The 71119-nt window shown below is 29.2% G+C and overlaps 7 protein-coding genes across 13 annotated transcripts in view; 2 read left to right on the top strand and 5 right to left on the bottom strand.

Annotated features, from left to right (window-relative positions):
- The window catches only part of LOC145192983 (uncharacterized), a 20060-nt gene extending 17724 nt beyond the window's left edge, over nucleotides 1-2336 (bottom strand). The window contains exon 1 of the mRNA XM_090099564.1: nucleotides 2166-2336. Coding sequence (XP_089955690.1) covers nucleotides 2166-2168 — 3 coding nt within the window. The 5' untranslated portion in view covers nucleotides 2169-2336. The remainder of the gene's footprint in view (nucleotides 1-2165) is intronic.
- Nucleotides 2337-13498: 11162 nt separating this feature from the next.
- On the top strand, nucleotides 13499-25243 carry LOC145192978 (uncharacterized). 2 transcript variants are annotated; one of them, XM_090100177.1, is made up of 24 exons: nucleotides 13499-13520; nucleotides 13871-14198; nucleotides 16091-16322; nucleotides 16462-16775; nucleotides 16873-16919; nucleotides 17177-17282; nucleotides 17420-17548; nucleotides 17706-17882; nucleotides 18205-18563; nucleotides 18761-18839; nucleotides 19303-19481; nucleotides 19573-19642; nucleotides 19748-19989; nucleotides 20120-20348; nucleotides 20498-20554; nucleotides 22035-22130; nucleotides 22264-22334; nucleotides 22445-22604; nucleotides 22726-22896; nucleotides 23036-23211; nucleotides 23370-23707; nucleotides 23910-24133; nucleotides 24360-24669; nucleotides 24910-25243. In XM_090100177.1, exons 2-24 carry the CDS (start codon nucleotides 13902-13904, stop codon nucleotides 24981-24983), a joined length of 4137 nt encoding a protein of 1378 aa, XP_089956303.1. In that variant the 5' UTR covers nucleotides 13499-13520; nucleotides 13871-13901; the 3' UTR covers nucleotides 24984-25243. The 2 variants fall into 2 exon arrangements, with proteins under 2 accessions (XP_089956303.1, XP_089956304.1); XM_090100178.1 differs by lacking the exons at nucleotides 13499-13520; nucleotides 13871-14198 and adding an exon at nucleotides 15435-15667.
- Nucleotides 25244-27941: 2698 nt separating this feature from the next.
- Nucleotides 27942-29405, top strand: LOC145199277 (uncharacterized). Its single transcript, XM_090100877.1, has 2 exons — nucleotides 27942-28301; nucleotides 28410-29405. The coding sequence occupies exons 1-2, from the start codon at nucleotides 28009-28011 to the stop codon at nucleotides 29263-29265; spliced, it is 1149 nt and encodes a 382-aa protein (XP_089957003.1). The 5' UTR covers nucleotides 27942-28008; the 3' UTR covers nucleotides 29266-29405.
- A 4663-nt stretch (nucleotides 29406-34068) lies between these two features.
- LOC149882515 (uncharacterized) lies at nucleotides 34069-34881 on the bottom strand. Its single transcript, XM_090100874.1, has one exon. The coding sequence runs from the start codon at nucleotides 34806-34808 to the stop codon at nucleotides 34278-34280; it is 531 nt and encodes a 176-aa protein (XP_089957000.1). The 5' UTR covers nucleotides 34809-34881; the 3' UTR covers nucleotides 34069-34277.
- Nucleotides 34882-39811: 4930 nt separating this feature from the next.
- LOC149882514 (uncharacterized) lies at nucleotides 39812-45414 on the bottom strand. Of its 3 annotated transcripts, none has more exons than XM_090100083.1 (6): nucleotides 43497-45414; nucleotides 43044-43267; nucleotides 40887-41107; nucleotides 40633-40771; nucleotides 40169-40527; nucleotides 39812-40004 (listed from the first exon to the last, which is right to left on the bottom strand). In XM_090100083.1, exons 2-6 carry the CDS (start codon nucleotides 43260-43262, stop codon nucleotides 39935-39937), a joined length of 1008 nt encoding a protein of 335 aa, XP_089956209.1. In that variant the 5' UTR covers nucleotides 43263-43267; nucleotides 43497-45414; the 3' UTR covers nucleotides 39812-39934. The 3 variants fall into 3 exon arrangements, with proteins under 3 accessions (XP_089956209.1, XP_089956210.1, XP_089956211.1); XM_090100084.1 differs by having other exon boundaries at nucleotides 43473-43567; XM_090100085.1 differs by having other exon boundaries at nucleotides 40887-41423; nucleotides 41915-43267; nucleotides 43497-43547.
- Nucleotides 45415-45714: 300 nt separating this feature from the next.
- Nucleotides 45715-53410, bottom strand: LOC149882513 (WW domain-containing oxidoreductase-like). 2 transcript variants are annotated; one of them, XM_090100082.1, is made up of 9 exons: nucleotides 53092-53410; nucleotides 52722-52786; nucleotides 52582-52639; nucleotides 52337-52506; nucleotides 51315-51421; nucleotides 51141-51232; nucleotides 50788-50973; nucleotides 50017-50275; nucleotides 45715-46052 (listed from the first exon to the last, which is right to left on the bottom strand). In XM_090100082.1, exons 1-9 carry the CDS (start codon nucleotides 53193-53195, stop codon nucleotides 45852-45854), a joined length of 1242 nt encoding a protein of 413 aa, XP_089956208.1. In that variant the 5' UTR covers nucleotides 53196-53410; the 3' UTR covers nucleotides 45715-45851. The 2 variants fall into 2 exon arrangements, 1 of the variants encoding a protein (XP_089956208.1); XR_016456323.1 differs by lacking the exon at nucleotides 45715-46052 and having other exon boundaries at nucleotides 51350-51421; nucleotides 53092-53358.
- A 1602-nt stretch (nucleotides 53411-55012) lies between these two features.
- On the bottom strand, nucleotides 55013-70415 carry LOC145192982 (Golgi apparatus protein 1-like). Of its 3 annotated transcripts, none has more exons than XM_090065434.1 (25): nucleotides 70237-70415; nucleotides 69261-69409; nucleotides 68368-68403; nucleotides 68189-68278; nucleotides 67734-67961; nucleotides 67323-67568; nucleotides 66930-66980; nucleotides 66569-66695; nucleotides 66221-66441; nucleotides 66012-66127; nucleotides 65824-65925; nucleotides 65525-65681; nucleotides 59469-59606; nucleotides 59205-59291; nucleotides 58844-58906; nucleotides 58392-58502; nucleotides 58095-58183; nucleotides 57894-57993; nucleotides 57622-57714; nucleotides 56721-57131; nucleotides 56523-56624; nucleotides 56308-56400; nucleotides 56102-56222; nucleotides 55880-55986; nucleotides 55013-55779 (listed from the first exon to the last, which is right to left on the bottom strand). In XM_090065434.1, exons 1-25 carry the CDS (start codon nucleotides 70355-70357, stop codon nucleotides 55609-55611), a joined length of 3330 nt encoding a protein of 1109 aa, XP_089921560.1. In that variant the 5' UTR covers nucleotides 70358-70415; the 3' UTR covers nucleotides 55013-55608. The 3 variants fall into 3 exon arrangements, 2 of the variants coding, with proteins under 2 accessions (XP_089921560.1, XP_089921559.1); XM_090065433.1 differs by lacking the exon at nucleotides 59469-59606 and adding an exon at nucleotides 59648-59785 and having other exon boundaries at nucleotides 70237-70414; XR_016444546.1 differs by lacking the exons at nucleotides 55013-55779; nucleotides 55880-55986; nucleotides 56102-56222; nucleotides 59469-59606 and adding an exon at nucleotides 59648-59785 and having other exon boundaries at nucleotides 56347-56400; nucleotides 56523-56626; nucleotides 56722-57131.
- Between the last annotated feature and the right edge of the window lie 704 nt (nucleotides 70416-71119).

Genomic DNA, 71119 nt, shown 5'->3' with positions numbered 1-71119 from the left:
GGGAAATAAATTATTATAGAAAGTAAAAGTAACAATTTACTCAATTATTTTATTATTACCTTTCTTTTTCCCAGATTGAAAAATTTTTAAGAAAAGAAAAAAATTAATGTTACGAATTATTTCCCAGATCTAAATACAATATTAGGTAAGGTGAGTTGTAATTGGTTTGCAGTAGGAATAGTTATTATGGGTAAGTTTTAAATAATCTGTAGCAGGAATTTTGTATTGTAAACACAGTCTTCTGCCACAGTGTGTATATCTCTATATATGATTCTACTGAGATACACATCAATTTGAGAAGATCTGTTATCTCTATATATGATATTTATAAAATTGATGGAAAAATTCTGCTTTTGCTGATTTTCATTTGACTGTAAAGAAATAACCTGAACAACTGTAACTGATCCTCTGTAAACATTGAGGACAGCCATTTTTTGTGCTTGTTATTTCAACGTAACCTATTTTTAAGCACCTCAATTTTTTCTGGCAATGGTGATTTCTTGCTTGTATATTGCCAGAAGTAATAGGTAAACACCCATGTAGGATGAAAGGGACTCAAACACCAAAATTTGTAAAATTAGACAACTGTGGTTTTTCCCTTGTAGTACTCAAATATGGTTAATGAAATGTTATAGCTAATTGTAAAGATAAAAATGAAATATTATAGTTATTTGTTAATTTTTAATATATAAATATTTAGACAACAGCAGCAATCCCTACTTATAAAAAAATAACATCGCCAAACTTTACTTGTGTTATTTTTTTTTACATAAGAACCATACAAAAAATTTATAATCAAGTTTTTTGCAGATTAAATTGATGTAACCATTAATTCTTTTTTTTTTTATTATGTTAAATGTTATTTTTCTTCTTTGTTACAATGTAAAGGATGTAAAAATTAATAGAACTAATTTTAACGTCATTTATTTTATTGGAATAATTTTAAACCTGTAATTAAACTAAAAGTTGTCAAACTGCAGAACGAGAAGATCAAAAGGAATACAGTGGATGAAATAGGAACTCATTATTACAGAAAGTTTATGAGGTTTATCCATATATTGTAGCATGATTTGGAATTTTTATGACAGGATTTTGGAATGTCATTAAATTCTACAAAAAGCAAGGTGGTTTCACATGATCAGGATCATCAAAATGTGATGATCCTGATTTCTCTTTTGTAAAATTGATTGTATCCATTGATTGTCCATTATAAAGTCTAGTTGTTAATCCAATTTTAATAATGTAATATTTTTGTAATCTAATAAGTGAAATAAAAAAAGTTTAATAAATCAGGAAAATTTTTTTTTCAAAATGTTCAACTTAGAAAGACTTTTTCCTTCTTCAAAAAAAACTTTTTTTTATTGATTCAGATTGCGTGTTGAAATCAACTTTTTTCCTTTTTTTGTGTATTTTTTTTCTAAGTTCAGGACATACATTCTTCTTTTCTTCTATATATTGGAATCCAGTAAATTAAGGGAAACTACAGAATTGAGGTGCCATGTATAACTTACAATGATTTTCAAACATTTCTTTTCAATTTCTATAGTTTTTTTTATTTTGAGATGATTTTCAGCCCAGCATTGGTGACCATTTTAGATAAAGGAATTCTGACATTACATCAATTCCATTTGTTAAGCTTGAATTACTTGCTAAATCAATTAAGGTACTAAGTATGTTATATTTTAGAAAGTCGTTGGATTATGATGTAAATCTTGCATGAGAAACAATTTTCATTATCAATAAAAGATTTAAGATTGCTCTTCTAAACTATGTTATCTGCTGCTTTTAAATTCTATGCAAAATAAGCAAAATATACACATCAAAGACACTGAAAATACCAATAAAAATGCAGTCATAATGTATGATGAAGTGGATTAAACTAAACAGATGAGCAAAATTAGGCTTAAACAAATTTTATTTAAATATTAAACAAAACTAAGTTAATTTATATATATATATATATATATATATATATATATATATATATATATATATATATATATATATATATATATATATATATATACACACTAGCAGTTTCTTTTGAAAAAAATACTGACCAATAATTTAATGTTGTAACAATATGTTATATATAAAATGATTCATACTTTATGCGTATTTTAGTACACCTAATCATAAAATTAGTAAAAAGACTTTTAACTCACCATTATATGAGTGCATTAAACTATAACACCAATGAAAGAGATATTGAATTCAAACAAATTCATTAATTGAATCAGTATTTTCAATCAAGCTTCTTATCATTGTAAATGAATTTTTAGTTTAACCATATGTTATCATTTGTTGTTGTTTTTTTTTGTACTTCACCAGCTAAAAAAAAAAAGGAATTGTTTTTTTTTAAATCATTGTTTGAGAAAAACTATTAATAAATAATATTTGGTTGACAAATCAGCTAAATATATAATAAATCAACTAATTAATAAGCTAGTTATTAGAACTTTCATAATTCATATACTAATCATTATTCTAAACATTAATAAATAAAATTTCCAAACTAAAATTTAAGCTCTGAAAAAAAAGTACTTTTTTGATTTAGTGATTTTATTGAACTTATGTTAAATGGTATATAAACTATTGTTTACTGAGATTTAATATCTTAATACTTTAATAAAATAGAAATAGTTGTATTATGGCAAAGTAATTAGAGCAATACGAACAATACGCATATCTGTATAAAATTAAACGCTTTACACAAATCCTGTCTTTTATGATTTACATGGATATTTTGTTGTCAAGGAACCTTGGGTTTATCCGTAACAGTGAAGAACATAAATCTTCTCCGCAGAGCTTTTGTTCTAAATTTTAAGCATTCGACTTTCGTCAAAACAATCATCCTATTCTTATTACCCACAAAAGTGAAATAAAAATAATTGAACCTGTTCGCAAAGTAACATTGTAAACACCTTAACAAAAATGAATTTATCTATTTAGCTCTAACTAACTAGATAAGTTTGCTAAATTTGGCGGGAACATTTTTAATACTTTCGAGTTTTCGCAAAAAAATATCATTTACCAAGAAATATTATTTATCAAGAAACGCAGTTAAAATGCTGAACCTATCTTCAGCAAGGCCTAAATTATACGCATTAACAGGTCTACTCTGACAAACCTCGATGCTATTGATTTCGGATGGCTATGCTGCATGTAATATATTTGAGAAGATGTCTTTCTGATTACAAGTTACTATAAATGTCAATTATGGTGAAAATCGCTATGTGACAAAAATTTGTTATCCTTGTTTTAAACTGTAAAAGTTCTTACGTTTCGTGAAATTTTTGAAGTCTCTTTTAGAAATTGGATTTGGTTGACAGTATCTTGTTGAAGAAGGCCAAGGATTTTCAAAAACTAGTTTAAACTAGTTTTTTATTATTAGTAATCGAGGCTTAGAATTAAAGAAAAATTGTTAAAGATCGTTCACATATCCAGTGCAGAAAAAGAAGGGTTTAAAGAGTTTTTGATGAAAATTATGAGGAAAAGAGAAATATGATGAGAATTTTAAGAGAAAGAGACCAATTTTAGTTGGATTTAAAATACTGTTGAGAGACTTTGTTGGGAATGGTTCAAAGATAAGTAGACATTTTTTGGGTGAGAGTTCCATAGGTGTTAGGAATTTATTTTTGAAAAGAACATGATGGTGCATCATTGCTATTTGTAAAGAATATATGAGTATATGATTTGGAATAACTATGAAGTGTTTCAAACGAAGAAAATGTGAATGTTGAAAGAGTAGAATAATAGTTGTCTAACTATTCCTACTGCAAACCAATTACAACTCACCTTACCTAATATTGTATTTAGATCTGAGAAATAATTCATAACATTAATTTTTTTCTTTCTTTAAAAATGTTTCAATCTGGGATAGAAAAAGAATTTCTTCAACAATTTATATAAAAATAGTATGCTAACTCCTGACTCGAATAATCCAAGTGTTTAACTCTAATATACTCTTTTAATATTTTACAAATGCAAGTAAGTAAGGCTCAATCAAGTTCTATTCAAAATTGCGAAGTTAGGTTTATCTGCCAGTCACACCTGTCAAGATAAGGAGGGGGAGGGAAGAGCTCTAGTGGTTATTTCGACGGGCCTGTAGCAACTTTTAGTCTTTTGATTAGTTAACAAGAACGTTTTCGTAACCCTAAAGAATAATTTCACTAAAAAAAATTTGTTTGATATTCGATACATTCTTGTAAAAATACAAAAAGCGATCAAACATGGCTCATACTGCACAAAAATAAAAATAAGACCTGGCCGTCTGATGTCATTTAAAATAAAGCTTCCACAGGTTGCATGTCATGAAAAATAACTTACCTATAATGTATTATGAGCAAATTAGAATTTTATTTCTTATTTTTGTTTAGTGCAAGTATAAATAGCATAACATATATTCGATTTGATTAACGCAGCATCAGCTACATGAGACTGCTGATACTTTATGTTCAAAATGCAACAAAAATACTTTATTACCGATACTCAAGAAAAAATAGTTGATCATCTGCTTATTTGAAAGACGTGGCGTAAAGGTGTGGCGTAAGTAGAACTTTTTACACCGTTATAAAAAAATCCTTCTGCGCCTATATTTTCAATTACATTTAATATTAAATTATCTTTCACATATTTCTTTTAACTTTCCATACAAAAGATTATTTTCGATGAAATCGAAACAAATCGTTTTTCACTTACTTCAAGCAAAATAACCAATTACAGTACTAGGGGACGCACGGGCAAAAAGGATAGGTCGGGCATAAAGAAAACTTGGTCTAGTTCACCACAGAATCGGTTGAAAATTAAAAGTGCAGTTTTACTGGGTGCACCACACTCAAAGGGTGGCTGGACTGTGCATAAACGACAGTGCCGATTAATATTCAAGTGTACACGTGCTCGCAAGTGATTTTGCTTCGAAATTAGTCATAAAACCACCGTAAGTACCATGTGTTAGTTTTATTGTGTTAATTCCTATTCGTTTTTCAATATTTTTAGTAAAACTTGATGTTATCAGACGCGCAACAAATAAATTTTGTGTTTTATAAACGGTGCTTATTTGATTTTGAGGTTATTTTAAAACGTGCTGACGGGTATAACGGAACTGGGTAAAAAGGATAGTGTCCATTTTGCTATCTTTGTTTAATGTTTACTTATTTACAGGGTATGTTATCATACATTTTATAGTTAAAAATGATCTGTTGCAGATTATGTATAACTATAAGCGTAAGAGCACTCGAGCTCGTTGGTTTGAGGAAAACTCAGTTAAAGCAATGGAAGAAGCTAAAAAAACTTCAACGTTAAAAGCAAGTAAAATGTATGGCATTCCTTATACAACTTTGCACAGACACATTAAGAGTGGATCTTCTATAAAGAAACTAGGTCTCTTTGAATCTGTTTTTACGCTCGAGGAAGAAGAAAAGCTCTTGTTTTAGAGCACAGTGGTTGGATTAGCTCAAACAAGTTTTTAGACTGGCTGCAAATGTTTTGTGCAAAAAAGTGCGTCCCAATAAAGAACATAAAGCACTTTTAATGCTACACAATCATGAATCACACAAAAGTTACGAAGCACTTGATTTTGCAACGATAAACAATATCATATTGTTGTCAATACCGCCCCACACGTCACACAAATTGCAACCTTTAGATGTTGCAGTTTTATGGGCCAAGAAAAAAATACTCTGAGATCGAAGTTAATACTTTCCAAAAACAACATCCAAGCAGAATCATCAATCAGTATGGAATTGCAAAACTTTTTACGGAAGCGTATCTAAAAGAAGCTACACCAGCAAACTCAATCAGCCGATTCCGTGCAAGAGGCATATACCCATTCAATAGTCACATTATTGTGGATGAACATTTTGCACCGTCTGAGTTTTATCAAGGAAGTGCTGCAAACATCTTACTAGAAACTAACGTCAGTAGCACAAGAAAAGAAAAGCAAAATCAAACAGTGGCTGAGCCATATATATCGATATCAGCCAATCGCTGTTTGCCACCGGACACAGTTTCTTCTCAAAGCCTACCATCGAGCTCTGTCGCCGATTCTTGTCATACAAATATCGCCAATAAAGAAAATCAAGGTGACTGCAAACCGGATTCAAGAATTTTAGAAAAAATCCGGCCGATACCGGTTTAGGTAAAGCAAAAAAAAAATTCGGTCTTCAAACAGAAAAAGCAAAAAGTAGAAATTTTAACCAGTACACCCAAGAAAGATGGCGCACAAAGAAAGGATTCACACTGCAACACGAAAAAAAGAAAGTGTTGTTTTATACTCCGGGTCCATCAAATATTAGAATTAGAAAAACATGTGCCACTAGAGGCCCATCTACAAACAAAGAACAAGAAAAATAATATTTCATTTGCACTTTCTGCAACGAAAAGTATAAAGACCCTTCAATCGAGGATTGGATTCAGTGTGATATTTGCAAGAAAGTGAATCCATGAAACTTGTTCTTCATATTCCGGCCGAGAATCATATTTTTGCAACAATTGCTTTGATTAAGTATCATTATTCGTTTTGCCCGATTCACGCATTCATTTTACCCGCCTGATGTGAGCAAAATGATTATTAATCAAATCTTGAAAAATTTGTTTTATTTGAGGAAGATTTCTTTTTTTTTTAAATTTTAATTTGAATATGACTATTTTTTGTCCAAACATTGTAATAAAAAAAGTAAATTAAATGTATGACTACAATATCTATTTTTTATTTATTTTTAAAATTAACAAATCCTTCTTGCCCGTCCGTTCCCTATAAATAAAAACTTTGAAAAATCAATAATCTTTTCTGTTAGTTCATAATTCCGTGTTTGTTAGCTCACAGTTCCGCGTCTGGAAAATGTTTTGATGATAAATTTTTTAACTTGTTTCATTTTTTACAACGTTTATGAGCTTTAATTCTAATCTCCAAAATCTTCAAAGTTTGATTTGATTCTCTTGCACCTTTTTTTCCCTTCTGGAAGTTGTTTGCTGTGACAATAGTTCCTTAATAATTCTGCACACTCTCTGCTCTCCACACTCTCTGCTCTCCACACTCTCTACTGCGACAGGAGGAAGAATTTGATAAGAGAATACCTTTACAAACATTTTTTATAGCATTTACACTCCGTTGATAAAGATTTAGGCATATAAGTTGAAAGCTGTTTTTTTCTTTCTTTAAACAAATTTGTTACATCACAACGAAACATTTAGTTTTTATCAAAATTAAAAATATGAAAGTTAAACATTTTGAAGAAGAAATTTTTTTTTTTTTGAGATTTGTAAATCTTAAAAAAATTTCTTAATAAACTTTAAGTTTATTGAATTGATGCTTGGCAGGTTGTCGCGCATATGTTATGTACTTAAAACGAAGTACTTTTTTTTGAAACTTAACAAAATAAGACGTTTTTTATTCGACTATCAACAAGATTACCTTAACGGCTTGCACAAAAAAGTTAAAAGGTGACAGGTCTGATAAGCTCGGCGTTAATGTATAAATATAGTTGCTATCAAATGAGGATACCAATTAACAAAAGATTGCAAGCTTTATGCTGATCAAATAACATCAATCCTTTTATCTGTTTTGATTATCACAAACAGTTTAATTTATTTTAAAACCAACGGTACATCATTGATTGATATGAAAGACTTTAATTCTCAGGTGTCTATATGGATTCAGAAAGAGTTAGGTGCGCCATTATGTTTATGAATAGAAGAGTAAGCTTTAATTAAATGGTGTTAGAAATTTTTTTTTTGTTTTTTCTTAATTGATTTGTATTAGGGAGTTTTGTCACGTGACATTTATCGTCATTTTGTTTTAGAATTGATAAAGTTATTCAACTTTAAATGTTTCAGTTTTGTTTATATACTTGTAAATTAAGCTAATTCTTTCGTCCCCACATAAAAATAGATTCTGCAACTATTTATTTATTATGTCAATCAGTTTTTTTTTTTTTTTTTTGGTAGTTTAATAGGGTGGGTTTTTTGTTTTCTAAGTGGAGATTTTAAAAATTTCCCCCGTCTTTAGATATTTTATTGTTAGCGCAACTTTTTACGCAAGAAAAAAAAAAGATAAAAAAGTTTTTTTTTTCGGCGCCTAAAGTTTAACGAGATACTTTAAGGAAATATTTCATAAAATGTATATGAATTGAAATTATTAAAACACGAATATCTTTGGAACTAAATAAGTTACAGAAGTGGTTGAAACCATTTTGAAAATAAAATATATTAAGGAATCCAATGGATTTTAAATAAGAAAGATTTACATTGGCTATAAAAATTGTCTAAACTCCCTATTTGTATGCACGAGTCATATTGCTAAATCTTGTCTTACCTTCTTTTTGAAAATGAATTAGTTTTCGCTAGACCGCGATAGTTCATATATTAACGTTACAAAAATCATTTTAAACATATTTCGCTATAAATTGTTTTATTAATCGTAAGCCCAGTGTTCATTTGCTTATAAACCAAGGCACGGTTTACACGGAAAAAATGATAATTTAGATGGACAAAATTGAATCTTCGAATACCCACCAAAATTTACCAAAATCATGTGAAAATGTCAATAATAGTAATAGAATAACCCCCGGAAGGCAATAGTTACAAATAAACTATCAATAGTCCGTTGTGCAATCGAAAATTACCGAATCAAAGACGAAATCACAACTGCCAAATTGACGCCCTGCGGAAATGATGCAAACAGAAAGCTGTTGTGTTATCGTTATCGATTAAAAATTTTTTTTTTTTTTAAATGGAGTGTATTTCTATAAGTAAGTTCTTCCATTAATTAGTGACGTTTGTAATAATTTATATAAATTTTGAATGTTTTTAAAAAAATGTTGAAAAACAGTGTTAAGCAGAGTTTTTCCTTATACCCCATTCACACCAAAAGTCAAACTTGTTTTAATCGTGGTTATTTAAACATGTGACGCATTTTTCCGTTCACACTGCTTTTTAAACCTTATTTCAAAAAAATGAGTTTAAAAAATGGTAGCTAAAGACAGTATCGCGAGGTTATTTTATTAAAAAACTTTTGTTTTGAAGCCAAGAGGTTTTATAAATTTCCATGAAAAAAAAGATGTAATGAAAAATTGATAATCATAATAATAAAAATAATGATAATAACAATAATAATAATAACAATAGTAATAGTAATAATAATAAAATAACAATAATAACAATAATATTAATAACAATAATAATAACAATAATAATAACAATAATAATAACAAAAATAATAATAACAATAACAATAATAGTAATGATAATTATAATAACAATAATAATAATAATAATAATAATAATAATAATAATAATAATAATAATAATAATAATAATAATAATAATAATAATAATAATAATAACAATAATAATGATAATAACAATAATAATAATAACAATAATAATAATAATAATAATAATAATAATAATAATAATAATAATAATAATAACAATAACAATAGTAATAATAATATTAATAACAATAACAATAATAATAATGATAATAATAATAATAATAATAATAATAATAATAATAATAATAATAATAATAATAATAATAATAATAACAATAATAATAATAACAGTAATAGTAATAATAATAGTAGTAATAATAATAACAATAATAGTAATAATAATAACAATAATAATAATAATAATAGTAATAACAATAATAATAGTAATACTAATAGCAATAACAATATTAACAATAAAAGTAATAATAATAACAATAATAATAACAATATATATATATATATATATATATATATATATATATATATATATATATATATATATATATATATATAAATCGAAAGAAGTTATTTTTATACGTATTATATTAATATTCTCTCTTTTTATCTCCCTTACGTCATGTATGATACATTTAAGCATACATTTGTGTGTATTAAAAGTATGATTTGTGTTTAAATAACATTTTCTTCGATATCTTCAAAAATCGATCTCTTCATTTCGTAATTTTTCCATTTTGTTTTTATTTTTCAAAAATACTTCAAAGTAGACTTGACCGAAGTATTATGTAGAAGAATTTTTAATTGAGTTAGCAAATTTAAGTTTTATCAGGTTTCATAAAAATAAACCTGATTTATTCTGGTGTGACAAGGATAATAAGTTTAAAAATGTTTAAACTAAACACCGTTTTAAAAGCAAGTGTCATTAAAACTCGGTTTAGTTAATAAGTGTGAATAAGGCCTAGTATTAGGCGACTTTCACAAACCGTTACAAAAAAATAATTGGAAGTGCTGCTTTAATGTTTTCCTTAGATTGTTAAGAAATCTCTTATTAAATGTTTTCGCAAAAATATTAATCACTGATAATCAATTAGGAAAAAAACATGTTGATGCAAGCAACAAAGTGGCGAGCATAAAGAAAAACATGTTGATGCAAGCACGAGGAAAATATACTAAAGATAATGTAAAGATATGAAAAAATGCAATTACAACAAAGTTTTACCAAGAAATGGATGTTGTCGTTTATTAACAAAAAGCAATGCGGGGGGAGGGGGTAACAGCAATAATCGCAATAACATTCGCAATAACATTCGCAAATTTTTTGACAATACTGATGAGGTGTTGGAAATAACAGGGCTTGATATTAGAATATTGTAAATATTCTCGAATACTTTATGCACTCTGTCAAGTTGCCATTATGTGAAAATAGATCATTTTAGAAGCTGGCACAGAATGAGTGCAACTGTACATAGATACTCGTACACGGGTCTGATATTATCAAGGCTCTGCTATTGCCTGCTAGATAATTAACGGAAGATGTTTTAGAAACAAGTCACAAAGTCTTTAGAAACATGATTTTTTCATTCCAGAAAAACCCATAGAGTCAATATGAACACAGACATTTTGAATATGCTCCTTGTAATGTCTGATCCACTCGTTTGTGCAGAGATAAACACCAAGAAAAAATAGGAAACTTTTTCCACGTGAATTTATAGCAATTCTTGATATCCCAAACTTTCATAAAACGACGTCAATGTACTGTGCTGATCATATTAATGATGGTGCTCAAGATAAAAGTGAGGACAATATAACCATAGGCATTGAAATTTTGTTTGATTCGTGAGAAAATTTTCACTTGATTGTATCCTTACTGAACATATGGAATTATCTACTTATTAATTGCTTTGTTTTTACTTCTCTAGTTGTTAATTTGTTTCTTCCAATATATGGGACGTCATGTAATAAGAAAATATCAAACAAGATCATTTATTAGTGGTAAAACATTTTTACCCCATCATTCTTTATTATCATTTTAAAAAGAGAGAATATATAAAATTTATAATTTTAAAATATTGTAAGTTCTATCGCCGCCTAACAACTAGTGATTTACTAAGATGCTCCTCTACTGCGTTGCTTTGACTGGCGTTGCTTTTTTACTGCCGGTACCGCTTAAATATTACTGTAGGGTATATGGGAACTTGCGTCTTTGTTAAAGGTCCTATAGGTATTTTGGTTAGCTATTTGATATGTTCTCGTCGCCAGACCTCTTACTCGGTTTCGTCAAGAAGATTAAAACTTCGTCTTCTTTACTCAACCGTAACGTCGGTATTTCTACAATTAAAGCTCTTAGAACTTAAGAAAATTTTATCAACTTTACTTAGGCATGTCTAGTTTTATGTCTAGCTTTATGTCTAGTTTTTGCATTATTTTTTTTAGTCTAATTTCAAGATTAACTTTTTACAAAATAAGTTAACGACATTTTCTTTTTGACAAATGATTACCATGGAAACATTACTAATCGTCTTTTCATAATTTCTCTAACATTACTTATAAGCGTCTGCGTCTTGTTATTTTTTTTTATTCGAGACGAGACGAGACAATTATATCCGGGAAACAATTTTTAAATTCCGAATAAAAATTTATTGCCCCGGTTTTTAACTTTATTCCGGGCCAGTTTATTCGTCAATTTTTTCCGGGACATTTCTCGTCTCGTTACGCTTGTTCCGGTTCATTTCGAGAAAAAGATTCCGAGACGCAGACCCTTACTTATTACAAAAAAAAGACAATGCATAAAATTTTCCCATCGAATCATGCAAAAGTGATTATGAAATTTGTTTATGGATGAGCTAAAGGTTTATGGGGGTTTGTTGATGGGTTCAACTCCTTCTAAGATCTCATTTGAAGACGTAAATAAAACCTAAAGTGCGTTTTGAGTATCACCTTCAAAACAGGTTTTAGATATTTCAAAAATTCAAGAAAGTTTGAGATAATAAAACACTAAAATTCGTTCTATAATTATTTTTAAATCAAAATTAAAATTGAATACTCTTTAGAATTTAATTAAAATGCATTCAAATAATATTTTCATTTAAAAAAAAAGATATTTTCATTTCAAAAAAAAAAAAAAGAAAACAAAAAAACTTTGATTAGACGTACAAAATAATACTAAATATGAATTATTTTGTCTTTTGTAAACAACGGACAAAAATAAAATATCTAATGAAATTATGTAATTATGCAATTATGTAATTATATGGTTAAATATTCACAAAAATGTTGTTTTGAATCAAAAGTCATAAAGGTCACTAGACAGTCTACAGAAAGAATTCGCTTTAGACCGAAAGAGAAAAAAATGTCTTGAAATGGACTTGGCATCATGACCTTTGATTGAAAAAAACTTCACAAAAATTTAAAACACTTTGAGCTGTTTGTAAACAAACCTAAATGATGACGGAGTAGGGAAGGGACTTGTAAAATTAAATGTCTACGCAAATAACCAGGTTTCTCGAAAAGGTGGATAGGGGGTCATCAATACCGGTAGTCTGGTACTGAAAAATGTCTGGTGAATCCGATTTTGGATGCAATAATTTGGACTGATTATTCTATTCATAAATATGGTGTACTCTACTGTTTTTTAATTACTTAAATAGTGCATCCAAAAGATAACTAGATACTGGTAACTAGATACTGTAACTAAGATACTGGTTTCGCCAGAAATTTCTCAATAAAGAAATATTAGCATTTGATGCCAAAGTAGACTAGTTTAGCATCATCTTTTTAATTGACAATTTATTTTTGGCTTAATTCTTCATCATTTAAATTGATTTAAATTAGTAAATAATTCTTTTAAAAAATACTCTTCTTCCCCTTTTTTTTGTAATCTTCATAGTGACACATATGCCATTCATTTTACTCTATCAGTGTTTTAAACACCACTACCAGTGGTGTTCAAAGTACTGATAGAGTAAAGAGAATTGTTTTATTTTACTCAATAACACAAATGGTTGCCGACGGTGTATCAAAAGAAGCAATCTTTCTAAATATAAAAAAAGTAGACCAGCCACATAAAAGTAAATTGCTCAGAGAATAAAAAGACTTGCAAAACCTATTAGTTAAGTCATGAATGCTATTCAATTTTAAGCCCTTGAGTGATAAAGATTTCTCACAAATGCTAAAGGGAGTTAATAGATCAAGGTTCTATGACGTAGCCATCACATGACAGTTGCTATATAAAGCCAGGTACAGTATTTTTTTTAGCAACCGCGAAGTTAATCAACGAGGAAAAAAAAGGTATTTGAGCTTCAATTATTGACTGTTATAAAAATAATAATTGTCATAAAAAAAAAACCATTAATTAAATGCACAATTAGCTTGCTTTTTTTACTTATTTGTTCATTATATTTATATCTTTAAGTCCATTTATATCTATTAATCCGTTTACTTAAATAAATATTATTTACATAAATTAATATTAAAATAAATATATTCACCAGCTCATGTTTAAACATTAAAAAAATTAAAAATGGCTCGAGATATTCATGAAAAATAACCTTCATGAAAAATTTAAAAAAGTTGAATGAGAACGAACGATAGAGCTCTTTAAAAATTATTTAAAAATTTAATGTTATGCTTTTTTTTAGGTAGAAACGCATAGTAAAGCAGATCAAATCCATGGAGGGAACGAGTCGGTGCTTTATTTGCGCCATTTTCTTAATTTTATTCTGTATGAGCTCTAGTAAAAGCATACAAACAAAAACTGATAGATTTTCGCGTACTTACACACAAACTTTCCAAAAGTTTATCGATAGTCTTGGTAACGAGTGGGAGAGAAAGACAGAGGTAAACAAATTAGAAGTTTTGCTAAATGATCAGCTGGAGGTGGAAAGTCATAAAACGTGTCAACTACCAAACGCTCAAAGTAAGTCGAATGAAAGCAAATCAAATAAAACATACGAAGAAGTAGCTCAGGTAAAATTTCTATTTTCTTTTTTTTTTTTGTGAACTTAGTTTACAGTTTTTTAACGCTTCTAATTCGAAAAATCGAAAGAAAGACAGACAGAAAGAGAGAAAGAAAGAAAGAATTGTAGATAATATGACCATTAAAAAAAAAAGAAAATAGGAAAATATTTTCGGTAAAAAATTAGTTTTTAGTTTAATGATGATGATATAATGATGATAGTTTAATGATGATGATATAATGATGATAGTTTAATGATGATGATATAATGATGATAGTTTAATGATGATGATAAAATGACGATGGTTTAAAAAGCAAGCAATAACCTCAGTTAAGTTTATTTTTTTTTTTAAATCATCTTTTTATTAAAATCGATCTAAAAAAATTAGTTAAAGAAAGTAGCATCTTTATTCTCGCCTTAGAAGTTGCAACTATCACATAAAGAAAACAATTTTCATTAAATTCCTAACATAACAATTAAAAACTACAATGTTAAATTTATGAACTTGTATAAAAACAGTGGAATAACAAGTAGTGTCGAATATAGTTTCTTCCATCTAATTGAAGACTACGTGGGAAAAATTACAAATGACCGATTTTTTTAATCATGTACTGCTGCTTACCCATTTCTTCTGAAAATATACAAGCGAAAAACCCCCGTTATCAGGCACTATCGAGGTGTTTTGAAGACTTCAGTAATCTTTGATATTAATATCAAAGATTACTGAAGCCTTCAAACAAATAAATTCAATTTTTCTCAAAAGTAGAAAAAGTAGACAGCTGCAGACCTTCCCCCTGAAGTCTTCATTTGTTATACAGTCTGTAAATAAGCAGCAAATAACTTTTCATTTTTGATCAACATGATTGACCGATATGTTATAATCAATTTCGAAGATAGATTTAAAATTCGAGTTGAAAAGCATATAATAGTTACCTTACATCGTGCAAGAAACAACCTCTTTCTACTTCTCCATATAATAAAGAGAGCATGGGTGTGACAATGATATATTATATATACTAGATGTCTAACTTCGATCCGAAAAGTTAAGCCGTGCAAGCCATTTCTTTCCCGTAGCAAAAACGGATGAGTGGAAACTCACCTTAATATATCATTGGGGTGTGAAGACCGGATAAACGGTGGTGACGTACGTACAACTTCGCATTATTCGGCAAATTAATTGTACTATTATTCTCTTTCCAAAAAATCGACTAAAGTAAACTAAATAAGTGTAGGAGAGTATAATAATGATAATATTCACGGCAACAAACTCTGAAGCCAAATCACACTCCATTATAAAATGTATTCAGTTTATAAATTTAACTTTTAGGATAAAAATTCTTTTAACAAAATAAGCCGATCAAAGCTGCAGGAGCATTCTTTAAAAAATTATAACATGAAAGGAGTATGCAGTTCAGTTGTTGGAGATTATGATAGAGTGTATGATGATAGGTAAAAGAAATGATGTAGATATGTTACCAGGTATACTGATGTATTTTTAGTATTACATATGGTATGTATACTCCCAAGGCATAATAGTTATAACAATTTAGCATAAAAATAATGCGTACATAATGCTTCATCTAAATAATGTTATCTCATTTACAATGAATCTTAATAATATGAATGTAATCTGTTAAGAATTATAGTAATACTATAAATGAATAACAATAACAAGGAAAGAGCTTTTTTGATGATATTTCACATGCATATCAACACACCAAATAAGATATAATGTGATCATTCCTAATGATAACATAGAAAAAATGATCATTTTGTATCTTGTTTTTTTAAAATTTGTTTATAAATAAATGATAAATTGACTGCTTAGGAACTTATGTTGCTTAAAAATTTAAACAAGCGATTGAAAAAAAATTTAAATGAGCAAATTGTTTTGAAATTTAGGAGGTAGGATTTAAGCAAGTTCATCGTAAAGGTCCTCCACTGCGTCCAGATTGCAGATTTGATTATGTGGCACTTTCAAAAGAGTTAAATGTTACAAGTCGATTAAATGGAGATTTATGTCTAATGGAGATGTTAACAGGTGGTGCAGCTGTAGGTGACTTTGATAATGATGGTTTCCAAGATGTGTTTTTTACAAGAGCTTTAGATCGAAGTATGTTGTATCGAAATAATGGTATGGAGTATTAATTGATTCATTAAATATTTGTCATTAAAATTTGTTTTTGTGTTTTTTTGTGTGTTCTTATGTTTCCTAATGCTAGGTAAAGTAAATTCTTAAGACATTGATATTTTACGCATTCTTATTTATACAGGTGACAGCACTTTTACAGATGTTACAGATTCTGCAAATGTTGGGCCTGATTTATATGGTAATGGTGCTGGTTGGATTGATGTGGATGCTGATGGTGATCTGGACCTTTATGTTACAACTGTAGGTGATAGTCGTCATTACTTATACATAAACCAAGGAGGCAGATTTACAGAGGAAGCCCTTATTAGAGGTGCTTCCTTACAGTTTCCAAACAGACGTCATTTAGCTGGAATGACCCCTTCATTTGGTGATTTTGATTTGGATGGATATCTTGATATATATGTTTCTGAATGGATTTACCATTTTTATGGAGAGGTAAAAAAAAAACTGTTATACATAAGTAAATCTTTAAACATCTATAATACTAATTTCCTTAAATATTGTTCTTAACATGATAAATCATTATTTTTAGGTAACTGCTAATAGACTATTGCGTAATCTAGGAAAGGAAAATCCTGGGTTTGTGTTTATGTTCAATAAACTATTTTTAGAAACAAATTTTAAGCCTTTTATGATGAGGTTATAGTAAGGGTGTAAAACAAGCTATATATATTATTTATACACCCATGTAGAGTGATTAAACAGGAAAAATATTTAATTTATAGAAATGGACAAAATAAATATGCAAAAATGAAAATTATATTTAGTTTAGTATCATGTAATAAATCATATTTATTCTTCACACTTATAGAACTTTTATTTTCTTTATTATTCAGTTTCTTTGAAGATGTAACTGATAAAGCTGGTCTAAATATGGATAGCTATTGGAAGTATTATAATAGGCACAGCTCTGGTACCTTTGTTTTTGGTGCATCTTTCACTGTGAGTTTTTAAGTTTTACTGTTACACTTTACAATTTACCTGTTAATTATGTTATTTCTTTTTTTTTTTATGAACTGTTTTTGTATTTAAACTAAATCAGTGTTTGTATTGTTTACAATTTATGTATATTCTTTAAGGATTTTAATAATGATGGATGGCCTGAGATACTTATCACTGGCGATTTCCATGGTAGCAAAATGTTTTGGAACAATAAGGACGGAACTTTTACTGAGTGTACAGAGTCTTGTGGTATTGATGTTAACATAGTATGTTTAACTTTTCTTCTTTTTTTTTGTTTTTTTTTTGCTGTTAAATCTAAAAAACAGAAATAGTTTCCTATTTATTTATATTAATTTCTGAAATGTATTTTTTTGTCTTGTGAATTATTGATTATAATTATGACAAAGTTTTTTGGAACTTTAGAATGCTATGGGTCATACAACTGCTGATCTTAATAAAGATGGTTATATTGATGTAATGCTAACAGGAACGTATTTTTCTTCAACTGCTTGTTCATTTGGAAACTGTCTTTCTGGTCCTTCTGGTAATGGTTTGTTTCAAAACAATGCAAATGGAACTTTTATTAATATTGCAAAAGATGTAGGTTTAATTAGATATTTTTAACTCAATCATCAATATCTGTAGCTACTATTTGGTCTTTTAGATCATGAATAAAAATCTTATACAAATAATTAAGTTAACACTTGCACTAGCTTATGCCAAAGATGTTTTCTTAAAATGATAAATTTGTGAAATTTGTTTATAATCCAACCTTTTCCTTTTTTTTCTTCATTTTCTGCTTCAGCTTTTTTTTTAAGCTATTAACAATAAAAAGAAAGAACTTGGTTTATTGTTTATTGGTATTAATTCTTCAGACTGATATTTGATGTCTGTGTTCTTTTATTTTATTTTAACATTTCAGGTTGGTGTCAAAAATGGCTATTGGGCCTGGGGAGCTTCCTTTATTGACTTTGATAATGATTGTAATTTGGATATTGTATCAACTAATGGCATTGATACATTTGGAACTGTACTAGATGATGAGTATGCAAAAGATAAGATGCAGCTGTTTCACAATAAAGGATATCACAATAATTCAATGCTAGATGTTGCTTTAAATGAGGGAATTGAGTTTGATGGACAAGGACGGGGATTGTTGGTATTTGATTTTGAAGAGGATGGTGATGAAGATGTGTTAGTTGTACCTAATTTTGGACCAATCCAGTTTTTTAAAAATAAAGGAAATGATGCTTTTTGGCTGCGAGTTAGAGTTTTGCACACGTAAATTTTTATTTAATTTACAAGAATTGGTGTTTTCTGTTTTTTGTTGTTGTTTTTGTTATTTAGTTGTGCTATTTTATTCTAAAGTCATTTTTTTACTTATAGTTAAAAGAGAAGACTAGATAATATATTATGTTGCATAATAATATGTTTTATAGAATATATTACAGTATCGTATTGAAAAGATTTTTTTTTAGATGTTTGAATAATACAAAAAAACTTTGTGATAGTTATGGAGCTCGAGTTTATATAACAGATGAAACAGGAATGCAACAGGTTTAAAAAAAAAAATTTATTTAAAAAACAGTTAACAACAATTATTTGCTTTTTTTTGCGTTCTCAAACAACTTTTAAAACTTTTTGCGTTCTCAAACAACTTTTAAAACTTTATATTTTTTTTAGTTTTTCATGAAGACAAAAAAGTTTACAGTTTTTTCACTATTCTTTAATTACTTTTGCATCATTTTTTTGATTAAATTATACACAATATAACATTAAATAATCAATACTATTGTTATAATATCCATCCTATTCTTTAAACTCATATAATTATTGTAAATAAAAGCAAAAATTTTAAATTTTCCACCAATTAATTTATCAACTCACATCTATTTAATTCATAATTCAGTATGACAATTTCATTTACAGTAATTGTTTTAATGAGAATCAAGTTAATTTGTTAATTTTAATCCCACAATTATTTAGTACGCAATTAATTAGTAGTTTTTTTGTTTTTCAGACATCTTCTATTGGCTCAAAAACAAACTTCTTGGGCCAAAGTGAACTAATAGCACATTTTGGTTTGGGTAAGATGGAAGGCCTCACACAAGTGAAAGTATTTTGGCCAAGAACTAAGCAGCAAGTTATAATTAATGGTGTACCTGTTAATACAAAAATAAATGTTGTGCAGCCAGAAGAGTGAGTTTTTTAATACTCTCTTTAGATCTTAAATTTGTTATCTTGATGTACAGTTCAATACTTAAGAATAATATTGATTTGATTTCACTAGGAATAGCATCACATTAATGTGGAGTCAGGTTGAGGAGTGCCCATTCTTATTTATCAAATATGTATCACAGGTGATACTTTATTTAAATAAGGGTATTAAGATGCTGATTTTTTTCTTTAATGACTTATTACTTGAATTAGTTGCTGATCATGACTTGATATATTTATTAATATAGCCTAAAATTGGAAAGATCACTATTAATCAAGACATGAAAACTTTAAGATATGATCCATCTCCTTTATCTTTATTTGATGTTGGGGAGCAAACATTTAAATACACTGTTGCAGCAAAACCAGATAGTTTAAATCTACAAAGTGTGGGGATAACAGAACTTGACATGAGAGTAGTTTTAGGGTATACAATTTGTAATAATGGTCTTCCAGCAAATACTTTAGTTGTTTCACCCACTGTGGAAAGGTAATTTGTATTTTTATATATCTTTTATATCTTATAGTTACATTTTTTTTAAATTGTATTTGATTTTTAAATTTTTGATTTGCCGATCTTTTTTTTTTAATGTTTTCTATATAAAAAAAAAATTTATTAGACGACTAGATGGAAAATCTAATAACATGGGTAAAGTAGATTGGGGCTCAGTATCCCAACCACTAATTCATCTTGCTCCTCGATCATATGCGGATAAAGTATCTGATCCTGCTGGTGCATGCTCTTTAGATCAAAGGATAAACAACACATGCCCATATCCGAATGAACTAAGTGGATTGGGTTCAAATAGACCATCACCCAGACTGATTAGTAATGTTCTTATGAAACAGGTTTTTATGTTTATAGTGTGCTTATGTTAAATTATCAATATTGTAGTTAACATATTTAATTTTATCTTTGCAATAATCCTTTTTTTAAAAAAATATTTTTTACTTTGCAAATCTGTTAAAATTACGTTATTATTTTTCTTTAATTGAAGATTGAAGATCGTTTTAGCAATCGAAGCATGAGTGATTTCACAATGCATTATGGTCAGGTAATGCTGTAAAAGTTCTTTAGATCAAGTTATCATTTGAAAAAAATGTATTTACTATGAAAAAATATGCATTAGAAAAGAAAATCTTTTTGACTTACAATAACAGCTTGCTCAAATCATTTTTTGTTTCTAAATTACGTTTCAATGAAACGTATCCCAAGGATTGTAATACTAATATTACAATTTCTATTAAAATATAAACCCTAGGAATAAGTTTGTATCCCCAATATTTTAGACCATTTAAATCTTAAAACATTGAAAAACAATCTAAGAGCATTGGATAATGAACCAATCAATCAAAGTTTTTTTTGCTCTTTTTGCATCTTGACAAAAATTCTGTTAATTGTGCAATCATCAGTTTAAGCAAGCATTTTTGGTTTTTTTTTAAGACTTTGATGTATGAGCTTTATTGCACTAACTGTCATCTTAGTTAAAACTAACACACTTTTGTTACAATCCACTGAATCATTGGTAGGATTTTGTGAAAGTCCAAAACTTAATTTAACTTAATTACTGTCAAAAGATTGGATTGTTAGCATCACAATATCTCCCTCAGCTCAACAAGAGCTTACATTCAATAAATCTTGGAAATCTGATTAGATACCATTCTTCTTTCAAAACGCCTTGTCAGGTTCTAAGAAAAGCGGTATTTTAATTTAAGAAAAAAAGTAAAAAATTTTAATTTAATATTCAATTTTAAACTTGAAAAAGAATTTACTTTCTTCAACTTGTTTATAAGTTACTTAAGGTACGTCAGTTAAAAGTTATTCAAATTTTTATATTTTACTGATTCACAAGAACTAGGGTTTGTTAAATAAAATGTTTCTTGCATCCATGTGAAAAAAAAATCCATATTCTAAATAAGATTTTAGAATGTTCTTGTTTTTTAAACAGTTTAAAAACCATTGATATATATTATTGTCTGCATTGATAATATGTACTACCTTGACTTATATAGTGGTATATGTATATAAGTCAAGGCGTTTTATGAGTTGACTTCCTATTTTTAACTGGAAAGTTTTACAAAAAAAATCTGTATGCCAATTTTTAAAACCTGGGGTAGATTTTTTTTTTTTTCTCTTGCCCTGAACTTAATCAGAGAGTATCATAGAATCTTTCAACCAGCCAGGGCCAAAGATTTTACTGAGAAGAATGTTGATGAGTATTTTTTTTCCCTCTTAAAAATATGATAGTCAAGCCCCCACACACACTATCTAAAACGATAAGACAATGACCAATTGAACTGAAATATGTAAGAATTAGAAACGAGTTTGCTAATTTTTATTTTCCACAGATGAATATTTTCTTCTTTTTACATTCTTAATAAATGTTATTGATTCTAAACAGCATTAGTTCTTGACTTGTAAACTTGTATTTATATGGTATATTAAAATGCATACTGTAGTTAGCCAGCCACTCTAAAATTCTAAATCTTTTCAAAAAAAAATGAAAAGTTTTTTTTATAAATATATTTCTTTAGTTTATAATTCATGACACAGACCACACCACTCTGTTACCCAGATTTGAATTCCAGTATTATGAAAATCATGTGTGGATGCCAATAACTATTCCAAAGGTAAAATTTTGTAGAAGTAGGTATGACTTTTTAGTAAAAAAAAAATTTAAAAAATGAATTGTAAAAATAAAATATGGCTTTAACTTTGTTGTCAAAATAAACTTGTAAATTTGTTTCAACTGTCCATGTTTAGGGTGATGTTCACTTTGACCCATACAACACTGGTCAGGAGTATATGCCATTTATTAGGTCACAATACAACAAGTAAGGCATTATTTAGGATATTTTCTTTCTTTTAACAACATAATCTAAAACATTTTTATTTTTCTACCGACTGTTTCAACATACTTTGATACAGTTTTATGTTTGTACAGATGTTCTGGTATGTATCCTGGGAAGGATGAGAGAAAGCAGTTAAACACCTTATCTGCATATATTGATGGAAGCATGATATATGGTGTCACTGTAGGCCGTTGTGCAAATCTTCGTGAGTTTAAAGGGGGAAGAATGAAATTAGAGAATAGTTTTCCTCCAGTAAGTAAATCTTATTCCCACTGCACGTTGTTTGTTAAAATTTATTCTTTAAAATCTAAAAAAAAATTAGGTTTATTAAAAATGTTGTTGTATGTGCATAAATTATGATTCTACTCAATAGAAAAACATAGATGCCTTTCCAAATGAAAATCCTACAGGGTGTCCTTATGACCAACTTTATGTTGCAGGGGATATTCGTTCTAATGTGCAACCTGGATTGATGGCTTTGCATACTTTGTTTTTGAGGGAGCATAATCGCTTAGCTCAAGATTATCAGTACAAACATCCCATGGTAAGAAATAAAATTTTAATTTGAATAAGTTAGGAGAGAAGAAACCAGGTTTTTGTATCTTAAAGTTTAAGACTTCATTGGCATAATCTAATTCTCAGTGAATTTCAAATATTGTAATGGCCTAATGTAAATTTTTTAGGCAACAGATGAAGAAATATTTCAAAAGGCTCGTCGTTTGGTAATAGCTGAACTTCAATCGGTCACATATAATGAATACCTACCTGCTATATTGGGCGGTAACTTACCTAAGTATAATGGTTACAATGAGAGTGTTAGTGTTGATGTTTCTAATGAGTTCACTACAGCTGCTTTTAGGTAATTACTATGCTGTACGAATTGTAACAATATTTTGGGTGTGTAAGAGATCTAATTGCTAATTTTAACATAACTTATTAACATTATATTTTACTTATTAGTAATATATTCTTTATTGCTCTGTTGCTTCTGTACTTTATTTATATGATGATATTTAGGTTCGGTCACAGTCAAGTAAATTCATTCATTTACCGACTGAAGCCTGATGGAACACCAATTGATGAAGGGCATGCGATTTTGCGTGAAATGTACTTTAAACCCCATCGTTTGGAACGTGAAGGTGGTATTGATCCTGTATTGCGTGGAGCAGTACGATTTAGAGCTCAGGAAGTAGACATGTGGATGGTGGATGAAATGAGAAACACATTGTTTCCAACTTCAGTGGCATCTACTGGCACTCAAAGTGGTTTTGATCTTGCTTCTTTGAATATTCAGAGAGGTAGAGATCATGGGTTAGCTGACTTTAACACTGTTCGTAAATATCTCGGTCTGAAAGGTAAAAATCTTCTGAATTTCTGTTAAATTGATTATTGAAAAAAAAAAAAGAAAGAATTTTTTTCTTTCAAAAAAATAAGATCAGTTTAATCGATATCCAATTATTTTTTGTTTTATGTTGTTTTTTTTTATAAGTTTTCTTTTAAGCAGTTTTTAATTCTAACGTTTATTATTTTTTAGTTTTAACGTTTATTATTTTTCAGTTTACAAATCTTTCGATGAAATAACCTCTGACAAGGACCTTGCAAAAAACCTAGAAGCTCTTTACCAAAGTGTTGATAACATCGACTTATGGGTTGGAGGTTTGGCTGAGGATCATGTGAACAACTCTGAAGTCGGAGAAACTTTTCATAAAATCATCACGGAGCAGTTCGTGAGGTTTAGAGACGGAGATCGGTTTTGGTACGAGCGCAACCTAACTAAAGAAGTAAGCAATTAATAATAACAATTATAAAACAAATTGCATAAATTTAAATATTAATTTTATGGTGATTAGATCCTAAAGTAACATAAAACACCTTGAGTTTAAAGTTCTTTTAGCGCATTGTAATAAACAACAATTTTTTCAAAACATGGGTATCGATGGGGCATTAAAACTTAATGTTTAAGGTTTATAAATTACTACGGTATATAAATCTTTTGTAAAAAATTAGGAAATAGCTGATGTGGAATCACGGTCACTCGGAAAAATCATAAGACTTAATACTGGATTTACTGACTGTCCTGATAATGTATTTTTCTCAAGCGAGTTCTGTGTCAGTGTTAAGAATCATCAGTGTGTACTAAGAGTATTCGCTAATGAAGGTCTCGACTTTGAATCCGAAGAGTTAAGGCTGAAAAATGAAAACAAGAAGCAAAGTGATAAAATAGACTTGTTAATCATATTAGCTTCTGTCTTTGGTGCATTATGCGGCTTGCTTCTTGTCGTGGCGTTGGTGTGTTCACAGTTTAAAAGAACTTCAGGTATCTTTTTCGATTTTTCTTGAACTGTGTTTGAGTTTAATTTATAAGGACATCCTAACAAATTTAGTAACTGAACTTTGATGTCATTTCGTTTCAATAGTTTGGATTATAAAAAATTGGAAACACTTTTTTAAATTTAAAGTATTATTTTCAATTCTAATTTAACGCAATTTTTTTTTTCACGCGCCGTTTATTTTAGTCGGAAAAATGTCATTCTATTTATTGTTTTTAACATTTTAGTAACAAAAGAAATTTCGGCCAATCAAAAGTACAGAGTAAACATTGGTACAAACAACAAAGCTCTCGATACGTAAAATGTTTGGATTTTTATAAATTTGCTGCGTTTAAAGAAAATTGACGACGAAAAAACTTAAATTTTGACCGCCATTCAAGTTTTGAATTTTGATTTTGACCGCTATTCAAATTTTGAATTTTAACGAGAACTTTTTGATACTGTTTTTGTACTAATATTTTATATTTTGATTACGTAATGAAGATATCTGGTGAAAATTTTGTATATATTGCTTACTAGAAGTGCGTTCTTTGAAACTTATCTAAATACATAATTTAAAAATTTTTGAGTTTTTTCTTACAACACGGAACAATGAAAGGTAAAAAAAATCTTATTTTTTTCTTTCTAAAAATAAGATTTTTTGACTTTTTGACTTTTTTTGTTTTTTGCAATTTTTCATTGCCAAGGACAAAACCTCTTCTTTTGAATGTACAATACGCTCTGTAAAAAAACCAAATACATTGAGATTTTAAAATTTTATAGCTGCCCTCTTGGTCATTTGGTGATGTTTTTGCTGGACTTAATATTTAAAAATTTCAACAATTCTAACAAAAAGCTAAATTGTATGAAACCTAGTTTTATATCCAAAGAGTCTATTCGCTCCCAAACTTTTTGATACTGTTTTTTTGCTTATATTTTATATTTTGATTACGTAATAAAGATATCTGGTGAAAATTCTGTATATATTGCTTACTAGAAGCGCGTTCTTTGAAACTTATCTAAATACATAAATTAAAAATATCTAACTAAAACATTTTTGAGTTTTTTTCTCACAACACGGAGATAACAAAAAGCTAAATTGTATGAAACCTAGTTTTATATCCAAAGAGTCTATTCGCTCCCAAAGTTAATAAATTAATAAACATTCAAGTTTTTTTGTTAATCACTCAGTGACAATTTTATCACAATAACCATAGTGATAACCAAGCGTGACCCGAGAGCGTTACCTACATGGAGTGATAGCAAACACATCCGAGGATCCCTTGATACAAATATTGAATCTTTTAGTTTTGTTCGCGGAAAAAAAAATTGCTTTTAAAGTTTTCAGTACAGTACAGTTTTAACAGCTTCGTGTGTCACCCAAAAAATGACTCTAAAATTTGTACCAATGTAAGAAGATCAATAAAGCTTGGTGGCAATACACCTGATGGGTGCAACAACATGCTGGTAAATTAACCTGATCGCATCTATATTTAAGAATTTATAGCAGTTGCAATATTGACTTTTTCTGTTTTTTGCAATTTTTGTGCATGAAGTCTACAATTTATTTGCTAAATGAGTGCAAATATCATGATGCTTAGACAATTGTTTTCATAGGGGTATATCAACAACATTATTTATGTCTTTAGCTCAGAAAACTCCACTAAAATTGTTTAAAATGTGGTAATCTGCCTTCTTATAGGAATAAAAGATATCATACTTGTTTTTGCTCTTTTTACATAAAGTTTACCTTTAAGCTGCACACAATCGTACGCTGGGGGACTATCCCTGCGACAAAAAAGTTTTTTATATGAAGTCAAGTTTTCTTTCCCAAAAATTATAAAGTTCCACGCTATATAGTTTAAGATGTGTATTTTTCAAAGCGATGTTCTTTTTTTCAAATTATTAATTTAGATATTCTCTTTGAGCATAAAAATGATAAAAATATTTTTTAAATTTTAATTTCAGTTTGTAAGCAATAATATGTATGTCGTGTCTCAAAATAACAAAAAGACAGCTAAAAGCTTTTCAAGCAGAACGAAATTATCACTTGTGTCATAAAAATCTTGATGAGTGTGATTCGCACATTCTTTAGGGGATTTGCGAGTCCTGCAGAACTGCAATGCGCAGAAAAGAGTATACAAAAGATATGATACTTTTATGATATTTTTAAAGTTTTATTTAATTTTTTGGTTATAGGTGCTGATTTAGCAAATATTTGTAATCGAGGCTGCCTCGCATGCAACCCGATTAAATTAAAAATACGTAGACTCTGTGGATTTTGAGTATGCTATTGAACGTGTGATTGCAGGTAATACTTGAATGATGTAAGTTAAAAAACATCATTCAAATTAAGATACGCAAACCACTTAAAATTTTTTAGTATATAAAAGTATAAAAACGACCCTGAATCATTAAAAAAGGTATGGAAACTATCTAAAGAGGTATGGAAACTATCTAAAGAGGTATGGAAAGTAAAAGTAGAAAAATTTTACACTTGTTTTTAAATGGAGAATTATAAAGCGCTACAAATGCTACAACCCGGCTACAAAAAATTGCACGTTTTGCCTGCATAAAAAGTACATGACCATAATTTGTTAACACAGAAATTTATTGAATAAAAAGAACGAAATGATTTCCAAATGCAGACACAAAAACAAATTTCCTTTTTCACATTTTGACACCTAGTGACGAGGCCTAAACTACAGTTAAACCTGGTAACTCGAAAATCGGTCAAATCGAAATTTTGTCGAACAAATTTCCTTGAAAACTCAGTAGTGAAAAAAACGTCGCTTTTATCAAACGTTCGTTCAGAATGTTCTCGAACTCTTAATAAAATAAGTTTTTTTTATCGAAAAATAACTTCGTACTAAAAGTTTCTTAAGATTTTAGGGCTTCAAGTTTTTTTTATAAGCACGTTTCTTATAGAAAATAGAAAAAAGAAAAAGTGTAACGGTTTTGCAACGGTTTTATTACTGTTATATTGTATTTCATAGCTGATGATTGTCGCAAGGCATCAAACTTTAAGTACCATACATAGCTGTAATTTCTTCGTTATATATATATATATATATATATATATAACGAAGTTTTTAGGGGTCGAAAAAACTATAACTTTGCCACTTTATTTTCCCATTCTGCGTTGATATACAAGACTTTTTCTAAAAAAATTTTTGAAAAACTTTAAATTTCCTGACCTCCCTTGGGGTTTGAATATTTTATATTTAGTACATTTTTTGGTGAATTTTTTTTAATTTGCTCTGCCGGACCTACGCGGAGTTATAACCACAGCGAGCAATAATTTATTTAATGAAACTGCGCTGCGTTTGTAACTTTTTAAATTTAAAATGGCAATATCAACACGTTCAAATACTGAAATATATTTATTAGGACAAACCCACGAAATTGATTGCAGAAGTTTGCCTACAAAAGGCGACGTTTTAAGATATTTTTATCACTGCTGCAGATTACTAAATTTCAATAAAAATAAAAAACACACCGAAATTATATCCTGCCCTCTTGATATAAATCACGAGCTGCTTTGTAATGATAAAACATGTCAGCCCAAATGCGTTGTTTCTGCTCTTAGAAAACCGTGGCTTATGGGTGGTATACCACACATTAGTTGTAGAAGTATTAGGTAGCTATCGATTTAAATAATATTCATAGTTTATTACATAATTATTGATAATTATTGATATAAAAATTTAAGCTAAATGACAAATAAAAATTTGTTAATTTATTTTAGGGAAAATGTTTCCAAGTTAATATATCATCACAAGAAAATGGTATCTTATCGTTCAAAAAAAACGGCATTAGAAAAAGAATTGTTTGACATAGGGCACCCAAAACTTTATGAAATAATTGAAAAAGATAGAATTCGATCAAAAGATGCAAAAGAATGCGATATTTTGTTTTATGAAGACCAAAAAACTGCAAGAACAATGGTAATTGACAAAATAGACAAAAAATATCAAAAAGTTTATTCCAACAGAGAGTTTCGCAAAAGGAAAGCCAAGGAGTTTGAGCAAATGGAGGAATCTACCACAAAAAATTCAAAGTTAAAACAATTTTCACCAAATAGCAATTGTATTAATGGAAATCAAGAGTTATTTTTGTTAGAAAATTTTGATAATGATAAACAATCAATGATAACTGAAAAACAATCAACTAACATAAAACGAAATAAAATGACAGTAACAGTAGATATTGATGAACTTATCAAAAAAACTTCAATATTTTGTGGGCGTTTTGGAATTTCTGTTGGAGTACAGACAGGATTATTAGCATTATTTTTAAGATGTGGAAATATCAATCTAAATGAAGTAAAACTTTCAAAGACAAAAGTAGAAAAAATAAGAAAAGATTTATATTTAAGTGAATCAAAATTAGTTAAAGAAAAAAGAAAAGAAAAATGTAAAAATTGTAATTTAATTTTGCACATTGATACAAAAAAAGTTACGGCTTTAAATGAAGACTATATTTCTGAAGTAAATGAACGTCTAGCTATTGTTGTTACAAGTCCAGACTGGGATTTAAATACAAATGGGAAGCAACAGGATGAGCTGCTAGGCATAGTTGAATGTCAATCAGGAAAAGGATAAGATCAAGCATTGGCATGTTTTAATGTTATAAAAAAGTTTGGAATTGAAAGCCTTATAATTGGAATTTGTGCTGACACAACAGCATGTAACACTGGTTGTAATAAGGGTTGTATAAGTATCAAAGAGTAACGATTGAGTATAGATTGCTCTAGATAGATATCTTGCTATTCCGTTAGGAATAATCTTTTCTAAATTTATATTCTTTTCAAAATTCAAAATTAATATACATATAAATTTATTAGTTATATTTATTTAGTTTATTGTTAAAAAACTTTTGAAAAACTTACAAACAAAAAACTTACAAATAAAAAGTACAAACAAAATTTTTCATAATCTGACATTTTTACTTAAAAACCAAAAAACTCAAATCATGCTGAATATAAAAGTGGGAGAAAAAAGAGAGTGCTTTAGATATCACACTACTAAATTTTGAAAAGAATATTCCTAACGGAATAGCAAGATATCTATCTAGAGCAATCTATAATTTTTTAAATCAATTTTGATATTTGAAAGTGTTTACTGTTAGACCATCCCCAACTATACATTGTCTCCATGTAAACACATCACTGCTTTCAAAAGCAGTGATGTGTTTAAAATTCTAAATATTCCTTAAATGGGATGGTAAATAAACTGACAAATTTTATTTTGATGTAAAATCATTAAACCTGAATAGAATTAAAATTTCCTTTCTTTTTGCTTTCAATCAGATTTTTTGAGAACTTTAGAAAAATATTTGAACGTTTTTGTAACTGGCTCAAGGCTTAAACTTACTTGAACAAATTGGTGTGATGTTCACTTAACAAATTTAAATTAGTGTTAAAAGGGTATGAAATTTATTTTAAAATCTTTCCGTTCTAAGCATAGATTTTTTTCTTTTTTCAAATGTCTTTAAAAGATCTGGGTAAGAGAAAAAAAATATTGCATTTCATAAACAACTGCGTTTGTTTTTACCGTTAAAAACGAATGCTTTGAAATAAATCGAACTTACAGTAATTATGATTACCGTAAGTTCGATTTATTTCAAAGCATTCGTTTATCATTGTGATTACCGTAAGTTCGATTTTTGACAAAATTATAAATTTCCATTAATATTTTTCTTTAACAACCTTTGAAAATATTTTTTTTTTTTTTATTTTTTTTTTTTTTTTTTTTTTTATTTTTTTGTTCTTTAATCTTTATAAACTCGTAATATATAATACAATCTTTACAGTTTAAGTATAGTTAAAAATCACAAGATTACGTTATAACAAATATTATATGAAATAAAACTGTAAAGTGTTAGATTACTTCAAAGAACGCGGGAAACTTGCAGAAGACCGATGGTCTTGTCATCAAGAAACCGCTTTGCGTTATTAATATTTTGGATACTTCAATTTAAAATAAATTTATATTTAAAAAATCATGTCATCAGTTTCGACAGAATGAAAGTAAAAATGCAAAAAACAAAGAATGCAGACAAAACAAAAAAAAAAAAAAAAAAAAAAAAAAAAGAAAAAAAAAAAAAATTTTTTTTTTTTTTTTTTTTTTTTTTTTAATTTTTTAATTTTATTACAATACACATAAATATAAGTAGGTACACGATTTGCTAAATAGGTAATATAAAGTCGTTTTTTAATATATAGTGTTGATAAATAAAAATTTATTTATTTATTAGTGTTGATAAATAATATAATTTATTACTGTTGTTGTTGTTGTTTGTTTTTGAGTTATTTACAGTTTTTAGAGTTATTAGAGTTGATATTGGTTTCGGAACAAAGTTAGTTTTATATATAATTTTGAATGTTTTAGGCTTAATAAAAGTTCATAAAGTTGTTAGTGTTTAAAATAAGATCTTTTAATAATGTTTTCAGAGTATTTAAGTTATTCGATTTTTCCAGTTGGGTATTTTTGGATACTAATTTGTTATATAGACAAGGACCACGGTACGAAATAGAAAAGCGCGAGAGAGTAGTTTTTTGGAAAGGTACTTTGAAGTTTCCCGTTCCTCTGGTATGGTATCTATTGTTGCTATTTTGAAAGAAATTCTTTGAAAAGTGAGAAGGAACAAGTCCAAGTTTATATTTGAGCATAAATAACAAATTTTGGAATATATTGATTTGATATACATTTAATGCTTTCAAATTTTTTAATAGTGGCTCAGCATGCGAGAGTCTATCCTTATTAAAAACTATTCTTGCAGCATGTTTTTGTTTTCGATATAGTGTGGTTAGTTTGGATCTATGTGTACTCGCCCATGCAACATTAGCGTATATGTAGTAGCTTTGTATGAACGAGAAGTATAAGAACTTTAAATTATCAGGAGACAGTATAGAACTTGCTTTGTAAAGGATACCAATGTTTTTTGATATTTTAGTATTTAAAATATCTATATGTGATTTCCAAGAGATGTTCTCATCAATAAGTATCCCTAGAAATTTAGTTGCTCGGGTTCTCTCTATTTCTTTATTATCTATATTTAACGAAGGTAAATCGGAAGGTATTTTTATAAAGTTAGGATGAAAAAGAATGTATTTGGTTTTTTCTGTGTTTAGCGATAATTTGTTAGATTTTAACCAACTGTTTATTTTTTCAAGTTCAGTATTTGTAGTTTCATAAAGTTCTGTAATAGATGAGGATGCATAAAATAAATTAGTGTCGTCTGCGAACATTATGACATCCAATTTACTCGAGGCTTTAGGAAGATCGTTTATGTATATTAAAAACAAAAGAGGTGCAAGAATGGAACCTTGGGGGACACCGTATTTTATTTTGAGTAATTTTGAAGCTTTTTTTTTATGAGCAATAACGCATTGTTTTCTGTCTAGTAAAAAATTTTTGAACCAGTTTAGTGCAACACCTTTTATCCCATATTTTTCCATTTTCCTAATTAAAATAGCGTGATCTACTGTGTCAAACGCCTTAGATAAATCAACAAAGACTCCAAGGACGTATTTTTTGTTTTCAAAGGAGTTATTTATATTATTAATAAGATCTAGAATTGCGTGTTCGGTTGAATGTTGCTTTTGGAAGCCAAACTGTTTTTCATTTAGGATTTTGTTATTTGTTAGATATTTATACAGTTTATTGTATATTACTCTCTCCAAAAGTTTTGAAAATACAGGTAGAACTGAGATTGGTCTGTAGTTATTTAGTGTAAATGAATCTCCGGTTTTTAATATTGGTATTACCTTAGCTATTTTTAATTTATTCGGTACAGATCCTGTAATAATTGAAGATTTAAATATTTCATATATTGGTTGTTTTATCACTGAAAACACATTTACAACTATATAGCTACAAATGTCGTCTATCCCAGGAGCCTTATACGTCTTAAGTGAGTTTTTTGCAGTGAGTTTTTTGCGCAATAGTGTTTATTAAATTCGCAAAACTTTTTTTTCAAATGTAACAAATTTACGCACGAATACAAATTTGTCAGACAAAGTTCTATTTTGATAAACTTAAGTAAATTCGATTTATTTCCGAAGACTTATACAAAAGTTTGTACTGTGTATTCCTTTCTAATGATTAAAAATCAAATGCGGTTTTATTCGTTGGTAATTTATTAAGGATTTCTATTATGAAAGGGTTAATTTTAATGTGTTGTAGCCGTTTATTTGGCTTCGCTTATTACAAGAATTAATTTTCACAACGAGCTAAAAAGAATATTTTTTTGCTTCAGATTTTTGATTTTTAAAAGTTTTGTTCATTGGCGGTAAAAACGTCATGCTCTGCTGACTAATTTTTACAACTTACAGCAAAGGTGGCCACGGCTTTGTCTGCGGCCCTGCATTATTTTCAGCCTTCCCCTTAGATCAGAAGAAAAATCAACAATGTGATGTATCTTTTCATAAAACTAAATTTCCAAACATGTAAAAACATTTTTCAGTAATTTTAATGATGCGGATCTTAAAGTTTTTACATAAAGTAGACTTCCGTTTAACACGCATGAAACAAGAAATGATCAATTCAAATACCCCTAGAGACATTTGTATGTTTATCATCTGTTTCAACTAACGATAAATACGCGTCAATAGCATCTAATTATCTGTCATGTGTTACCCATATAAAAAATCACAAAATTAAGCGATTAAAAAAACACTCCATCAAATCATTTTGTTCTGTGATGTTCGTATATTATTTAAAATTATACAAAGAATCAATATAATAATAATTCAGTCTTTTCTGACTATAATAATTATTAAGACTATAATAATAATTATTATTCAGTCTTTTCTGTAAGGACTGGATTTTCTGGGGGAGGAATAATCAGCACAGGAATTTTCGAATGATGTATAACATAGTCACTGGTGCTGCCTAATAAAAAGCGGGTGAACGTTCCGGTTCCCCTTTGACTCAAAATAATTATATTAACGTCACGTTTTTTCGTTTCATCGCATATCACGTAACCGGGCGAGAAATAATTATCTACCATCACAATTTCAAAGTCAATTTTCTGTTTTTCGCAGAGTTCTTTATACTTTAAAATAATCATTCTGCTTTTATCTATGTTTTGTTCAAATAAAAGTCGACTTTCTTCTGTTAAGGAATAATTACCGTAGAGAATTCCCGAAAAAATAGTCGGTCTTTGTGAATGAATGCGAACGTGCAAGATTATTACTTTATCGTCGTTTCGGTGAAAGTTTTGGCAGTACCATTGAAACGCGTGTTCACTTGTGTCACTCTCGTCGACTGCAATGCAATTCAACCGTCGCGCCATTTTTGTTTTTGAGATTCTGCCGTTAGTTTTCAAGTTTTTGCCCGTTGGTTTTCAATCGGAAACTTCTTCTAAGCGAGGAGCTGTATAAAATGTTGCCTAAAAAACTCATGTAAAAAAAAGATTTTTTTGAAAATTTTTTCGAGTTCTGTAAATATTTAAGAAAAAGTAAATATTTTCGCTATAATCAAGGCAAAAATTTATTGAAACATAATTTTCACCGAATTTAAAAAAAGAAAATGTTGAAATTCACGTTAAAAATATTATAATTAAGATTTAAAAAGCGTTGAAAAAGAAAAAAATTTGTAACATGAAAATCTCATTTAGTATCACGCTCCTCGTTCTCTGCATCAGTTTCTGAACAGTAATGGGTTACGACAAATACTGGAATATGCGAGTTATGAACTACATGGTCGCTGATACTACCAAATATAGCTTCACTTATCCCCGTTATTCTTCGTTGACCCATCACAATTATATCTGCTGCATTGTTTTTCGCTAAGTCGCAAATCATGAGCCCAGGAGAATGATAACTGTCTTCGATGATCGTTTTATACTTAATACTTTGTGCGCTGCAAAAATCTTCAAATTTCTCAATTGTTTTTATGCACTTTTGCTTGCTGGCTTTTACACTTTCCCGTAATTTGGTACTGTATTTCAAGAAAAGTCCAGTTAGCATCTCAAATGCTGGAACTTTTGGCATACGATGAATACAGATAAGTAGCAAAGTGTCTTCTGGGCGATGAAAGTTTTTTGTGTACCAGTTGAAAGCGATTTCGCTTGAATTACTTTCGTCAACTACCATGCAGTTAATACGGACCGGCAGTTTAGCGGAAAGTTCATACTGCATTTTCTTATTTTTTATGATAAAGCGTAATAATTTGTGAGGTTTGTTAATTCTTTTAGTTTTTTAGATGCCGCAATTTTTTAGTTTTTTAAAAAAAAAAGAACATTTGGCGGTTTTTTGATGAACATTAGCGGTTTATTCATAGCAATCTGCTGTTTTTTTGCGTTATTGCGGAGAGCGATAAACGTATTTTAAAGTTAAAAATTTAAACATGTAAAAATCTTAAATCGGCAGTGTTTTTTTTTCATATGATTTTTTAAAATAGGTACTGGTTATTAAATTTTAATTCATTGTCTTATTAATTCCATCCGCCCCTCGTCTATCCTAGGGATTTTTTCCTCGAAACTTGTTTTTAGTTTTAAACTGAAAAAACTTAGACTTTGACAGACAAAAAAAAGATTTAATTGTAGAATATCGTGGCGTTTGACGTAGAAGGTTGAAACTGACTTCAGTGTTTTCGTTTAAAATACAAAACTTTCTAAAGGAATATTTTGAGTTCAGATTTGGAAATATAAAATGACATGAAACAACGAACGTCTTAATGCCTACAATGCATACAAACCTTTTACAGAAACAAATGTAGTAAAAATTTTGAATGCATTTAATATGCTGTGAAAGAAACCTTGCGTCTAAAGTACATCAACATTGTTGAGAAATCTTAAACGCGGCTAAAAATATATATTGATATTTGTTTTTTAACTAAAAATAAACAAAAAAATTTACCGTTTAAAGTAACGTCAATCGGTCATGCTAATTGTTGGCACTTTATGAACTATTTATTTGCGCGACTGTTTATTGTAAAGTTTCCTTAGACATTCGATTCGTAACAGCAGAGTAGATATAAAATTATTTTAAAAACCCGCAAAAGTATACGTAATTTTACTCTCGTTTTAAAGACGACATTCGCGCCTATGGGGGGTGAAATCTTGATGAACTTCTAAGGCAAGAATTCGTCCGCTAAAATCGAACGTGCATTCATTTTTGAGAAATATTCGCGCAAACAAATAGTCGGTTGCTATGATTGGTCATACCAAAGAAGTTTAATGCCGCGTAATGCCAACAAAACGTTGAAAAATTAAAAAAGAAAAAAAAAGAAAAAAAAAAAATTGTTACAACGTTTTCTTAGTAAAATAAACTTATTATCAAATTATTTTGTGTGGCTCGTGTTGAATTAAAAAATCAGTTCTTATTTTAGTGAGAAAAAATGGCCCGTCAAACCCTTTTTTTTTTTTTTTTTTTTGCGTTACTCTTTGATGGAAATTTCAAAATCTCATTTTTAACAGTTGTGAAATAGCAGCTACATCTGCTGCCATAATAAAGAGTAAGCTGCATTATAATAATGAAAGAACCAGCTGCAGAAAAAAAAACATTGAAATCTTGCGAATTGCAACTGTTTGTCCCTTGCATCTTCAATACTGCATGGGTTTTCATAATTTCGTCTATAATTACTTGCAATAATTTATACTGAAAAATGGAAAGATTACAAATTTCTATTCAATGTGGCCAAAGAGATTTTATAATAATCATTTTTTTATAAAGAGTGTTTTTTTTTTGTTCAGACTCTTTTTTAATACAGCAGTATAGTATAACAGAAAATAATATATCGTTTTTCAGTGATTGGAATATTTTGCGTGGAATATATTTAGAAATGATAATAGATAATCAATAATAAGAAATGTCCTAAAACGAAAATATAAGAAAGAGGGTAGACCGGGGCAATTTCGCCACTTGATATTGCGAGTAAAAGAGGTAATTTTTATTATTTTTATAATAAATATGATCTGTAATATTTATTACTTTTTATATTATTATCTACTAACTACTGATTGATCATAATTGCTGCCTAAATTCTTTTGGTTATTGGAACTTTTAAATATAATTCTATTGGTTATTGGAACTTTTAAATATAATTCTATTGGTTATTGGAACTTTTAAATATAATTCTATTGGTTGTTGGAACTTTTAAATATAATTCTATTGGTTGTTGGAACTTTTAAATACGATATGCTGTTTATTGTTGTTAATTGAAACTATCGTGTCACTCTTTGAACTTGTGGCATTCTTATTTTTCTTTGTAAAGTTGATTGAAACGAAGTTTGACGATAACATAAGGTTAACTTTCATAAATCTGTTATCATCATCTCACTGCCGTTTGTGGTGAATATTTTAAATAGATTTTTGTCGAAGTACAAATATTGCGGAGCGATTTTGCCACAATATGAGGAAACAGTCCCACAGTTAAAAAAAAAAAAAAAAAATCGTGTATAATATTTGTGCTTTCTGAACAATTTTTTTTATAAAACCATGGTCATGTTGAGGGGATAGTAGTATGGTAAGTTGACTTGAAATATTACGAAGGTATAATAAAATAAATCAATTTAGATTTATTTACCTTCGATTTCAAATATACTTACAAAAGTAAAGTAGTTTTATAACTCAATTAAAAAGAAAAGTTTTTATTAACCAAAATGTTTCCTTAAATGTCATTTGTTTCAACCGACCCCCGTTTTTGATTTTCAAGTGAAAACATCTTCCTAATGTATCCAAGTTCCCAACAGGAACCTCTTTGAAATGTAGTTAATCGGGTTAATTTAACAAGATATATTTATCGAATATTTAAAGCATTTTAATAACCATCGACAAAAGATCAATAGGAAAAAATGTTTACTATATTTAGATGGTCATAAAAATCATATCTCTTAGGAAGCTGTCGAATTGTTATTCCTAATGACATAGAACTAATATGTTTACCTCCACAAAGCAGTCACTGTCTACAACCGCTGGACACTATAACAAGGTAAAAAAAACTAAAATGGTCAGAGACGTCCAAACAACTTTCTGATAAATCATCAGTCTCTTTACCTTGTGATTGATTCTATCTCGTTTTTAACAGTGTATGGGAAGACATGACTATGAAAAGAGGACTTATTGTGGATACATTTGCTTATTGTGGGCCGTACCCTCTCCGTAAAACTATTAAAGAATACCAGTATAAAAAAGGGGAAGCATTTCGAAATAATGATGAATTTCAGAAGGGAAATGTAAATATCCTGTTACTAAGAAAAAAATCATTCCATTTCCGAAAAAGATTTCAAACCCTACACACACAAAACCTTATCCCGCAAAACATGACCAGCGTTAAAAACATTAAAAAGCTGAAGGAAAAAGAAAGAAAGAAAAAAAAAACTAAAAAAATGGAAATCTCTGGATGTGTTTTCCAGTCCAATACCTGCAAGTGACTCGAAGAAGAGGGAATTCTCGTCAAATCCAATATCAGCAAGTCACTTAAAGAAGAGTAAATTCTCTTCTAATCAAATATCATTAAAGTGATTTGAAGAAGAAGAAGAAATTCTCCAGCTTGCGTTTAAAATCATCAACCGCAACAGCAAAAAAGTAACTCGTTGTTGTGTGCGTGATGTGGCATGGTTGGATTCGTCAAAAACAAAATTTTAACTTATGAATACAAAAAATTAAAAATTCTTGATTTTTTATACACTATCGAACTAAAAATAAATAGTTCTATATCATTCAGTTATTGGTATGAGGTAAAAACTTGTCATGTTTGACAATTAACATTAAAGCAGAAAAAGTGGTGAAATAGCCCCGGTTTACCCTATATGAAATACGAATCCTGGTCCATTGTAATATATTAATGAAACAAAGGCAGAAGTTAAGAGTTAGCACGATTTCTTTATGAAGGGTAATTACGGACCATCATAGATTGATCTACCCTATATTACATTTTTGAATATATTATGGTTGATGGTAAACTATCTATCATTAACCGATTCATACCAAGCTTTCAGTATTTACAGAATCCCAAGAATGTGAATGAGGTGGAATGAGGCATTTAACAATTAGCATAATCATTTGGAATTAAATCTAGGGATAAACCGTAATGCATGCACAGAATGATGTCAAAAAAAGTTCTCAAACAATAAAAAATGGGAGTTACAAATGCAAATCAACATAACTTCCGATTATTGGTTTTAATGCCAATAAAAAAAAATCACAATAGCCCAATTTCTCACAACGTGAGTCATTTTTTTTTTAACATATTTTTTTTTAAAAATTTTTATTCTGTGCAACTTTGCGACCTGCGCAGAAGCTCTGCATTAAACTCAAAAGTGAGTGAAGATCTTAGTATTTATTAAATTCTTTAACAAACGAAAAATTATGCTAAAAATGGTCCTCTCTTTTTCACTTTAGAATTATCTTTAATTCATAATTTATAATAAAAAAAGTTACTTTGTACTGATCCACATCTTTGAAATTATAAGGCTGTTTTTAGGTTTTCAATGTTTTGTAGATCAGCCTCACCCCCAGGTAAATTTTATGGTTTTCAATTTTTTGCAAAGCAGACTCACCCCCGGGTAATTTTGGATACTTGAAATAAAATTTGTAAAAATAACATGCAGAAAAGTTTAAGAGTAAAAACTGAATAATTGGCCTACATAAATATATGTTAAATACATAAGCATAGAGGCTACGCAAATTTTTTATAGAGAAACTATAAGTGAAATTGTTATGCAAAGTTACACCGATAATTCTTTCACCTTTATAATAACTTCGAAAAGTACTAACCAATAGCATATTACTTTGTTGGAGAAACAAGAATACAAACCAATAGTCTGTTATTTTGTTGAAGAAACAAAAATACTAACCAGTAGTTTCGTTGGAGAAACAAAAGACAGTATACAAAAGCATAATTAAAAACCTGTAAAACTTGTCAATCAGAAAGCCAGGCATTATTATTCAATTAGGGAGCCAGAACTCGTAATTTTCTACGAGGGATTTTGTGTTAATAACCGCAAAACCCCTGTAATGTAAGAAAAGAACAACTTAAATTGCGGATTGCACATCGCTTGAATTAATCTCAAAAAAAAAAACTCGAAAAAAAAAACGCGAACTGTCTTTTTATTGAGATTTTTCCTTGTTGTTCGGTGCCATGCATACCACTTTCCTTAAGGTGTAATAGAGTTAGACGAATATAGACTACAAGGATATTATACTGAACAAGTTTTAAACCATGAAATACAGTGACAAAATACAACAATCAAATTAATAAAACCAACGCCTTAAGTTGATATTGCTTGGATTAACTAATTGATTTAGAGCATTGAAGCAAGTCACTCCTTTGAAGCCATATACTTAATGAGATCACAGACACGGTGACTGTAACCATACTCATTGTCATACCTAGATGAAAATTTTACAAAAAAGCTCTTGAATAAAAAAGAAAAAGTAAACAAAGTTTTTCTCAAAAATATTTTAATTACTAGCACGAGCCACCAAACGAATTAACTCTTAACAAAGAGCAAATAAAATGTTTTAATTTAGGGGAAAAAGAAGAAGATACATACCATGAGACAAGCTTGACAAATTGAGGATTAAGAGAGATTCCTGCCTTAGCATCAAAGATAGATGATCGAGTATCTCCAATAAAGTCAGTAGAGACAACTTCATCTTCAGTATAACCAATGTATCGGCCAAGTAACGGACACTCAGATGCAGCTTTTACTTTGGCTTTAATTTGCTCATAAGTGGCTGGAGTTTGAAGGCGAACAGTTAAGTCCACAACTGAAACATCTGCAACTGGAACACGGAATGCCATTCCGGTCAGTTTACCATTTAATGCAGGAATGACTTTACCTACAGCTTTTGCAGCTCCAGTAGCAGCAGGAATAATATTTTGGCTTGCACCACGGCCATCGCGCCATTCCTGGAAAAGTATGATAAAGTTCAAGAAAATTAATTAATTTGTATTAACATCACACACATTTTTATCCTTAAATCTGAAAATATAAATGATTTTTTAGAAATGCACCTTCATTGATGGCCCATCAACAGTCTTTTGAGTAGCAGTTGTGGCATGAATTGTAGTCATAAGGCCTTCTTCAATACCAAAACTGTCATGGATAATCTTTGCAAGTGGAGCAAGACAATTGGTTGTGCAAGAAGCATTGCTACAATAGAAATAAAAAAACTTTCACAAACCTTTTTGGTACATTTTTTAATACTTGGAGTAATCCTTTTACAACAAAATAACTTTAAAAGTAAAGAAATTATTTTTAAGTAAACCTGACAACATGATGAAGTTTAGGATCATAAGATTCCTCATTAACACCCATAACAAACATTGGTGCATCAGCTGAGGGGGCTGAGATGATGACTTTCTTTGCACCACCATCTATATGAGTTCCAGCTTTAGCAGATGTTGTAAAAACACCTGAAGATTCAACAACATAATCAGCTCCAGCCTTACCCCATGGAATATCTTTTGGGTCTCTTAACATTGTAACCTACAAAGTCCATCAGTGATTTTCATAGGATTTAAATTAAACAAAGCTATTTATTATTTAAAAAACTATATTGCCTAATTTACAATATAATTACAAACAAGAGCAATATATGATCTCATATAGTTATGCAGGCAGATGGATCAACAATTTAAGAAAAATTTAAATTTCAACTTGAGCAAAAAAAAAAGAGACAACTTTTTATTTATATTCTCAAAAGAAAAAAGCTCATTTTTTTCTGAGTTCAAACATCATTCAATCTTTTGGTACTTTGTATGTATTAAAATTTATCTAAATGTTGTTTGTCTAAAAGCAAACTCTATGTGAGTCTCAAACGAATAATCTGAAATCCTTTGATGACAAGAGAAATATGTTGTGTCATGTCCTGTACTGAGACACAGAAGATATCAAATTATTTTTTAAATATACATCTAGATTTTTTTTTAAAATTATACAAAGGGGCTTTTTAATTTTGTCACAAAGTACTCTTTTTCCTAAAAATATAGCATTCTCAAATTTTAATTCTTAGAAATGAAAAGATCCCAACATGATGTTAGTGGTTTCAATTAAATGTAATGTTTTCAAAAATTGTCTTATCAAAATAAAAAATTATTCTAAATACCATTTTAAAAAATGAAAGAAAAAACTTAAAACTCCAGGAAAGTAGAGGATAATTGATTACCATAACTTGGAGTAATAAAGACGAAAAAAATAAAATAAATAATTTCTATATTAAGAATAGAGAACATTATTCATGAATCCATGAACCATTTCTTTCTGTTTATGATTTCAGTACAGTACACAGCATACCTACAGAATCATTCTCATTAAAGTCTTGAGAATTATAATCCAAGGGACTTATAACACATGCCCTACAGTGAAAACTGAACACTGGAAGCAATCAATACAATTGAATGTCTGTACATCCATAAAATTGCTGAAAGATTCTGTATTTTATTAAAAAAAAAAAAAAAAAGGAATACTTTGTTCAGTACTTAGTATTGTGTTTAAGTTGAATTATGATTTCAAGATGATCTCAAATGATGCTCACCACAAACATCTAATTTTTCACTAAGCTTTTTTCTTGCTTTACATGTGAATTATATATATAATATTCAATTTTACTAGGGTGTATTAGTAGGGTGTATTAGTAGGGTGTATCAGTAGGATGTATCCAAACTCGCCTATTCAATTTATCTGTCTTTAGTGGGATGTTATCAACAAAAATGTTTCTCAAAAATTCCAAGTAACATTTCTTCTTTTAACTTTAATACTACTATAGAAAATTTTCTTTTTCATCAATCCTCACAATGATCTAAAAGTTCATTTTTACTCCTTTTTTTTTTAGACCTTTTTTGGTTGAGTTGTGGGGATTCTTCAACTTTAAAAGCAAACATGGGATTTACTCTCCATGATTGAGAACCTGCAATATTTCATGAAACAATTTAGACATTGCACAGCAGTCAGTAGTCTTCTTAGGACATTAGAACTCAAAAGAATTTGTCTTGGAATAATATCTGCTTACTTGACATATAAAGTTAGATTTCTGAGATGTAATATTGCAAAACCTCTTTAATGATGAAGTTGTTGCTTGTAAGCTTGTAGAAAAAGGTCATTGCTTGTATTGCCAATAATTTTTTGCAGAAATGCAACTCAACCAAAAAAAAAAGATCCATGAACTTTTGGCTCACTGTGAAGATTGATGAAAAAGTACAATCATGAAACAAAAAAAATATTGCGTTGTAGCATCAAAAGGATGGACCAACTTACAAGAAGGAATGTGATTATTACAAGATGTAATTGATGATTGGATGATTTGTAATAAGTAACTAGAAACTTATAATTGTAATTTTTATAGACTGCTATTTTTATTAACAATAATTTAATTAGTAATAACTTAAAACGTTATAAAAACAGTAACAAATCAATGAAATTATACCGAGATAATCTTCCCATTAATTACAAGTTTTCCATCAGCATGTTTTACTTCACCTTTAAATTTACCATGAGTAGAGTCATAGTGAAACATGTAAACCATGTATTCAAGGTCAATGAAGGGATCGTTAATGTGAACAACCTCAATATCAGGATGTTCAAATGCAGCTCTACAAACAAGACGCCCTATTCGGCCAAATCCATTGATTCCAACTTTAACCATTTTGCCTAAAATATATATATTTTACTTTGAGTAAATGATGATAAAAATGAAGGAAGAAAAAAAATAAAAGTAACGAAGATAAAAATTTTTTTACAAAGATAATAAAGCTTCTTCGAAGAAAAAAGAAAAAAAAAATATTTAGCAACTTTAACGGACGAAATTAATTATACATAAGAAAACAGTAACAGAATATAATAGTATTTATATTACACTGAATATAAATCTTTTCACTACCTTCAAGCGTTGTTTCGAACACACTCGCTCCAAAGATCAGATGATAAAGCCGAACTCCCTTAATATTAGCGTTCCTAAATTGCTGTGACGTATTTGTCTCGATTGTTAGACAGTTTTTGAGTTAGGTGTGACAAATATTAGTTACCAGTTTAATTAATAAAAGTAATAATAGCAGAGCCGTCAGAAAGTCTTACAGATTTGAAGATGAAATCAAAGAACATGGCATTTAAAAAGTAACGTTAAATATCCTTAAAACACTTCAGAGAAAGAAACAGAGTAATAAGGAGCATGTGGTTTCTAAATTCAGATTTGTCTTAAGTTAAAGTTTTTCTTTGATCAAAGATGAAAAATAGGCATATTAAAAATGCTGAAAATTTTTAAGAGCATTTGCACCCCTCCCCTTTCCCCTTCCGTGCCACAGTTTCGATGGTCTGTTGGGGATATATATTTCTTTCTTTTTTTTTCTTTCTCCAGCGACTTAATAAACATCATTATTTGGTTCGAAAAAAAAAATTCAGCGAATGCTAAAAGATTTGCGATCTAGGCGAAAGGTAATCAGTTGGGATTTAAAAGCTGCGCTACACAAAGGAAAACAAATTATGACGCACAAACAGAATATTTTAAGAGCACGGTGCAATAATAAGAGAGACTAGAAAAACTTGTTTTTCTACGCGTTGGCTTTTGTTTATGGAAGAGTTGAGAGATAAAAAGAAAAAAAAACACTTCGAGCGTGTTTATATTAAAAGAAAACGTAATTTGATTTTCATAAAACCAGAAGTTGTTCTAATAGAGCTAGAAGTCCCATTAGAGATCGTATCATAAGAAAATCAAATCACAATAAATATCTCAATCAATGAAAAACAAATTGAATTTCCGAAATTATATATTTTTTAAAATAGTAACACAAAAACTTATTCGTAATACGCCTGTATATATTTGTTATTGGATATTTAACAGATAGGTTTTAAGGCGGTTTATCATCAAAAGCTTGGGTTATCAGACTCCGATTTGCCGGAGGTGTTTTCAATAAAAACGTAAACTTGAGTTAAGGTTTTTGTTGCGCTCTCCTCCACAATATTTAGATTCTCAAAACCTTATGTTAAGCACACTTATATAAGGAAACGTTGCACAAATACGCCGTTGTAAAAACTTTTCATTCAATTGAAAGAATTATCAAGAGAAAAACCATTTTCGCGGGTTTAAGTCATGATAAGCTGCACGTAATTTTTTAAACCTGTAAGCTAAAAAAGTAAACAACATATTTTGATAACTCGATAGCTGAAAGTTATTTATCCTAAACGAATTTGTCCAAATACCCTTCATGCATTTGTGCATGTAATAAAAAAAAAACAGAAACACACACTGTGTAAAAAGACGCGAAAAAGAGTTGATGTGCACCTTTACTTAGATTTGGTGTCTTTTTTTCCGGATTTATTCTGTTTCAAAGGTTTCAAACTTCAAGGAAAAAAGTTTTAAAATTGAGCTCTTAAAATTGACATGAAAATGGGTCGTGCATCAGGTCGATGTTATAAGACAGGCCTTTAAAAGATGCAATTCTTCAAAACTTCACTTGCTGAATTTATCTACGGCATTTCAGAGTAAACTTACAGATCTGTGCAAATTTCCTCTTATTAACCTTTTGCACTCGAATGGCGACACTATATCTACATGGTAAATTCTTAAACACTTATCTATTTGCTTTATTGAAAATTTGCACGTACCTTTTGCCACTTTTTTTAAAAAATATTTTTTTTCTGAAATCAACTATTTTTGTGCACGTTTGCAAAAAAGTACGCTCGAGTAACTGGTAGGTCATACAAAAAAAAATTCTCGAGTACAAAGGGTGAAGGCTACATACACATAAATAAACATAGTCGCCACGTTGGTGTAATTGCATTTGTAATATATGCGTACTTGTGCTTTCATTTCATCAATGTGCGGTATACACTTTTTTTAACACATGAGTGCATTAATTTGTGTAAAATTCAAATTCATACAACTATGCTTCTATTATTGTTTCTATGTATAATATTCATTGCTTATATGCATGAATAATTGTATACTTTCACTTTGCACGTTTGTTTTAAACTGTATTCGTAAAAAACTACGTAATAATAAAATGATGTGACATGCAAAAAGCGCTGATGCCTAAACTATGCAGATTGAACAACTATACCTAATATCAGTCACACAAAAAAAAATTAAATTTTTAAATATATTTTTAAAATATATTTCAAATTATTCATGCAACTCAAAGTAAAAACAGTATTTAAAGTATTTACAATTTATAATTTCATTGTATAAATTTGAAGATAATTACCAGCATCAAAGTTTTCTACAAATAAATTCGTTTTTTTAAATACCAATAATGACTCCATCGGCATTTATCTTCTTATATGCTAATTTTTCACTAAAATCCCATAATTCTTTAGCCAAACGCTCATCTATTGAGAGCTGAGAAGGTGCACATCCAGCGCAATTATTAAAGTAAAAACCGCCAATTCCTTCCATCTCATGTGAAGCCGCACAGTAAACCAAAGTTGAGGCTCCTTGTGCCTGCAAAAATAGTTTTAGTTGTATTATTAGAAAACGGATTTTAATTAAATAGAAATCAAATGAATTAAAAAAAAAAAAGCTGTGCAAGATAGGAAAATCTACACTTGTAACGACATTGTAACCTATTTCAGTTTTATTTCAATTTTTTTTTTTTTTTTTTTTTTTTTAAATATAGTTTTTCATAATATAATAATAATTCAAACAATTCAACATTAAAAAAAGTAGCTAATAATAATATATGTATCCTAATTAGATTTAAAATACGTTAAGTGTTTATAATACTGTTTATAATAATATTATATAGATAATAGTATATAGATAATTACCACTAAAGACATCTTTTATTGAATTGCTGTATTAATGCTGCTGACTTAAAACATTTTAATACAAATAACATTGGAAAAACAATTTTACAACAATATTTATTAACATTAACAATACTATTGCTTGCTTCACAACACAGTGAAGCCATATATAAAAAAGGTACATGCATTAATATTATTATTATTATCATTATCATTATTATTATTACCATTATTATTATTATTATTATTATTATTATTATTATTATTATTATTATTATTATTATTATTATTATTATTATTACTATTATTATTATTATATATAAATACTAATAAGTGTACATTGTTTTTAATACTATTTCTGCTTTTGAAAATGGGAGCATTTCATGAAGTAAAATAATGAGTCTGAACAATATCTACTGCTCATTGTTTCTTTGAGAATTTTAATTTGGTTTATCATTGTGATCTTCATGAGAATATTATTGAAAATGTGGCGATGACTCTTCGAGATGAAGATTTCAAATTAATTGATGCTGATAAGTAAAAAAAAAAAAAAAAAAAAAAAAAAAAAAAAATTATTAAGAGAATTTTGCTACTCTTGTGGTTTCTAGGTTTTTGGACGTCATGTCTGTATCTTTTCAAACTAAACTTATTCTTACAATTATAAAGCTTATAAGATCTTCTTATAAGCTTTGACATCTTCTATCATTATCTATAAGCTTAAATATCTTCTTCTTGGAGTCAGTGAATTTATGAAATTTTCCTCAAATAAATTAAACCAAAAAAAAATTAATTAAAAGCATAAGACAACGTCTTAAAAAACAGTTTATGCAAATTCTTTTAATAATTTTTTTTTTTTCTTTTTTTCTTCTGAGAAATGAACAATTGACATTGAAGGGATGATGGTTTTTTTTTCTAACTTTTTAATCAATTTTATATATCTATTTTCTATGTACCTGCCAAATTTCATTAAAAAATAATGACAGGCTCGTATTCTACTTTTGCACGCAGTAAAGGTACCAAATATTCTTCTGTTGAAGAAGTTGGGGGTGGGGGGAATTCATGATTATGAGCCTTTTGTATATTTGACTTTTTTATTCATTAAAAAATTGCTTTTTTAGAAAAATGAAACTTTATTTAAAATATTGGTGATTTTTTAAAAATATTCAAAACATGATTTACACACACACATATTCTGCTGTTAGTTGAATAAAAATATAACCGAGTACCCTTGTAATAAATTCTTTCCTAAGTTGATTATTGCTTTGCCATGGATTGGTTTTCTATTGGCAACTATGATCAACTTCATCATTTAGTACTTCTAAATAGGTGAAAACTGCAGTCTTTTATTTCTGCCATAAAAATCAATTAGGTGATTATAAAAACATTAAGAATTAATAGTAATCAACAGAAGAAAGTTTTTATGACGAGGTTAAAATTCAGTTAAAAAAAATGCTAATCATTAATTTAAAATGCAATAATGTATCTCAGTCTAAATGACCACCTGGTAGAGTTTTAACAGAATTACAAAAAATGATCTAGACTCCAATGCAAGAAGAAGAATCCCATATTTTGTTGGTATAATTTAATGGCATGAAAACAGTGGGTGGGCTCAGAAAGATATAGTTCAGGCTCTTGTGTAAAGCAAAGTTGGGGTGATCTGCTATAAAGTTTGCTTTCTGTAAGCTTTTATTTTCTATTGGCTTTACTTTTGATTTGCTCTGTGAACTTCAAAGTGACTGAATTAAAGAATTCTTTACACTGAGAATAAACCTTTACTGAAAAGTATAGCTAAAGAATTGATTGATGACATGTTTGAAAATTACTTGTTTGTGTACATATGAATTATTCAAAGTTGATTTATAATTTGTGAAGAAAACCAAACACAAACCAGGTTCCAGAAAAAGCTTCCTAAACATTCTGTTTATACACATTATTGTTTTGGTTTATTATCAAAAAACCTTTTTTGGGTGTTTGGCGTACTTCTACACCTGGAATTCCGAATCTAAAAAAGAAAAAAGTTTATCTCACATTACCAGACAGCATTCAAAAAAATACAGCTGGCTGAATAATACATATTGCGTATTTCTTTATAAAGAAGAGGTTTTACTAGATTCATTAATTCATTCATAGTTTTTTAAATGAGTTTTCCCTTTATCAAATATTTTTATATATAAGGCTTCACTGTGTTACAAGGTTAGGAATAGTATTGCTAATATTAATATTGTTGTAAAATTGTTTTTTCAATGTTATTTGTATTAAAATATGTTTTAATTCAGCAGCGTTAATACAGAAATTCAGTGAAAGATGTGTTTAGTGAAAATTATCTAATGGTCTCTGCTAACAAAGTCAGAAAACCAACTGCATATCCTCTCATTTAATAGTCCATACATGCATCTTATTAATTTTTTTAAAAATCTATAAATCTATCTATCTACAAAGAAAATGACATAACTTTAATTATTTTTGGTTTCGGTTACAAAGAAAACGAAGGAAATTAATAGATACCAATATAAATACTATTTCTTCTTTTAATTCATAATTAATTTTATTAACAGGTAATAATATTGTTTAACTAATTTAGATTATTTGATTAAAATTACATATAACAATATTGCAACATACCGTGAACCAAAGGAGCATCAGACCTATCTGAATTTCAGCAAGGATGCATTGTGGGTCAACATGAAGGTGAACTTAGTCAACGCAAAATATCTAAAAATCTTTCAATACCCCTTTCTACTGTTAATAGAGTGAGCACACAATTCACCAGAGAGGGAATAAAACCTCATCCATCAATTGCCCTGGGCCCTTTGAAAGAACCTTAAATCTTGTCAAAAGAAATATTGAAATGGATCCAGATTCCAGGGCCTCTGACATAGAAGCACAAGCTGACATAAGTCAAAGAACAGTTATCAAGTATCTTCAGAAGCTGGGCTACAATGATAGAGCTGCAAGAAAAAAACCTCTTCTCTGCCTAACTAAAATCAAGTGCAGAAAAGATTGGGCTCATGAGATGGTGGAGAGACCTGTTAGGGATTGTTATATCAAATATGGGAAGAAATTCCTCAAAATGAGATTTGTACTCATCAATGGCATGCCTAAAGGGTCCTTGCATTAAAAAAAGCAAAGGGGATGTCAACCAAGTATTAGGTATTTAATTTGTAACCATTTAAAATTACTTAATTTGTATAAACTATTTGTTTAATGAAACAAATGGTTTCTGTGAGCATCTATTAATTTCTGTCATGTCTGTGTATATATTTGATTTATTGTTATTTGATTTAGTAAATCTAAATTTGTATCTATCTACATATGTATGTATTAATTTCTTACAAACCTATAAGAACCAGTGTAATCATTTTGATTATTTCTGCAAGATTAAAAAAAATTTTATGATGACTTTTTCAATGATGCTTTACAAGTTTAACAGCAAATAAAATATTATCTTATAATTTACTGTTCCCTTTATTGACATTAGGAAGATTATTTGGCTTGTGATACCAACAATTTAGATAATAATTAAAATCTTTATTTAAAGCCTTGATTTCAAAAAATTGATTTGAAGACTTTTTTCTTCTAAGTACAAAATAAAACTATTTCCTAAACTAATTTATATATATATATACAATTTTTCTTAAAAGTATCTCAGTAAGATTTACCTGCGATTTAGTAAAAGGCCTAACAACTGAAAAGAGAAATTTATAAAAGTATGAATGACGCTGAATACCAGTGTAAACCATACAACCAGGAGTAACAGCATTACAAGTAACACCAAATGCTGCAAGACGCCTGTTAAGTTCAAAAGCAAACAACAAATTGCAAAGTTTTGATTGGTTATACGCAACGATAGAGACATATTCAGATTTTTTCATTGGAACATCTTTAACTTCGAAAGAGTCTCCATAAAGTGAAGGAAACCTGTTAAAAAAGAGTGTTAAGAATATAAGAATATTTTTATCTTGTTTATTTAGAGCAGAACAAAATGTTCTGCTATTACTGTATTATATTTGTGAAAAATGAATAAGAAGTATATCAAACAAATTTTTGAAGAAAATTTTGAAAGTTGATTTTTTTAGTTGTATTAGCCTAAAAACATCCCTTAGATGTTTTTGTCTTTTTTTAGTGAACATAAAGTAAAAGAATTTTTATGAAAGGTTGTCATTTATACTGTATTGTGTATGTAAATATGCTTTTAAAATTGGCATAATTTAATTTTTTTTTTCCTGGATATTTATTATTAACTAATACAAAATGATCGATAGGTTCATTTTGTGCATTTCTTCAAAAAAATTTAAAAAATCAAGTTTAAGTAAATGTTCAGTTTAGGGGTTGCTTTTATTCGAACTTTGCTCCTGAGGCAAGAGTAACTTTATTTCAGGTGAAAGTACAAGCAACAACTTTTGATAATGAAACTGAGCATTAATACATACCGATGTGATTCTGAAGACACAACAATTACTCTTGCTGGAGCCGAATTCAAAAGAACATCTTTAAGTAAACTAACTAAGTAAAAATGTCCAAGATGGTTAATAGCAAAAGTATTTTCAATACCATTTGGTGATAAAGAATAAGGAAGCCCCATCACACCAGCATTACACACTAGTATATGAATAGCCCTACAAAATAACACAACAGGGATATGAATAATGACACTATGATTTATATAATGATATAATTTGATATTGGACCATAGTTAAATGTCTTAAAATGGCATACAATTTAAAACAATATATAGTTAAGGATCTAAATTTTATTTAAATGATATTTATAAATATTTTTTCACCACTTTTTGAGTATGATATTTTCAGCACAACTTTTTACACTATCCAGAGAGGCTAAATCACACTCGATTACATCTACTTTTACCGATATTTTCTAAACAGAACATTAGATGTAAAATAAAAGATTAAAAATACAGACCTTTTTGTCCCAAAATGAAAACACAATATACCAATACCTGTTTTTTGAGAATGAAAGATGCTGCCTGCTCACCTTTCAATATACTGCGACACGCAAGTATAACATGACACCCATGAAGAGAAAGAGCTAACGCAGTTTCAAAACCTTGAAAAGTCATAAGAATGTAATGATTTTATCTCTAATATATTTTTATCTCTAATATGTTAACATTTTCTGCTTACAAATTATATTTGAAGAAAGTTCAGTCTCAGAACAGCACATTAATTGTCATCTGAGACCTTGTCAATTATTAAATCAATTTATTGCACTTAGTGGTCCAAAAACAAATTATAATCTAAACAGTTATTATACATTGAAAATATATACGGTATTGTCACAAAGACTATTAACAGTTGAATAATTTTGATAATTTAGCTGTATTATCAGTTTATCAGAGATATTTATCAGTTTTTAAACAAATTTTAAAATATTGTTTCATTTATGAGGTTTAACTCATGAATGAAACAATACTTTAAAACTTGTTTAAAAACTGATAAATATTTCATTGATGTCTCAATTAAACTTAATATTTAAATTTTTGAAAATGTAAGAACTAATTTGAAAAAAAACTGGACAAACAGGTTTTTTGCAACTTTAGCTGTCAAGGTGTTTAATCATTTATTGATGTGTAAAAAGGTTACAAAGAATTTGACTCAAATTGTAGAAACTTCCTATGAATTTTATATAATATAAGGATTTATATATTTAATGATTTCTCTACAAAATTGACTTTTGAAGTCTATTCTAAGAAAAATACAACTTTGGATATTTATTTTATTTCTAAATATAAGATATTAAATGGAAACTTCTTTGATTTTTTAGTTAGCACTTTAACTAACTTATATATACTATTTTAATGCACAGTGACAACTTGGATTATATTTTAATGCAAAGTGACCAACTTGGATTATATTTTTAGTCAAATAATTTGGTTTGGGGCTATTGAAAGTACACCAAAAATGGGCATATATAACAAAAAATCATCACCATTATTGATAAGCATAAGATTAGATAAAATACCTATGCCAGAATTAGCACCAGTAATAAGTGCAGTTTTCCCACGCATATCTCTTCCTCTGAGCACAGTCATAGCTGAACTACTAACATCAAATTTCATTGCTGCATTCTTTTTATCAGATATGGAATAAGCAATTCGTGGATCGATACACGTAGTCCGATTCTCAATATAACTAAAATAAATGATACAAATTAAAGCCAACAACTTAGATAAGATCTTAATGGTTTTTTTTAAAAAGGAAACTTACTCAATGAATATAACTTTCCCTTTTTCATCAATACCTTTATCCCAACCAAATGGGAGTTCTGTAAAATGTAAAAAGAATGAGAAAATTAACCATGTGTAAAAGTGAACCAAAAAAAAGGTTTTAGAAAAAGGTTTTGGTACCAGGTGACAAGAACTTTTCCTTAGAACTCTTAGGATGCTTCCATTGAGTAGTTTTACTTTGATGACTAAAACAAATGAAAAATATAAAGACTCAGTTACCTTTTAAAAAATGTATTAAAAAGCCATAAAAACCTTCTCTTTTTTTTGGGGGGGGGGGGGGGGGGAGGGAGGAAAGGAGATTAAAAGAACTAAAAAATTTATCAATAAGCTAGTTCAGCGGTTATATTAATATCAGTTTGTAGGCACTAAATCAAGCTTTATCATATAACCCTATTCAAGTAATAGATAGGGAGAGAAATATTTGAGTTAACAGTTAGAACTAATAACTGCCTTCTACAGGTAAAGTAAAGTACTTTTTTTTTTAACTCACTCAACATAATAGACTCTTCCAGAATCTGTAACTCTCATTTCCCAACCACATGGCAACTCATCTTCTGAGTCTGTAAATAGATCTTCTAACTCTCCCGTACTCATATTGACAAAAACAAAACCATTTGTCTAATTTTGAAAATGGCACCATATTAAACATAAAAACAAAACATAACTAATATACTGAACTTTTAAAAGAGTTGCATGTTTGAATAAAACTAACATCAATTTATGTTTCAAAGATATAAATTCATGTTAATTTTGTTTTAAACATATTTCATTATTTTATACGCTGTTTTCCGGAAAAAAAAAAATATGATTACAAATAAGTCCGTCGTAAGTTTACATAAAAATATATTTAAGATAAATTTAGGATAAAATTAAAACTGAAATTTTAGGAAGACATCAACTAAACAATCGGAAAAAAAAAAAAAAACTTTGAAGACTCACAAGAGATTTTTTTTTTCTCATTTATTTCTCCTCAAGTTCAAAAAGGATTTGGTTTAGCAGTTAGCCTTAGGTTTATTATTTTTTAAGAGCTATTTTATTGAGATGTCACTTTCTCGTTTTATCTAAATAAAAATATCAGGGCTAAAGTCCGAGAGCATATTTAGAAATAGCAGTTTATTCTTTTTTAAATTCAATAAACAAATTTAACTGCTATTTTAAATATATTTTTCCCTGGGCACATTCTCTTTGGTTAAATTTCCCAAATTTAATATTGCATAACGTTTTATTAAAACTCAGCGTTTATTCAAATAAATGTTACTGACGATATATAAAATCTTTTAACTCAATATTTTTGCATGAACTATCATTTACACTAAATAAAAATTTTCAACATTACTTAAGCTCCTCTTTCTCCTTTTTTACCTTTGTACAGTAAAGAAAACTGTTAATAGTTTTCTTCGTCGCGCATAAAATTACAAGTACATTGCTTGATGGCCAAAATGACTTTGGTTTGATTTGTTAAATTTTTAATCTTAGTATAAAATAAACTCTTTTTTTTTTCAAAAACAGCATGCACAAAGATTAAATGAGGGTTTAATTTCAAATAAGAAACCACTTTCCATTGACCTTGATAGTGTAATTTCAGTTAAGGAATGTTCAGGTGGAAATGTTCCCCTTTCTCATCACTTACGAGCTACGAATGGCCTGGAAAATAATCTAGAGAGTGAGTCCGAAAGATGAGTGCCTTAGCTTAAATTTTATAACTTAAATAACCTAAAAGTTTTAATGGAAATGCCTCGGAAGTATTGTGATAGATATATATGCTATGTGAGATGCCCATTTTGATTGCTAACTGATATCCCATAAATCTCTTACAAGTGAAGTCATACTTTTTTTCTCATTCTGGAAACAATTAAAACAATTGTATATAATAAAAATGAATCTCGTTCATTATCATACTTTCGACTTTTGGCGATTAAGGTGGAAAATACAGTGATGTTTTTGGTGTTTTCTTTAATTGGATCTTAACGTGCTAATAATCACTAAAGGATAAAATGACGGAGATCAACTTCCCTTGTATTGGAGTCCTCGTTTGGTTTTCACCGCCTTCAGCTGCGTTATTATTATGCATCCATTTTGAGAAGCTGCGTTATTATTGTGTATCCATTTTGAGAAGCTGCGTTATTATTGTGTGTCTATTTCAAAAGCTGCGTTATTATTGTGTGTCCATTTGAGAAGCTGCGTTATTATTGTGTGTCCGTTTGAGAAGCATTAGGAGATTTTGTAGAGGTTCCATGCAACAAAAAGTAACAACAACAAAATGTAACTTGAAAGAGAAATTTTTAAAAAATCATTACACTTTTTTTAGGTTTAAGTAATTTTTGTAGGGCAACAAAGATGAAGACCCGAAGCTAAAAGATGATTAATGGTCCACTTTTGCAGTTTACTTTATCGAGACAAAAAGATCTTGCTTAAACACAATAAGAGCTCGTTTATTCACAAGCCATTCTCAAATATTACAAAGTCATACAACACTTTTCTTTTAAAAAAAATATTTTTTTGATAAAAAAAATAGAACACCCCAAGAACAACACCCCAATTTCAATAATCTTTTTCTTTTTCAAAAATAAAAATTCCGAAAGAATTCTAAAAATAAAAATCTTATAGCATTAAATCCATTTCAAACGTCTACAAAGGTTAAACAAACAAAAAAAAAACAACAAAAAAATCCAGCTAAAAAAAATTCAAACGAGTAAAATTTAGCATCTCGCCACAGAAACGTTGGTTCTGAAACGTATTTTAGTTTTTAAGGCTATAAAAACGTATTTTAGTTTTTAAGGCTGTAAAGTCCGTTAAAAGTCTTCGCGATAAAAAGAAAACATTTTAGAATTTACACTTTAGTATCTTGACGAACTTTTGAAAAGTAAGATTTAAAGATACCTCTTAATATTTTAATCACCCCCCACGAGACATTTAGAAACATGAGGTTCTAACAGCATGAAAAATAAATAAATTCTTAATTCACACTACGTTGAACGTAATTTCAATTTCTGTTTTCGGGACTTTTCTACCTGTTTTTTATTTCTGTTCGTATTTTTTTTGTAAAACGACCAAAAACTAATCCACCAAAAAATAGTACACTTAGAATCATCAAAACAAACATGTATACGTAGTTTTTATTCGGTGAAGCAGCAATGGCGTCAAGTACCGTAGAAATACTATCAAAGGTTGCCATTTCCTGAAAGGACAGAAATATATAAATTTTTTCACTATTTACACAAAGATTGTGTCATTTAAAACTTTTTATAAAATTTGAAACCTTCTATAAAAAAACTTACAACTTGAGCTTCTTTATAGAGAGACAATCGGGTTGCGAGAAGATTTTTGCAATTTTGATGCAAACGAAGGTTCTTCGCTTTGTATACGTCGATCAAACACAATATAACTAAACAAAATTTAGTTTAAAAAATGCTGTTAACAAAAAACCATTTTTTGTTATTTTAGAAGTAAAACGAGAGACTTGGAAAATCTAACATTCAATACAGAGATTGTCATGTTACCTTGACCGTTTTCTTCCGGCATATCATGACAGAAGTTTCGAATATCTCTAGCGCATACATCGTTTAACTGACGGTCTACGTGGACATCCTCGATACCTTCTACTATTAACTTCTTCACCTCCTGAAAAGAAAAGATTTTTACTAAAAAAACACGACTTAAAAATTCAAAATATAACTCAAAACAACTACTAACAATTAATCTTCACCTCTTTGCAAGCCTTCGACTGTATTTTTGCAACATTCTCTTTCATGCATTCGATTACCTCATTATATTCAGATTTAGAACATAGCTTCATAATCTGAGAAGGAACGAGCAACATATAAAATTTAATAAAATAAAATTTAACACTGAAACTATTACAGTAAAGTATATACAAATATATAAAAATTTATTATTTCGCTGGAGAAGTAATAAAAATACCTCGGTTCCACAACTTGCCACAAACTGTGGATTCAAATTCCTATCTCCGGCAGCTTCGACTTCACGACGACGAACAAAACTTTCACACATAGGATGGAATGACTAAGACGCAATAATGCAAAACCTTATTAAGCATTTTTTGTTATTGTAACCCTTTTATTGAACCTTTCTATTTAAGTAAATTAACTTTTAAACTACCTTTTTTGACAGCAATGCATTTACTAAACAACCAAACACTGCACCGTTATCAAAACCCTTCTGTGCTTCAGAAAGTTCCTTGGGGCAATATTTTTTTGCTTCCTGCATACAATTTTTTGTCAAATCAGCATCAAGGAAAAACGATTCTGCCTGCTCAACTTGACGTTCTTGTACTATTTCACGACATGCAGGCTTCATCTCTCTATCGTGAGTAAATTGACGCAAGCACTGCAAAATTTCATTGTGCTGGGTGTAGGTTATACAGTACTTTTTTATCATTGGTTTACAGACATGCATCATCCTATAATCGAGCTCACTATCTTGTGATTCCATTTCTTCTTGCTTATAAAGCAGCTCTTTACATCTTTTGTCTTGAAGTTTTTGGTGATTTCGGCGAAGACATTCTTCAACCTAAAGATTTTTGTTTAGTCAAAAGTTTTGCATTTTAAACAAATACAGTGAGGTTGGTTTAAATCCAAAAAGGTGGCTAAAATTATTTTCTTCATATCTGCACAAAACTATTTTCGAAAAATACGTAATTTAACTTAATTTCAACCTGTAGCTTCAGAAAAATTTGGCTTTGATGTGTAAAAGTAAGAAAGCAAAAAGTGATTAAGCCTTTAAACATTGTCCTCTTGAAACATCATTGTGTCTCATATCAAAAAGAAATCCATTATTATATTAAAATTTTATCAAACCATGCAATAAATTTTAAGTAATTTTAAAGGGAAAATTTATATTCATTATATATCATTGTTGAATGTGTTGTTGTTGTTGGCTTTTGAATCTACTATATTAGAAACCCAAAAAAAAAAAATTATTTCTAATTTTGGCCACCTACATTCCACTGTAAAATGATTTTATGAAAAGTTACTTTAATAACAACGACAGCATATCATACCTGAGCACCAGCATAAGGTACATTGTTGCAGAAAGTTCTAATGTCATTTTGGCAAGCTTGAAACAGCTCGGGATTCAGTTTGATATTTTCACTCTAGAGACAAAAAAAAGTGATCAGACAAGATTTTTAATACTAATTTATCATTAAGTTTTTGAATTTTTAACATTTATATCTAAACATAAAATTTCTAAAAAAGAATTTTTCCTTAATGTATTTCTCATACAAAATAAGAAAATAATTTAGATTTTACAATAAAACACAAAAAAAGTCACCTGTACAATAAGTTCATTTTTGATCTGTTTTCTACATTTCTCAGATACAGATGTGTGCTCTTTCACTATATGTTCCGAAAGACAAGTCACTGCTTCATATCTAAAAAAAAACAGAGATAAAAAAAGAAAAAGGAATAGGTATAATGGCAGACTTTCCAAAATTTAATGGACAAAGAAATTTTTATTTGATGAAGAACTCACTTTGTTTTTGATTTACGACAAAGGTTTAAAACATCATCCAGACAATAATCTTTTAGAGCAGGACTGAATTCAAAGTCTTTCATCTCCAACTACAAAATACAAGAGAGAAAAAAACAACCTACAAAACAATAAATCCAACTGCAACAACAAGAAACACAAAAAATAATCTGTCATTAAAAGAAAAAAAATTAAAGAAAAATTAAAAAAAACTATCCAGCTAAACAAAAACGTTTTTTGATAGATTTTTTTTTTATTAAATTTATAACACAGCAGTATTTAAGTATAAACATATTTTACCAACTGCCAATGCTCTAATGCATAGGTGCACATGTGATCCATATTGATATCATTTTTGTTTAAAATTAAACACTCAAGAACTTTCTCTCCCTGGTTCTCTTCAAGCTCATGCTATTAAAGTAACAATACATAAATCATCATCATCATCATCATCATCATCATCATCATCATCATCATCATCATCATCATCATCATCATCATCATCATCATCATCATCATCATCATCATCATCATCATCATCATCATCATCATCATCATCATCATCATCATCATCATCATCATCATCATCATCATCATCATCATCATCATCATCATCATCATCATCATCATCATCATCATCATCATCATCATCATCATCAACAACAACAACAACAACAACAACAACAGCAACAACAGCAACAACAACAACAACAACAACAACAAAAACAACAACAATTAAATAAAAAGATTACCTTACAAAACTGGTTAACCATTGGTCCACATTTGTCAACAAGATGTCTATCCAGATCAAAATCCTTTTATAAAAAATAGAATAGCTACAAATTGAATTTAAAAACTTACTTGGAAAAAGATATTGCTATTAAGTTTTTTAAGATTTTAGCAGAAAAAAGGAAATATTACTTACAGGGACAGAGTTTTGTAAAAGAAGAAAAAAAAAAAGTTTTAATATAGTTTTAATATAATTTTTAATTTGCAGTTTTTGTTGATATGCTATTATTACATTTATGCACTTCATATTAACATGAACTGAACAATTCAAATTGACCTATATGATAAAAATTTTTTTATTTTTTTTTGTTTGGAAAAGTATACCTTTGATTCTAATTTAGTAAACTCTTTTACAGCATCATGACATTTATCTGTTAGATGTTCATAATTATTTTGTAAGCATTCAATCTCCTAAAATTAAAAAATATATATTTTTTGAAATGTTTCATAATTAAAATTTTAACAAATATAATACTACATAACAGCTCTCATAATAACTATTTCATAGTTAGATACTTGCATAATCTGTTTGCACAAAAACTAAAGGAACCGTGGCCCTATGTTTCTTGATAAAAGTCTTTTTTCTACCTGTTTTTTATCAACTTTATCTATGCAATATTTTCCAAGATCAACCAGGCATGGAATTTCAATCTCTGGCAATAATTTAACTTTAGCTCCACGAATATGCATTACTCGTCTGATGTGGTCAGCACATTTTGCATTAACCTAAAGTATTAAAAAAAAAAGTTAAAAAAAATTAAACCTACCTCCCCTTCTTTGACTTTATCAATACAATGTTTTGCTAGGTCAGTGAGGCACGGAGTTTCTAGTTCAGGCATTAATCGAATATTAGTTGCGCGCTGATGCATGACTCGACGAATATGATTAGCACAAACCGAGGAAACCTATGAAAATTTTATGTACTTTTAGCGTCTTTGTATTTTCACTTGAATAAATAATTCACAAATTGCAAAGTTTGTTTCATACTTTCAAAATAGGTGCTGTTCATAATATGCAGTGGTGTTAGTAAGTTTGTCAAACTTTATTTAAAAAACATTTTAAAAAATTTTCTTGATAAAAAGTTTTCAGCGTAAAAATTTAAAATTACTCTTAATACAATTTAAAAATTGATTTTAATTGAGTTTAAGATTGACTATAGAAAATCAAAGTATGGCTTTGTTAATATTAATGAAATATAAGTCTTATTCTGGCTGTTTGTGATTTGGTTTTAGTGAGTGAAATTTTTGTATGTTAGGTTTACTTTAATACTTTAAAACTCTTTAAATTAAAAATAAGAAGTTCATTTTATATTCCTGAAAAATGAAATTTACTAAATTAAAATACAAACTAACTCCAATTTTAATGATTATAGTGAATATCAAGCATTGACCCTTCTACAGAGGATATTTCTATAACCTATAAAGTGCCCAGCATTGCCAACAATGCATTATCCTGCCTCCCAGTCCCTTTTTTCTTATGCTCAAACAAAAATTGTAAACCTTTTCTTAAAGCCTGAAAAAAAATATATGCAATAGCTTCTTTTTATTGATGAGATGTTTAATGATTGGAACATTTTGTTAAAATGAAATGGGATACTGACCACTCTCAACCAAAAATTATGACTTGTTTTTTTTTTTTTTTTTTTTTTCAAAGGCATTTTTTTGGTGAACTTTATCAACTTTTTACAAATTTCAGCAAATTAAGACAAAATTTTAGGAATTTATCTTAAAAAGATATAAAAAAAACTGTATTATAAAAATAAAAACTGTGTGTTTAAAAAAAACCTGCACATTTGGAAAATATCTAACTAACAACAAATATCTAACTAACTAACAACAAATATCTAACTAACTAACAACAAATATCTAACTAACTAACAACAAATATCTAACTAACTAACAACAAATATCTAACTAACAACATGTTACGGTCCATTCTAGAACTTTCTAGATACAACAGAACATTCGAGAATCTTCCATAGAACCCTCTAGATATATAATAACGTTCCAGAATGTTCTGTATCTTTCTAGGAACTTTCTATTTTACTATAAATATTAAGTTTGTGATATTATTGTATTGTATTGGTATTACTGAATCAAAAATAAAAGCTTTACTGAAATCGAACTTTTCTTTGGATCTGTTAAGAAACATAACAGATTTTTGGCGACGAAGATCTCTCTATTTTCTAAAAACTACTCATGGAAGAAAAACACGGTGCTACTCTGGTAGCGATATTGGCAGAAATGCAGAAGCTGCAAGAAGCTAGTCAACGACAACTAGCCGAACAACAGCGACAAATCAAGGAGCAACAAGATGCCATTGTCAAACTGCTTGAAGCCAATGAATCAAAGGTCACTCAAGATTTTGCTGCTTTTGATTCAACAGCTGAATTATGGGTCGACTATCAGGAAAGGTTCGAAAAATTCGCTAAAGCTCGGGGTTTAACAAGAAATAACAAAGCTGCTTATTTTCTCAGTTGTCAAACTCCAGTCATCTACAAACAGTTGTGCAATCTTGCTAGCCAACAAGAGACTCCTTTAACAGTCAACCATCTTTCGTATGATCAAATTGCTCAATTCATGAAAGAACAATACAATCCAACCAAATTCCTTGTTCGTGAAAGATTCAAATTTTGGTCAAGCATTGGTCGAAATCAAGGTGAATCTATTCCACAACTGGTTGCTCGAATTCGACAATTGGCTGCAACATGCGACTTTGCTAACATCACAAATCCACTGGATGAAGCTCTTCGAACACATTTTATCTGCTCTATTAAAAATGAAGCAGTGCTCAAAGCTCTTTTCAAGTACAAAAATGAAGATCTAACTTTCGCCAAGGCGGTAGAAATAGCAACCGAAACCGAGGAGGCCGCCAAGGTAGCCAAGGAAACTGCCGTTGGTCCCTCAAAGTCTCCGATGTCTCTCCCAATCAATAAGTTGGGGCAACATAAATCGGAATCCAAATCCTCAGCTCCTCGACAAAACAAATCTCAGACTGAGTCAACGGCTTGTAGAAGTTGTGGCAAATCGACCCATGAACGCAAAAATTGCCGTTTCAAGGACGCCGAATGTAATTTTTGTGGTAAAAATGGTCACATTGAAGCAGTTTGTTTCAAGAAAAAAGCTGAATCCCGAAAGACGGTCAAGCCTATATTCATTTATGGACAGACTAAAGCACTTCACCAAGTCAACCAAATCAATGTTGATGATGAAATTACACAAAATCTCCAAATCAATGGGCATTCGATAAGATTCGAACTCGATACTGGAGCTCCCGCCAATTTCATCACCCATACTTTATGGCAAAGTTTGGGTAAACCACATCTTCATTCGTCGGATTTACAATTCGAGTCAGCAAGCAAGCATCAACTTCCGATACTAGGGAAAGTTGAATTATCAGTTAAAGCTCCAACAACCTGTTGCAAGATCTGGTTCCACGTAACTTCTGTTCCTGGACTAAATCTTATTGGCCGATCGGGTATTCGACTACTTGATCTTTCAGTTGATGAAAAGATTAAGAAATCATCCAAGAGTACTGTTGCTAAGGTCTTTGAGCATCTCAAACCTGACACAGATCTCCAACAAAGGTGCAGAATTCTATGTTCTGAGTTTCCAGACCTGTTTAAACCAGAATTGGGTTGTTTGAAAGACTTTGAACTTGAAATAAAATTCAAGCCTGACTACAAGCCTATCTTCTGCCGTCCAAGACCTGTACCTTTCGCTATTCAAGAAGATCTGGTTGACGCTTACGAAGCTGGTATCGAGCATGGTGTTTGGAAACGTACTCAATTCAACGACGAAGGTACACCTGTGGTTCCTATTCAAAAGACCGCGCTTCCGGGACAAACAAAACGAAAGATTCGAATTTGTGGCGACTATTCAGTCTCCATTAATACTCAGCTAGAACCTCATCGCTACCCAATGCCGTTGCCAGAAGACCTGTTGCGTAAACTGGGTGGCGGTTATGGATACACAAAAATTGACCTGGCTGACGCTTATAATCAAATTCGTTTGGGTCCAATTTCTCAGAGACGACTGGCTCTCAGTACACATACTGGTGTACTTCTTCAGCTACGTCTTCCATTTGGAATCACTTCAGCACCGGGGTACTTTCAAGAGACAATGGATAAATTAACAAGTGATCTACCTGGTGTAGCTGTCTATCTCGATGATATTCTCGTCAGTGGCAACAACGCAGCCGATCACATTTCCAACTTGCGTGGTCTTCTACAACGACTAAGCAAAAACGGACTACGCTGTCGTCTAGAAAAATGTATTTTCGCTAGTTCTTCGATCGAATATCTTGGTCATATGTTATCTTCGGAAGGTATTGCTAAAGGTAACAAAGTTGATGCTGTTTTGGCTATGCCAGTTCCTAAGGACGTTAATACGCTGCGATCTTTTCTTGGTCAAGTACAGTTTTACGGCAAATTTCTTCCTCCAAATTTGTCTATGACATTAGACCCGCTCTATCGTCTAATTAAGAAAGATGTGCCATGGCAGTGGACATCCGAACAACAGTCAGCTTTTGAAGCTGTGAAACAGTTGTTATCATCTGGTTCAGTTCTTACTCACTTCGATCCTTCGAAACCGTTAGGAATGGCAACAGACGCTTCAGAAGTTGGTATTGGTGCCATATTGTTTCATCGATTGGCAGATGGCTCTGAACGTCCAATTGCAAATGTATCGAAGATTTTGACTGATTGTCAACGTCGCTACAGTCAAATTCACAAAGAAGCATTGGCAATAATTTTTGGTTTGAAAAAGTTTCATCAATTTCTTTTTGGTCGTCGTTTTACCATCGTTACTGATCATAAACCACTACTGGCTCTGTTTGGTCCAACAAAGGCTACTCCAGCTATGGCAGCAAATAGACTGGCTCGATGGGCTTTAATTCTTAGCCAATACAATTACGAAATCGAGTTTCGTAAGACAGCTGAACACGGTGACGCTGACGCGCTCAGTCGATTACCGGTTGACCATGATCGCATTTTCGATGGGGAGGAAAGTAGTGAAGAAAATTTAATGATTTGTGCGATGAAAACCGTTAGTCTTCAAATCAATATGCATGATCCGAATATCCTGGTCCGCGAGTCGAGCAAAGATCCTGTCATCGCTGCAGTTCTTCGCAATGTTCGAGATGGTTGGGTCGAATCCGACAATAATGACGAGATACGGGAATTCCAAAAACTTTCCGAAGCTCTCTCAGTTTCAGGCAAATGCTTGTTCTATGGTCCACGTGTTGTCGTCCCCAAAACTCTTCAAGATCAAGTCTTGAAGATACTGCACCTAGGTCATTTCGGCATTCAACGAATGAAACAACTCGCACGATCTGCCGTATATTGGCCAGGCATTGATTCAGCTATCACTAATCTAGCACACCAGTGTACTACCTGTGCGGAAAATCAGAACCTTCCATCGAAACCGGCAGTCCATCCATGGATGCTACCAGAACGCCCTTGGAGTCGTCTACATCTTGATCATGCAATCAATTTCATGGGTACTAATTGGCTTATCATGATTGATGCTCTATCTAAATATCCATGTATTCATCCTACGTCTTCTATTAGTGCCAAATCTACCATTGATTTACTGGAAGAAGATTTTGCACACTTCGGTTATCCACATGCTCTAGTTACCGATAACTATTCCTCATTCACTTCTCAGGAATTTCTAGAATGGTGTAATAGTCGAGGTATTGTCCTGCTCAAAGGTGCTCCATATCACCCCGCCACAAATGGTGCTGCCGAACGACTAGTTCAAACTTTCAAAAAAGCCATGAAGAAATCAAACCTACCTCCTAAGAATGCTCTTCAGGAATTTCTCATGGTCTACCGCCGAACTCCTTTAGCAAATGGATCGTCCCCTAGCGAATTACTCAATGGCAGACAAATTCGGGCGCAAATCGATCTGCTTTTGCCATCCCCTGTTCATTTACAACAATCAAAGCAATCTATGGACTCTTCCAAAGTTGTAAAATATTCAGTGGGAGACTTGGTTTATGCCAGATACTTTAGCTCAAGTAATGATTACAACTCAAAATGGATTACGGCTATTGTCACTAAAGTATGCGGTCCTCGATCTGTCATAGTGAAGACAGAGCCTGATGGTCTAGTCTGGCATCGTCATATTGAACAACTCAGGCATCGCTACAACTCCGGGGAGGTGGAGGAGTCAATAATAGTACAGCCCGATTTGTTGTCGTGTGAGCCGACTGGTCAAGATAAAAAACAAGTCAAAACAAGACGATCTAGTAGATGCCTATCAAAGAATAATCAAAATGCTTGCTCTCCGTAAAACCAAGCTGGCGAGGAGATGTTACGGTCCATTCTAGAACTTTCTAGATACAACAGAACATTCGAGAATCTTCCATAGAACCCTCTAGATATATAATAACGTTCCAGAATGTTCTGTATCTTTCTAGGAACTTTCTATTTTACTATAAATATTAAGTTTGTGATATTATTGTATTGTATTGGTATTACTGAATCAAAAATAAAAGCTTTACTGAAATCGAACTTTTCTTTGGATCTGTTAAGAAACATAACACAACAAATATCTAACTAACAACAAATATCTAACTAACAACAAATATCTAACTAACAACAAAATATTTAACAATCAAGCCAATAAAAAATTTTATACCTTTTTTTCAACAAGACTTGAATCAATGGAATTGCGATACAAGCAAGCAATGACAAAATTGCCAGGTACTTTGCTCTCTGATTTGTCATTGAATTCTGCTGCATGACAAATTTCCTCAGCATCATGTTTGCAATCTTTATAGAGTTCTGTGTCCAGTCTATAATTGAAGATTGCTTAAATCTATCTAAATCTATGAAGAGATTCTATGAACATCTACTGAAACAATTACGTTTAACAGAAATAAAGAAAAAAATACCTTTCAAACTTTAGATATAAAGTGAAATCTGAAATTAAAAAACCTGAAATCTCGTGACATGAAGTACTGCAAATGAAAGACTTGAGCAGAACATTCTTCTGGCATTTTTGATGAATGTGCATTGTCCATTAGACAAGTAAGTATACTGCAAATAAAATCAGTAATAAAAAAAGAGACAATAACCAAGATATTTACAAGCTAAAAAAATGCAACAATCAATGATAGACTTACGCTGTGTCATCTTTACCAGAGCAAAGGGATGAAATTGCAGACTCACAAGCCAAGTATAATGCTTTATCCACTTTATAGTTGCTTCCGGCTCCAGTTTCTCTTAACACCTCAGCAATCTTTCAAGAAATTTTAATATATTTCTATAAAAAAATCTGGGCTCAAAACAGTTTTATAAAAAAACTAATTAAAACATTTGAATAATAACAAACCGATGAAAAGCACTCCTCGCTCAAGGAATTATTCTCTGGTGCTAGAGCCATTAAACAGTCCATCATGTATCCATTGTCACGACTACCAATGTATTTTGAACAATGAGTATTGATTTCAGCTTCACACTTTGCAACAATAACAGGGTTCAATTGGTAATTTTCAAAAATTTGAATTGAAAAGGAATTCATTTCAGATTGGCAAGCAGGATCAACATTCTGACCTTAAAATAAAAAGATTAAAAGATTTAAAATGAAAATTGTAATTTAATATGCAAAACTTTCTTTTTTCTGATTTTCGACTTTTTTTTTTTTTTATCAAATTTTTTATGAACCTCTTAAAACTATTACCTTCAGAAATCTTTTGCTGTAAACACAATAAAAGGTTAGATCCAGCACCATGTTCAGTGAATCCTAGTTGTTCACATTTATACTTGTTAAAGTCAGCCTTACATGCTGACCACAGTGTATGATCAATCTAAAAAAAAAAAAAATAAATAAAATATTTTGTTTTGCAGTTATGTTGAAATTGAAAAATTATTCAGTAAAACAAAAATTTCCTAAATTTTTAATTTGTACCCAAAAACGATTTGATAAGTGATTTTCAAGCACAATTAATTTTTTTTTTTTTCAACCACATTAAATTTTAGCATTCTTAAGCAAGTTAAAATTGTATTATATTCTTGAGTACAACAATATTAAAATATTTTACCTTAACATCTTTTTGGATCAATTTTTCACGGGCAGCTAATTTTAAAGCGCACTAGAAATATAAACAAATTTTTAACTGGACACAAAATTTCACAATATCAAATAGAAACTTTTAAACAAACCAGTAAAAGTACTAGAGAAAAAAAAAACTAGGCTGTGAACTTAAAATGCTTTTTATTTCATTTTTTTGTTTCACATTCATATTTCAAATGCTTAAAAAAGCATTTTGCAAAGTTTTAAAGAAAAATAACAAAGATTTTCATTTAATTTCAAATATAAAATATTTCAATAAATATCCAAAAACTGTTGTTGCTTGTAAAACATAGAAAACTAGTTTAAAAAAAACCAGTTATTTGCCTATGTAGCAAAAAATGAAATATCCAATTAAACTTACTTGCTGTGGCATTAGATCATTAGTAATATGTTCAGTCAAACATTTGTAAACACGCCCTTCACCAGACTTGATATCGTGACAAAAACGCTCTCGGGCTTCTTGACAAGCATAGTATAGTGGTCTATCAAGATGGTAATCATCAGCTTGAAGTTCAGCAATACGCAAGATTTCTGATTGACATTTGGCTGACAAATCATTAATGTTTGCTTCAAGACAACTTACAACTTCACCTTGTTCATGCTGCTCCTATAACATAAATAGTGATAGAAGCTAAAACTCTTTGCTGTTTGCTTCGTGACATAATTTCAAAACTAGATCTCTTTTATTATGTGTATAAAAAAAGAAGTGGAAATTTCAACTATAAGTGGAAACAATAAAGGTGATGTAATCTGCATTAAAAAAATATCTCACATATCCATCTGTTGGTTTACTAATAGATCCACAATTGGTTTTTTTCACATCATCTGCACAATTGTCATAAAAACCTTTAATGAGACGATAATCTTCAAAAACAATTGCTGCCATACGAGTTAAAAATGTTTTACACTTTTGGTCATCAACCAACTGCCGATGTTCCAAAAGACAACTCATTAAAAATCCAGGAGCAGTAATTGCACTCATGGGACATTTTTTTACTAGCTAAAACAAAAATCCATATTTATTATTATTACTATTATTATTACTATTATTATTATTATTATTATTATTATTATTATTATTATCATTATTTTTATTACTATTATTATTACTATTATTAAAATAATAATTTTCATACTGTAACCCAATTAAAATTAGTAGAATAAAAAACCAAAACATAAAAAATTGAAAAGAATAGGTAATGGTAAATATAGAATGAATCCACATACTTTGGTATTTATAGTTGATTCGCATGTTTTGTATGCAGCTTGATCAAAACGAGGATCACGTGTTAAGTTATATTTGTAGTGCCATAATGTCTTTAAAATAAAAATTTACAAAATCTTTTTCTTTTACACCTAACAAGTTAGGAAAGAAAAAACTATTAAATTATAAACTTGATACTCACTATATGGCATTCATCAGAAAGATCATCTTCATCTTTCTGAAATCAAAAAAATATAAAAGTTTACAAGTACTAAAATCCAGTCCTAAAGTGTTGATTGCTATTAATAACAGCTTATATACAATATACAACAGCTAATATAAAATAAACAACTAATAACAACATTATTATTATTATCATTATCATTATTATTATCATTATTATTATTATTATTATTATTATTATTATTATTATTATTATTATTATTATTATTATTATTATTACTATTATTATTATTATTATCATTATTATTATTATTATTATTATTATTATTATTATTATTATTATTATTATTATTATTATTATTATTATTATTATTATTATTATTATTATTACTATTATTATCATTATTATTATTATTATTATTATTATTATTATTATTATTATTATTATTATTATTATTATTATTATTATGATTATGATTATGATTATGATTATTATTATTATTATTATTATTATTATTATTATTATTATTATTATTATTACTATTATTACTATTACTATTATTATTACTATTATTATCATTATTATTATTATTATTATTATTATTATTATTATTATTATTATTATTATTATTATTATTAATTATTATTATTATTATTATTATTATTATTATTATTATTATTATTATTATTATTATTATTATTATTATTATTATTATTATCATTATTATTGTTATTACTATCATTATTATCGATATTACTATTACTATTATTATTGTTATTATTATTGTTGTCATTATTACCATTATAATTATTATCCATAAATTTCATTTTTTATTATTAGTAACAAAGTGAGTTTTTCATAAACAAAAATTAAAAAAAAATCAAGAATTAAATAATAGCAAATTATCTCACATGAGCAGCATCTTGCAAGCAAACAAAAACCGCAAAGTTATTCTCTTTTTTTACTGTCTTACATAGATTTTTTACATCTTGCATACAAGTTTCATCTTTGGCTAACAGGTACTTATCTTCTGAAGGTTCAAATTGAATTTTTTGATTATCTGTAAAAACAGAATCAAAATGGAATTTTTGTTTACAAAACTCAAACACACATTTCATGATTTGAGAGAGAGAAAGTCATAAGTAGGAAGAATAACTTTTCCAAAAATATACAAAGAAAATGATAACTTTAATTGGGCATTTTGTTCCTTTTTATATGACATAACAGTTCTTCAGTTAATTACAAAAAAAAAAAAAAAAAAAATAGAACTGTTCCAAATAAGTTTACACCCCATATAGAAAATATATATAACAAAAAATTACTTTAATGGTTTCTCAGCTGGCAAAAAAGTAACACCAATACTTATTGATTTTTTTTTTTTTTTTTTAACAATTTATTAATAATGGTTAGCCTTTTTCTTTAAACACTAGCTACAAAAAATCAAGGATCCTTTTGTAAAAAACCAAAAATTAGACTTAACAGCATAAGAGAATAGAAATCAATGGAAATAGCAATACAAGAACAGATCAAATATTTGTTCTTAATACTTCACAATATTTTTTATAACATCTTCATGGTTCTTATTATTGATATATACAAGCCCATAAAAAATGAAGTTAGAATATTGCAAAACTCAACCGGAACTGTAACTGTAAATATTATGGATAAACTATAGTTTGGTTTACGTTATTTAAATTTCCTTTGGCAGCTTTACATTAACCTACAAGATTCTTCTACGTTTGCTATAAATATTATTTAAAAGTTAAATTAATTTTTATGCTTCTAGTTAAAGCTGTGATAGTAGAATTGTATTACAATGTGTGATTTGATGGGTAAGCAACAAATGATTACATTACGAACGTTAAGTTAAAATATGATTTAACCTACCATCCATTTTATTTGCTGGAGGCATTGCGTTCGCATTTAAAAAGACATTGAAAAGAATGAGAAGGAAGAAAACTTTCACAATATTCCATTTTGTATGACAAAAATAATTTCGTTCTGCCATCTTCTTCTTTTCCACGATTAGTTCGAGACTTAAAAGACGGATGACACGTAAAAAGAAATTGGCCAATATAAAAACCGGAACTTTCCTTTTCCGAGTTACAAGGCACCGGAAAAATACCATCCAAACAATATTTCGTTACCTTTTTATCATGAGTTAAAAAAAGGCTACAAGTATGTTCTGTAATATATAATCTATATAAAATAGATACAACAAAAGCAGTAAAGAAATAGATTTAAGATGCCCTGATTTCTTTTTTTTTTTTTTATTACTAAATCAAATCATTTTATAGTTTCGACTTTTGATTCAACTTTTTGGACAGAAGTTTTTTAATTGGAGTGTTAAATTTGAATTTTCTTTAGTAATTATATCTCATAGACATAAATATGTAAACATGCATATAAGATAAGTTAAAGTATTTGAAGAACTGAGTTATCATTCTACAAAAAGTTTTAGTTATCAAATGTCAGAATCAATAGAACTTACATTGAGGATTATCATTTTCAGCGTTCTTATCATATCCAATTTTGAAATAGGGTCATCCTTTTTATATTTTCAACAGAACAGTGCACAATCTCTTGTTTCCATTTCCAATTTTTCCAGTATGCATAGTCTTCGTCTCTTAGCTAATATTTGAGAGTTTCTTATATTTTTCCTCTCATTTTAGGAATATTTCTCCGTTCCCATTTACTCCGACCATGTCAAACTAAATTTATACTTTTATTCACGGTTTGTTAACACAAAATATTTAAAAATAAGTAGTGG

This window comes from Hydra viridissima, unplaced genomic scaffold, assembly GCF_058129835.1.
Source record: "Hydra viridissima isolate aposymbiotic clone 2 unplaced genomic scaffold, HvirCarnegie_v1 scaffold_10, whole genome shotgun sequence".
Lineage (NCBI taxonomy): Eukaryota > Metazoa > Cnidaria > Hydrozoa > Anthoathecata > Hydridae > Hydra > Hydra viridissima.
Note: the sequence above shows the minus strand (reverse complement) of the source record. Positions and strands in the feature narration are given on the sequence as shown.

Coding starts and splice junctions, on each gene's coding strand:
- LOC145192978 (XM_090100177.1), top strand. CDS start 13,902: ATGGAGGGAACGAGTCGGTGCTTTATTTGCGCCATTTTCTTAATTTTA. Junction 17,283..17,419: donor TTTTTGGTGCATCTTTCACT/GTGAGTTTTTAA, acceptor ATATTCTTTAAG/GATTTTAATAATGATGGATG. Junction 23,708..23,909: donor TAAATATCTCGGTCTGAAAG/GTAAAAATCTTC, acceptor ATTATTTTTCAG/TTTACAAATCTTTCGATGAA.
- LOC145199277 (XM_090100877.1), top strand. CDS start 28,009: ATGGCAATATCAACACGTTCAAATACTGAAATATATTTATTAGGACAA. Junction 28,302..28,409: donor ATTAGTTGTAGAAGTATTAG/GTAGCTATCGAT, acceptor AATTTATTTTAG/GGAAAATGTTTCCAAGTTAA.
- LOC149882515 (XM_090100874.1), bottom strand. CDS start 34,808: ATGCAGTATGAACTTTCCGCTAAACTGCCGGTCCGTATTAACTGCATG.
- LOC149882514 (XM_090100083.1), bottom strand. CDS start 43,262: ATGGTTAAAGTTGGAATCAATGGATTTGGCCGAATAGGGCGTCTTGTT. Junction 40,528..40,632: donor TTGATGGGCCATCAATGAAG/GTGCATTTCTAA, acceptor ATACTTTTCCAG/GAATGGCGCGATGGCCGTGG. Junction 40,005..40,168: donor TTTGTCAAGCTTGTCTCATG/GTATGTATCTTC, acceptor ATTTTCATCTAG/GTATGACAATGAGTATGGTT.
- LOC149882513 (XM_090100082.1), bottom strand. CDS start 53,195: ATGAGTACGGGAGAGTTAGAAGATCTATTTACAGACTCAGAAGATGAG. Junction 51,233..51,314: donor CTTTCATTCTCAAAAAACAG/GTATTGGTATAT, acceptor TGTTCTGTTTAG/AAAATATCGGTAAAAGTAGA. Junction 46,053..50,016: donor GGCCTTTTACTAAATCGCAG/GTAAATCTTACT, acceptor CTATTTTTGCAG/GCACAAGGAGCCTCAACTTT.
- LOC145192982 (XM_090065434.1), bottom strand. CDS start 70,357: ATGGCAGAACGAAATTATTTTTGTCATACAAAATGGAATATTGTGAAA. Junction 67,569..67,733: donor GTAAACCAACAGATGGATAT/GTGAGATATTTT, acceptor TTTATGTTATAG/GAGCAGCATGAACAAGGTGA. Junction 58,184..58,391: donor CATTAGAGCATTGGCAGTTG/GTAAAATATGTT, acceptor TGTATTTTGTAG/TTGGAGATGAAAGACTTTGA.